Genomic DNA, 52,473 nt, shown 5'->3' on the forward strand with positions numbered 1-52,473 from the left:
GCAGGGTTGTGACCGGCTTCCCCTGCTGTCGTGTTGTATGCATGTAGGTTTGGAATATAGTTTCTTAGTTACTGGATGTTTGGATATGAGTTTACTTCTGTGGTCCGTGGTTGGTTTCTTGTAATTGACAACTATTTTGTACCTGAATTTACTTTGATACTCTGCACTGTTTTGTCGGGTCTTCTTCCTATGCCGCCTTTGGGCAAAGTCATCTACTTCACTTGACTCGACTGACTTGAGCCCCTGATGTCCTACTGGTGCAACTTCAAGAAGCGCGACTCCAATTGGTGAACTATATGGTGATGTAAAATTACAAGTGCAGGGAGGTGTGTGAATTCCACGAATGCCAAAATGAAACCAAACCCTGAATTTTTTATGGGAAATTTGTTTTCCAGGGAGTCCACAATCCCCATCTAACGGCTGCAGTTGTTAATTTTTACGGAGATCCTCTCCCAAGTTTTACAGAGGCGGGCTCCAAAAAACCATAGCTGCCTGCAAGTCCTCACACTTACCTTGGCACTCATACGAAACCATGGATCTCCATCTCCTAATCCCATCACTCACCTCTGTGAGTATCCCATCTCCAATACCCCACCACACCTTCTTCTCGTTTTTTTCTTATTTTTTAATTCACTGTTTCTCTTGTTACTCATACGAAACCATGGATCTCCATCTCCTAATCCCATCACTCACGTCTGTGAGTATCCCATCTCCAATACCCCACCACACCTTCTTCTCGTTTTTTTCTTATTTTTTAATTCACTGTTTCTCTGATTGGAAAAATGGTTAATAAATTATTTAAAATTAAATTTTAATTGATTAATTAAATTAAGTTAAATTTATAATTAATCAAAGATGAACATAGATTTGAGTTCTCCATAATGAGAGCTACAAGATCATAAGTTTGTTTGTATAATTTGGTTTGTGGGTGAATAAGAAATTGTCATTCAAAGATAACTATTTTGAATGAGGGAACCACATTGAAAAATAGAAGTGTTGAAAAGACTTTATATAGAATCTATTGTGTATGGATTGTAAAGTGTGTAAGTCTATTTATACTCTCTCGCGCACGCGCGAAGGGGGGTGCAAATCTCATGTCACAAGGGAAACTCGTGCGATCTGCGGACACGAATGCCTCAGCAAATTGAGGATCAGATTCTTCTTTTGTTTCAACTATAAACTGAAAACGTTATTATGTGTTATGGAGAATTGTAACAGATTGAAATCATTGCTTGTAACTCATATATGTTATGATCTTTTGATTTCTATAACAACCATCTTATTAATTGCTGATTGCAAATCCTCACTATATAAATAGTCACCATCTTTTCTGTGTAAATTCATCCATCAAAAACACATTATGCTCTCCCACTCTAAAAGTTCTTAGCTGTTCTCTGGTGATAGAAAGAGGTACATTTCGAGTTCGTTGAGGGTTCTAGTTAGTAGTGCAACTTCTTAGAATCGTTGTATCATGAGAGACAAGCGCCAAGCATCCTTGCACCAGTAGAGGAGGCGTAAACATCTTAAGGACAATGTGGTATCACACACGTCTCGACTAGTTCTTCCATCACCAATCGTTCGGTATTTTGGTTGAATTTCTTTTCGTGTTCTTCGTTATTAGAATTACATGTTTAATTTCTGTTTTATAATTATTTATAATTCAATTTATTAAATTATTTATATCACTGTTTCTCTAACAACTCTACAAGTTGCTATACTAGCATTCTTCTTCGCTTACTTTGCCGTTGCCCGATATATACTCCCAGAAAAACTCGTCCCGGACACCGTATTGCAAGATGGCTCTCGTCTCCATTACCGCTGTAATGGTCAGTCGGGCTCGTCCCTGGTCCCCGTGTTTTTACTCAATGCGCGCCAAAGTGTTTGATGAAAATGTCTGACTATGTCTGATGGATTTGTTTTTCACTTTTTTGGTCAGGTGTATTAGGTCTGCTGTCGCTTCTCATTCTCGCTGGGATTCTCGGAGCTGCTTCCAAGTTGGATATCATATCACTTAATGTATGTGATCACTACTTCTATGCTGTTTCTTTCCGACTTCAAGTCTCAAATGCAGCTGTACAGTTGTAATTGAAAGATATATTACTCATTTCTATTCATCTATACACACTAACCCTATATATAAGCTAGAGAATATACACTTTTAACAATCTATTCCTTAATTCTCTCCGTAAATCACATATCCCTTAAGTTGGCGCATACATATCAACAATGACCAACTTACTAAGTAAATCATAAAAAGTCGTATTGGACACTCTTTTTGTGAGCATATTAGATAGGTTCTCTTCTGTATGGACAAAAGAAAAACTGATGATTTTTGCGTCTAGCTTCTCTTTTATAAAATGACGATCAACTTCCACATGTTTTGTACGATTATATTGCACATGATTCTGTGAAATATCAATAACTGTCTTGTTGTCGCAGTATAGCTGCATAGCACACTTAGGCTTAATACCCAAATCTTGTAGCAAATTTCTAAGCCATAATAATTTGCACACTCCCTGAGCCATACCTATGTATTCTGCTTCAGCACTAGATCGAGCTACCACTTTTTGTTTCTTACTCTTCCATGTAACAAGATTACCTCCAACAAAGGTAAAGTACCCTGATGTGGATCTCCGATCTGTAATATTTCCAGCCCAATCTGCATCTGTGAAGCCGCAAACCTCAAGGATATTATCATGTTTAGAGAACATTACTCCTCTCCCTGGCGCTGACTTCAAAAACATCAAAATCCTTACAACAACATCCATGTGGTCCACACTGGGATTATGCATGAATTGACTCACTACACTTACTGCATACGCAACATCTGGTCTGGTATGTGATAAATAAATCAGGCGTCCAACTAGCCTCTGATAACGAGGTTTTTCAGTAGGCACTTAATCCGAATATTCAGCTAACCGATGGTTCTGCTCAATAGGAGTATCAATGGAAGTGCAATCCAGCATACCGGTCTCTGTTAGTAGATCAAGGATGTACTTCCTTTGATATAGATAGATACCATTACTCCCCCGGGCTACCTCAATGCCTAAGAAGTACTTGAGTGTACCTAGGACTTTCATCTCAAACTATGTGGCTAGCTGTTTCTGTAATTTATCCACCTCAACAGTATCATTCCCAGTAACTACCATATCATCAACATATATAATTAGGGTTGTTACATTTCCTTGTTGATGTCTGAAAAATAATGTATGGTCTGAATTACTCTGTCTGTAGCCAATTCTCCTCATGAATTGTGAGAATCTTCCAAACCAAGCACAAGGTGATTATTTAAGACCATACAAAGACTTTCTCAATCTGCACACAAAGTTACTTGGAAAATAGGCCGCATATCAAGGTGGAAAATCCATGTACACTTCTTCTATAAGTTCTCCATGAAAGAATGCATTCTTAACATTAAACTGTCCAAGTGGCCAGTTTAAGCTAGCAGCACAAGAGAGCAATACACGAATAATGTTCATTTTTGCAACATGTGCAAATGTATCATCATAGTCTATGTTATATGTCTAGATGAACCCTTTTGCTACTAGGCGTGTTTTATACCGGCTTACTGACCCATCTGAATTATGCTTCATTGTAAACACCCAGCGACATCCCACAGTCTTCTTGTCATGTGGTGGAGATACAAGCTCACAAGTATTGTTCTTTTGTAATGCTTACATCTCTTCCTCCATTTCTTTCCTCCATTTTGGATCTCCCAATGCATCATGCACTTTGTTAGGTACTGATACAGTAGATATTTGATTCACAAATGATTCATATGACTTAGAGAATCTTTTGGTAGACATAAAATTTGTCACATGATACTTAGCTTTAGCTTGAATGGTAGGTTCATATTTTTTTGTTGGCTGACCCCGAGTAGACCTATTTGGCAAGACATATTGTCTACTATTAGCTTCACTAGTATTAGCCCCAATAGAATGACTAATCTCAAATGAGTGATCTTCCGTACCAAGGGAGCATTAGTCAGGTGCACAAACAGTAGTACGGGAGACATGAGAGGCAGTTGTGTTGTCATCTTCTGGTACCTGAATCTCTGGAGTGACTACATCAGAATCATTCAGAGGTGTCTGTGTAGCTGACACATTGGTAATCTCAATTGAACCTGTCACCATATCTACTGGCTTACTTGTCTCCCCCTCTTCATGATATATATCTTTAAAATATGAATTCTCCCACTGAAGAGCAGTATCGGAAGAGGAAAAATAACTCATGTCCTCAAATAAAGTAACATACATAGTGACATAGTACTTCCTAGTAGACGGATGATAGCACCGGTACCCTTTCTGATGTCCGCCATACCCAACAAACACACATTTAACGGCTCGGGCATCCAACTTAGACCTCTAGTGTTTCGGAAGGTGGACAAAAGCAATACAACCAAAAACACGGGCAGAAAGAGTATGAAAAGAGGGTAAGGAGACATGGGATGCAAGCACCTCATATGAGACTTTTCCTTGAAGGACACGACAGGGAAGGCGATTAATGAGGTGGGCGAAAGTGATGACAGCATCACCCCAAAGGTACTTAGGCATATGGGCACTGAAAAGAATACACCGAGCCATATCAAGTAAATGACGATTTTTCCCAGAATATCCATTTTGCTTAGGTGTGTAAGGACACGTCGTTTGATGAACAATTCTGTGTTTGTTAAAGAACTCCTGAAAGACATGATTCACATATTCCCCCCCCCCCCATTATCAGAACGAAGAATTCGAACTGTGACATTATATTGTGTTTGGACAATGTTATAGAAGGCTTGAAAAGCTGGGAAAACCTCATCTTTAGTTTTGAGGAGAACAATCCATGAAAGACGGGTGCAATCATCAATAAATGACACAAAATACCGCATCCCTGACACAGTAGATTCTTTGGAGGGTCCCCAAATATCAGAATGAATTAATTCGAAAGGAAGAATACGTTTATTAGAAGTACTAGGGGAATAAGTAGATCGATGACTCTTCCCTAAAACACATGTCTCACACAGTAAAAGTGACTCATCCACACTAATAAACAAAGTATGCATAGATTTTTTCATAACACTAAAGGATGGATGCCCTAAGCGACGATGTCATAACCAAACTTCACTTAGCTTGTTAGAAGTGGATATTAAAGCTGTCCGAGACTGTGCCCCTAGTTTTTCCCCAGCATATGTCTGATCCAGATGAAACAGCCGGCCCCTCAGATACCCCCGACCAAGGGATACCAGCCGAGCTCCAGGGAAGGACTATGCTACCAAGGGAAGGATACCAGCCGAGTTCGCACCCAAAAAAGTAAAAATAAAACCCAGAAAAACAAGCAGAGCTCTGATACCAAATTGAAAGATATATTACTCACTTATATTCATTTATACACACTAATCCTATATATAAGCTAGAGAACATACACTTTTAACAATCTATTCCTTAATTCCCTCTTTGATTCACAGAGAGTCATTCACGCTAACAGTTGTATAAGGTGGGTTTAAAAAGTTGGGAAGATTGAAGATTGATATTTAAAATTTTAAATATATGCGCAGAATTGGATTAGTATCGACTATCGAGTGCCATTATGACAGACAAGTGTACTAGCTAAAATGGGATTTATGATTTTCTTTTTATCTGATAAAAGGCAAAAGTGAAAAAGTTCAAGCTGAACCTAAAAATGCTACTGACAGTTTGAGCTGTCGTTTATGTGCTGGGTGCATACTCCTAAACTCATCCAAACTGCATACAGCAGTTATATCTCATTTTTCATTTGTCACTGAAATTGGTTGTTTTGTTATCTTAGTAATAGGTCATTTTCCATGGGACTGAACAAAGTTGAAATATCCAAATCTGTATATTAATGGGGATTATGGGGATATTACTTTTTAATTTTTTTTGTTGTATGTGTATATTAACTATTAAGATCAATCGATTGTTTGCAGGTACTAGCAGATAGAGGACTTGAGCTATTATCCACAACTTTGGTGTTTAGTTTTCTGGTAAGTTGACAATCTAATGACAGTTTTTTTTCTATTTTAATTTTCCAGTTGTGGCATTTTAAATAGATACTTGTATTTATAGTTTTTGAAGAACATGAACATATCTTACATCGATATACTTGTTCGAGATGTAACTTTTCCTTATTACAACTCATTGTGATAACTGCCAGAGGAATATGGTCAGCTTCTGAACGTTGTTGATTTGCTTCTCATATGGAAAAGCCTCCCAATGCACACCACAACATCACAGGATTCACAGCAAGATCTCATTACTCCACATCCATTCTGATTTTACTCTGTGAAACCATATCATTCATTTCCAGTAGATGAGTAGTTGATCATTCTGATTATGTTATCTTCTATGGTCTATTTTATTTCTTAAGCTAGGTCGCACTTGTACTTTACGTTGTTGGCTGCCAATCAAGCAACCACAGTTCTTCCTTAAAGCCTCATGTGTCTGGGAATCTTATAGATGATTGGTAATTTAACAAAATCTATTAGTTCAAAGCAATCTCCATTTGGAGAAACAGTCTCATGTTCATTTATACTGGTGTAACAAAAAAAGTTTTCTATACTATGATGGGGACATAGAAAACTAATTTCTCGAGTCCTCTTTATCTTACCTACTTTATAAGATTTCTTGCACTTTTTTTTATAAGAAATCTAGTGAAGAAGATGTGCTATGCAAGATATCATACATGAACTTTAGTATATTGCCTTTTGTTGGATCGCAGAATTTAAACTCCCAGGTTCTGACATTTGCTGCTAAATTTTGTATTACTATTATGATCAACAGAACTTCCTTAAACTTGTAAAGATCATTATCAATAATATTTTTATACATTGATAAATAATGTTTATAATTTTATATCCACAGGTGGAGATAAATTTTTATCTAGAACCAATATTGTGTTGTTATAAAAAGAATCCTTGATTAAAAAAAGTTATTGCTTAAATTGAAATATTCCATTTCTCTATTTGCTTCAATCTCTAAGTGAATTGATCGTACAATAATTTTAACATGAACACTCTGACTTGGTTTAATAGGCGGTTTGGAATACAGCTGAACCCTCATTTTATGGGCATCGACCTCAAGTGAGTAATCTAGTCTTTAATATTTGTGTCAGCATCCTATTTACTCCCATGAAAGCAGTATTAACTACTATAAATCTATAACAATTACCATAGTTTCTTATCCGTATGATGTCTTGATCCCCTGTACCCCAGTATAATATAGCATTCTATCTCTAAACGCAGTCTGGCTGTGAATCCTTTAATCTTTCTCACTTTCGGTTTATTTTTCACTCATATTGTGCAAGAATTCGTCATTACAAGATTACTATCTCTATGAAAGTTTAGGCCTGAACTAGATGAGATGAATATTTGGTCTGATACTATGCTGTAATTGAAGCCTGTAAAGCTGATAATATTATCTTCTGTAGGTTTTTCTTTGTTAGAGCTGGAATGATGGGTTGGCTATTTATCAGTCTTTCAATTTTCGCAAGAAGTATCGGAGAGGGCACGTTGAGTCAATCAATGGTCCTCTTTCAGTTATTCTGTTCGGTAATCTTGGACTCATTTTTAGATGTGTAAATATGTAGGCTTATCGTACTTTAGCGTATAAATAGTGGGCACATGTTTCTATCTGTGGTGCGCTGTACGTCCACAAAACTTTTATGGTGCTTAGTATACTCATTGTAAATTCTCATCCTTGCCTACTGATCATTCTGCTTATACTGAAAATTATTTCCTCATTTTTTTCTTCCAGATATGCATTCTGGACTACTTTATTCATGAGGAGTACATGACCTCCACGTAAGTGCATTACCATGGTTGCATCATTCAATTGTTGTTATTTCTATTTAATGAAGAAGCTTTATTTTCCTCAATCATTTTTAAATGCTCTTACCCTCCCAGACAGAACTACCACATGCTATTCCAAAATATCTGACCAGTGTCACCATTTATTTATTTGTCAATCTGTTTTCATATAAAAAGAATTCAGATAGCTTGATCAGTAATATTTCTTCCTGTATTCTGTTTCATTGTTGCTTTGATGATCAAGTAACATGTTTATTTTGGTTTTTTATATTGATTTATTTGCATATCCACTGTATTTTGACATGGTTTCTTTCACAGATGGGACATAATTGCGGAGAGATTGGGCTTTATGCTGGTATTTGGAGATCTAGTCTGGATTCCTTTCACTTTCAGCATCCAGGCATGTAACACTGGACTTGAATTTGAATAAATTAACTGGTTTTGTATGTTCCCATACATTTTTTTTATGTCAAAACTCAGATTTACCATTGCCAGTGAACTGTAATAGTAAACACACATCTAGGTTTTGGGAAACTGAAGAGTGATTGTTGAGCAAAAATTAAATCCCGAGTTGTAGGGCTATATTTATCTGCATTTTTATATCTTGTTATAAGGCTGGTGGCTTCTGAGCGATGTTCTAAAACTCGGTCAACTCAGCCGAGTACTCGGTACTCGGCTGGTTACTGAGGCGATTTTGACCTACTCAGTGCCTCTACTCGGCGGGAAGAAAATCGGCCGAGTAATCGGGTCCAAATCGGTCAGAAAAAAAAAACAAGATTTTAGGGTTGTTTCGGATCTTCCTAGTGAAAGGGTTGGAGAGGAATCGGGAGTGGATGGTGGCTTAGAGCCTAGGAGAGGTCCTAGAATCCAAGAAATTAGGGAACTTGATGAGGATGATTTTATATCCGATGATGAAGATGAGATAGATGACTTGAGTTTTGATTTTGAGTCGGATTCGGAGAGAGTACAAGATGGATATGGAGAAGAAGAATTTAAGGCATAGTTACATATGCTTGGGATTGTTTGCAAGAATTGAATTTGGTTTTCTTTTATTACTTATGTTATTGTAATGGACTAATAATTATTTTTATTTTTTATATATTATTATCTCTTAAATATTGTAATATTTTATGGACTATTTTTATTATTTTGGGCATTATATATTAGATTATATGTTTTAAAAATAATTAAAAAAATCCAGAAATTAGAATCCGAGTACTCGGGGAGTACTCGGCCGAGTACTCCTCTACTCGCTACTCACCGGCCGACCGACTACCGAGTAGCGAGTTTTAGAACCTTGCTTCTGAGTGACTAGGTTGAGTTAAGAACAGCCGCTGTTATTGCAAATTGCTTCACTTTTATTATCGGGTAAGTTTCTATCAACATATGTTTATCTTCTTTCATAATGTCGTGTTGAATTTTATAATACATGCTGGACAGGTACCTAGTATTTAGAGGAACCAACAAGCAAAAGCATGTTTTTAAGAAAGATTCCAAAGCGCCTATCTGGGGTAAACCTCCAACTGTCATTGGGGGAAAGTTGCTTGCTTCTGGTTATTGGTGAGCTTTCTTCATCGGTAACATCTATTGTTTCTAATTCTAATCAATATTTTCATCATGTTATAATTGGAAGATAAAATTAATGAAGTTGAACAAAAGCCAAGGTAATGGTAGTGCATCGTCATATAAAGGTGACACTGTAAGCAACTTTGTCTCTTGGATTACTGAATGCAGTTGTAGAATTTTATTTCGTTCCAGAATTCTTCTAGGAAAAAGAAATGAGTGAATATAGTTTCAGAATCAAAAACAGATCAACAAATGATTTGGATTTATCAATAAGCTATCAATAAGAACTATGGTAACTGGATCATTCACCCAGCAATCTAACTCTTTTGTGAATGATATAATAGAGTTATTGGACTCTGAATACATTATGGTAAAAAGGACACCTGCCTGGACTGCTTCATAATGGAATCTGAACTCATGAAAATTCGAGTAATTTGAAAAGTGAAACTGATGTTTTATTCAGCATCTTATCCACCCTGCTAATGTCTGTTAACAAGTATCAGAACTAAACAATAGAAACTTGCCATATTTTGTATTGTTGAAATTGGGGGTTGACTGGCTTATGCCCATAGTTATTGGTTTAGGCGCATAAATAGATATGTTGAGCATTACCTCTGGATGTATGAGTCTGTATCTCATCACAATAGTATGATCTTGACTGTCCAATGCTGGGGCCAACAATTTGCGTTGCAAGCAAAAAAAAATCATATAAAAAGTTGGGGAATTCATGATGTTTCATCACATTCGCACTCTCACATCCTATTTTTGTGCAGGGGAATTGCAAGACAGTTTAATTACCTTGGGGACTTGTTACTTGCACTGTCTTCTAGTTTACCTTGTGGGGTGAGGTAGGCTTTTACAAACTTTAATTCTAATTTCTTCTCAAGACAGGAAGTTTCTTTTTAACACTCACTCACTTTGCAGTTCTCCAGTCCCATATATCCAATATATCTTCTCATTCTGCTTATTTAGAGAGAAAGAAGAGATGAAGCTCGCTGGGCCGAGAAGTATAGGGATATCTGGGCAGAATACCGCGGACTGGTTCCATGGAGAATATTACCCTACGTTTATTAACAAGCATTCTCTACAGTAACTTAACATATCATGATGGCGTAGCTGCGATTATGATCAAAATGCCGAGCGAATGTAGCTGAACCCCATGCACTCTTGTTTGTACCAAATGACTACAATTTTGAATACACTAATCATATAGTGCTCGTGTTCCGTCTTAGTGACATGAAAATAAATCCAGAATGGAACATAAATATCTGTCCATTTTTCCTGTGTTTCAACACTGAGGCTATGCCATTTTTTCCTTCTTTACTTTTTCCTTGAATAAAATTGACAGCATTTGTTTCCACCAATAGGGTTACACCGTTACAATTAGTATGAGAAAGACCTGACCTACCTTTCCAGTCTAAAACACACATCAATTGAGTTATCTCTGTTGGAGATGAGAGATTCCACATCTAAGAAGTGACAAATAAAATAAAGCTTATAAGTGGATGGATAATAACCAATTGTACCGATGCATTTTGTGATTAAAACCCAACACCTGTGAGGTGGCTAAGTTGAGACAATATCGGTACAGTTGGTCCACGTGCCACGTTTGTCGCTGTTTAACATGGTATCAGAGTGGGTCTCTCTCCAGTCGCGCCTCCAATATGTCGTGGGCCCGAGTTGGGTGCTACTTTGTCATGGGCCCAAGATAGGTGGCATTATCATGTCATCGGAGAGTTTCCGATCGGATGGTCACCAAGTGTCGTTGGTTACTTGACCTTAGTTTATTTCATCTCAGTATGTGGGATGTTAATTTGTCACTTGCAGACCTAAAAATTAGGTTGCACATGAGGGGGTGTGTTGGAGAGGAGAGATCTCACATTTAAGAAGTGACAAAGAAAATAAAGCTTATAAGTGGGTGGATAATAACCAATTGTATCGAGGCCTTTTGTGATTAAAACCCAACACTTGTGAGGTGGCTAAGTTGAGACAATATCGGTACAGTTGATCCACGTGCCACGCTTGTCGCTGTTTAACAATCTGTCCCGTACGATACTACAAAGATTACCAAAAATTGGCAACGGGCATACCAAGTCATGGCAAATCCTGGAATGAAGAATTTGCTCTCTAGATCAGACCTTGTATCATAGCTTTGTGATTGTTGAAGAATGTGCTCTCTAGATCAGACCTTGTATTATAGCTTTGTGATTGTTCTATCGCTGCTGTGAGTGAAAGCCTGTGGACCTGTGACATCGTGATGCATTTGCTTCAGTCATAGTGAAGTCGCTTTATGCACGGTTGTATGATCACGTACAAAACAAATCCATTTAGAATGAGTGAGAAGAAAATCTCAATATTTTTCTTTTTCGAAAAGCTGAACCAGATGAAACACTAGGAACAAAGACGGGGAGAAAAGAAAACTAGATTGCAGGGTCCATTCTATCATGCCTAAGAATGTCAGCAATGAAATTAACTGATCGAGATAGAACGCTGGTAACAAAGACAAGGACGCGGAGACAAGAAACCTAAATTGCAGAGTCCATTCTATCATGTCTAATAATTTATCAGCAACAGATTTAGCTTTCATGAAAATATGTCTGAACTCAATGAACAAAATATGAGCCACAAGACGATTGTCCTCTTAAGCTGCTTGTTTTCTCCAAGGAGTTGGAATTTGTTGAGCACGCAATCGATGAGAACTTTAGGATCTCCCTCCGCCCAAATGTGAGTTTGTTAGAGCACCTGCACCGGCGAGCAAAAGAGGAGGTGGTTGCTTGAGCACCGACTGGGACTGGCAGGTTTGCTCGAGCAAACTTTTCTCCGGCGATTGCTCGACCGCTTGGCGGAGCCCACAACACGTTGGTGACGTCAGACACATTTAAATTTTGTTCTGTTAGGTGCGTGCAATGCACGCGCCAGTAAAAGATAAAAAAAATAACAAGCCAATGAATGTCTGACACGTGGCTTACTGAATATAGAGTACCTTAGATATATTCCGTCAACCAGATAATAAGTTGTGGTGTACCTCTGTCTGTGGACTTCATAGACGACAGTTGAGCCTCTTCCGGCAATGATCTTTGAGAACACATTTGATATGTGGAGGCGTGGAGCACATTAATGTCATTTTTAGCTCCAGGACACCCAAAAAAACTGTGTCATATCCACATATCATACGAGGTCAACGCCTCTAAGATAACCGTTGGGCGACCCTTTCGCTCCGAGTATGCCCCTTGATAAGCGGTTAGGCAGTTCTTCCACTCCTAGTGCATGCAGTCGATGCTTCCAATCAAACCTGGAAAACATCGGCATTCGCCTTTAGCTAGTAGTCGCATGAGGTCTGTCAGTGTTGGACTGCGGAGGTATCTTGGACTATAAAAGTGAACCACTTGGCTGCAAAACTCCTTCATACATTACAGGGTAGTCGATTCCCCCATCCTTGTAATTTCAATACACTGATCTGCGGCTGGCCCATACGCTAGCATTCGTAGAGCCCCGATCATCTTTTGTTGGGGAAGTAGCCCTAGCAAACCAGTGACGTCTTCTCTTTGATGCCAAGACAGGTCGTGGTTGTAAAGGTCCGTCATGATAATGTTGAATCAGTCTTTACTCATCCTGTACCTTCGGCGAAAGTCTTGAGCGTCGAAGATATTGGACGTTCGATGAAGTAATCTTCCATTAGATTGCGTCCCCTAAATAGCCTCTGACGTGGCTTATTCGGTTTTTTACCGCGACGTGAACTGCTTGGTCGTGTTGCTTCCGCCATGACCACATGATTGACAAATGATTGCTCCATATCATCATTCTCTTCTTGTTGACGTTGTCTCCGCTTGAAAAAATTGTGGAAGCTGAAAAGATTCATCAAAGTGAGGAACAATGAATTGTTCAAGTAAATTGTAAATAAGTGTGTAAAAAAATCGATTTACTTGAGCAAAATATAAAATCGATTTGAAGCAAAATTTACTACTGGGCCCACATTTTGCTTGAACAAACCCATATGGGTCGGATGCTCTTATGCCATCACGGAGAACAGTTGCTTAAGCAACAAGGACTCAGATTTTGGTTGATAAAAAAAAACGTCAATTCCTTCTCCATAAAAATGAACCGTCTTGTTTTGGACTATCGTTACATCAATTTTTTTTTCTTCAAGACATTTGCTGGCACTAGAGCATTATGTGACAGATTGAGAAAGTTGTGGGTGGTCCAAGAAATGGCAGATGGAGCAAGCGGTGCTCGAAAAGTTGTTGCATGATGAGATTGATGCACATTTTTAGGAGCAGAATGATGTGGGAATGCAATAGCCCTAAAATTGTTGATTCATCAATATAGCCAATTAATAATGCATCATCGAAGAAGAAGCCAACTAAAAGTCTGATATGTTCTGATGCCCATTTCGATTATTGTAAGTGTGTGGTTGCTTTGTAGTTGAGGAAGAGAGCATCCTTCTTTTTTCAATTGCTTAGTTTCGCGGTAGCTCTCGGTCAAATGCAGAGCCACAGGCAAATTGAGTAAGGAGAGGGTGGTGGGTGGGTATGGCCCCCCTCTTGTTGTCTCTTTTATTTTATTTTCTTCATCTCTATTATTAATGGTCTGTCTCTCACTCTCTTTCGTCCCTATCACTCGATTGTGAAGAAAGACAATGGAAGAGGTCCCCTGCAATAAAAGAAGATGGCTATGGACTAACCTCCATGGCTGAACAATCATCTCCTCGAAGATTTATGGAAACTTGCAAACCATAAATAAAGAATGGAAGATAGTCCTATCTTTTACTCCACCTTAATTGTTTTTGATTAAAACTTGTATTTTTGTCATTATAAGGTGATGGTAAAAAAAATAATGCATTTTTGGATCCGGTCGGAGACAGAAAAGTGGTAAATATTGTCATAGCGTTCCATGAGATTTAGAAAGGAGCGCGAGCCTGCGAACTGGTTGCAAGTACTCGTAGCCGTTGTAGGTGAAAAGAAGAAAATGCACCCGCAAGCTATAGGGATGAGCCTTCACATTTTTTTCGAAGAACTTCGGTAATATTTCTCTGCAATGTCGAATCAAATTTTCTTGATCAAGGTTGGATGAAGGTTCAGGACATGAAAATAAGAACTTCTGGTGACTAGGAATGTAAGAAATTTCAATGGTTTGAATGTTGAGCTTGGAAACTATAGACTTTAGGAGATCACATGAGATGCATAAAAGGGGAATTAGGTCTTTTCCACTTTCAAATTCTGGAGTTAGATAAAATGAATATGGGCTGTCATATTGACTCAACTGAAACAGATGTAATATGGGCCTATCAATCGCATATTATTCAGTAAACACATATTTATAAGGTTCTAACAAAAACAATCTTATAGCCTAGTTAATAAAATCAAGATATACACAACTTTCTAGAGCAATTTATAGCACTCTGAATAACAAATTGAATAATGATGCAAATACTTGAATAATTGGTATTGTGACCAGATTCAAATTGTTCTAATTCGACAGAAGGAACGAGCTTCTGCTTTGCCATTTTCTCTGCCAGAATGGAAGCCCAAAGCACTTGAAGTCAGCAAGGAGAATGGACCACGCCACCAAATTCTAGATTTGATGGCTAATTTTTTTTTCAAATAACTTAAATGCTACAAAGAGTTAGGCCTCATCATTTAACCCGCGGAGACTCACAAGCCCGATGGGTTTTTATCCAATCCGGCCCGTGATAAAACTTGCTTTCGTGAATAGAGAGCCGGGCTTAGATTAGAAGTGTGAAACCCGACCCGCCAAAAACCCGTAAGGCCCGGCCCATAAAAACCCGCCAAATAATATATATATATATATATATATATATATTCTATTAGGTTTAGAATAAAACTAACGCATTATGAAACAACTATATAAATGAAATTTCTCGAGATCGATCAACACTAGCTGATATGATCGATACATATATTTAGTGACCTTGTAAATATTTCATTCAATTCGGACTTCGTTTGACCGTCGAAATTTCTAATAAACCGAAAACAACACTAATATGCCATAAAGAAAGACTCATTACCAAAATACGAACACCGAAAGCCGTTTAAATATTTGAAATCACCTAATTTTTGTCACCGATCAATGGGAATTTTAATATGTCAAAACGCCTCTTTTTTTGTTGACCGCAGATACGGACGGTTAAACAATGTTCAAAACGGACGAAATTTTTACGGGTTCCCTCAATATATATACTGATCACATTTACTAGTGTCGATCGACCATATTTCAAACTAGAGTTATCAATCACCGAAGTGTCTATTAATGTATCATAATCTTTATATTAGATTTATAATAAAACTATCGTATTATGAAGCGACTATATGAATGAAACTTCTCGGGATCGATCAATACCAACTGATGTGATCGATATATATATTTAGTGACCCTGTAAAAATTTTATCTAATTCGGACCTCATTTGACCATTAGAATTTCTAGTAAACCGAAACACCACTAATGTGCCCTAAGGGATGACCCATTACAAAGATGCCAACGCCGAAAACCGTTTGCATATCTGAAATCACCTAATTTTTGTTACCTATCATGCACGGTCGCACCGAGGAAACTCATTTAGCAAAACCCTAGTTAATGGGGTTTCAATATGTCAAAACACCTCTTTTTTTATTAACCGTAAGTACGAATGGTTAAACCATGTTCAAAACGGACGAAATTTTTACGGGGTCTCTAAATATATATACCGAGCACATCTGCTGGTGTTGATCGACCAGATTTCGAACTGGAGTTGGTGATCGCCTAAGTGTTCACTAATGTATCATAACTTTTATATTAGGTTTAGAATAAAACTATCGCATTATAAAATGACTATATGAAAGAAACTTCTCATGATCGATCGACACCAGCTGATGTGATCAGTATATATATTTAGTGACCCTATAAAAATTTCATCCAATGCAGAACTCGTTTGACTGTCGGAATTTTCAGTAAATCGAAAACACCACTAATATGCCCTAAGGAATGACCTATTACAAATATGCAAACGTCATTTGCATATCTGAAATCACCTAATTGTTGTCACCGATCATGTGTGGTCGCAACGAAGAAACTCATTTAGCAAAGCCTCAATCAACGTGGTTTTAATATGTCAAAATGTTTCTTTTTTTATTGACCTAGGTACGGACGCTCAAACCATGTCCAAAACAGATGAAATTTTTACAAGATCTCTAAATATATATATATCGATCACATATACTGGGGTTGATCAACAATATTTCAAAACTATAATTTATTTGTGACTTTTTTTAGAATGTTTTCTAATAATTCTTTTCTTGTTTCAAACCCTTAAATTAGAATATTATGTTTTTTTCTAATACAAGCACGGTCAGGCCCGACCCGCAAAAGTCTGTTTTAGATCTTCATATTTGTAAAAATACTCAGCATAGCCCGTCACTTATTTAAATATACTAAGACTCATGTCGGGCCGTTGATGAGCCCTACAACGAATCCTACTTGAATCGAACACTGTTTCTCATTTAAGAAGAGATCCACTAGACCATGTGGCACTAGACAGACAATAATCACAAGATTTATAGCGGGATCACTTTGGGCCCATTAATTTCAATTTTAGGCCTAAAGATGCATTTACAAATAGCACCACTACATACTAAAACCTCAAGAGTATGAGCCATGATAGGCCTAAGAGTGGAATGCATCATGTACAAATCAATGAAAGACATCTGCTCCGATCTTTATGTGCAATTGTGAAAACATGTGAAAATAATGGGCGAGGGGCATAGACAGCCAAACAAAGTACACTCATTTTAAACTCGGCGGACGTTAAAAGCATCATGTATAAAGCATCAATCAATTTGCATATTAGATTGGAACGCCCTTCACATTCAATACAGAGGATGGTAGGCTTTTCTGTGCAATTAGCAAACAATGCATATACTTCGTACCGACAAATAAATTGTGGAGCTTGCTTGGTGGAGATGCATCATTCTTGAAAGTAATGGTGAAGGAGACAAATGAGAGAGATAGAGAGGCAACTAATTAGCTGAAGTATGTGTATGGCAATATGAGCGACCAAGCATCTTGTGGGTGAATGGGTGTAGTTGTCCAGGGCTTTGGCTATGCTCTCTTTCCCACAAGGGTAAAAGCAAGAGTTTGAGAAGAAAGAACTCCATATGCACGTCTTACCATACTTGATTAGTTTCTTATCTCATTACACTCATCCTATTTTGCTAGAAATATGAAAGAGTGTTAAGTTTCTGGTGGCAAGTGGTTTTTGCGTGACCAGATAAATAATGAGTTTGCAGTACAAAACAAATCAATGTTATTCTCTTTTTAATATTTAAACTTGTATTATTTTTATTACTAAAAGGTAGAGTACTATTTGATATACTGGTATTTGTCTCCCCTTTATACGTAAGAGCACGTGAGTTTGACTTATAACACTTATTATAATATTTGAGTTCTTTGTTTGATAAAATTTATTACAAGACGTACAATAATACAAGCATCAACATTAAAATCTGCGCAGACATCTAATAAATGATAACTTAAGTATACTAAAACTTTTCGGCCATTGCAAATGCAAACCCGTCAAAAAAGCTCTTGCAAACCCTATACTAATTTTACCATTTTATGTCCAACAAGATTGCTCATCTATTAAATTAATACTGACTTAATTAATTATTTAACAAGGTATATATAATTTTATTTTAATTTTAATAAATAAAGTCAAATATGACGACACGGAATAGAATGTTCTAACAATCATTGTCAGGATGTTCGAGGTTACGAACAATCATTATCAACATGCTCGAGTTCGTAACCTCGTACGCACCTGACCCGCTACGTCAAAGTAGAAATCCCCCCTATCCATTCACCTAGAAAAATATTTATTCATTTCCCCAGTGGATGGAAAGGAATCTAGAAAAAGTCTCAGTGGGTAAATCTGATTCTCTCCTGGGACAGAATCAAATATCTACTGGGACCCGGCTCTGAAGAAATCAACAAATGCATGACAAAGCCCTGGCCGGCATGGATGACCGAGTGGACTGACACTTCACAGCAAGCAATAGAAAAAGTAACATAGAATTCTTTCACCTATTAACCCAGAATTTACGTTACTAATAGGGGAAAGGACATTATTTACAGCCAATGAGATGAGAGCAGAGGCCTGGAAGAACTGCCACGTGTCTGGGAAAGCTTTGAGGAAAATATGGGATAGATTCTATCTGGGTTTGGATGTGACAATGTGACATACAGAGTGAAGAAAAGGAACGGTTAGGCCAGTTTTTGTTCATTAAAATTGGCTCTGGTTGTGCGGACCGGACCGACTGACTTTGGCTGCAAACCACCAGACTAGATCATCTCATCAAGGTGATTTCCGGTTTTGTTCAATATGGAAGTTTGGATCTTAGCTACCGTTCTTTCGTACAATGTATAAAAGAAACCAAGCGCTACACGGATACAGTAAGAAATATTAGCTCTTTGATGATTAACCAGTTCTGATTCATAGAAAGATGCTGAAAAAACCAACATTTCTCGCAATATAATGAGGCACCAATGAAAAACCAGCTGTCTTATAAAGTAGATAGTGTGTGTGATGTGACTATGAACAAAACGAGGCACTACAATCGATGAAAATATGAAGCATGATGGAGTTTAAGGTTTTGGAGAAAGATGGTGTTGACGATGTCTAGATAGTCAACAGACACTACTTTTAATTTTTGCGTCGTTTTAATTTTTGAACGAAAGAGTCACGATAGTAACTTTTTATATACATCAAGAAGGAGATCGGAACAAGACCTATATAGAGCTTCATCTAAAATATTAGTCTTCAATTATGCTGGTGTAACTGGTAATATGATCTAATACAATCAGACTTGACGTATGCACTGATAAAACTAGTTGAGCCGATATAGAGCTAGCTCATTGATGTACTAAACAATGTGTCCTTGACATTTTGTTGCACTAACGAGATATAGACATTGTATTCTCCAAATTTATAAACAAGTAAGATCACACTAAAAAAATCGTATGATAATATATGCATATTGCCCTATATCTAACATATGAAATTTTGTTAGAGAGAAGTCCATCCAAACTTGAGATCTGTAAATATTTTTTAACTAAACTAAATCTAATTTGAAGACGAACTTCTATTAAACTAGCTCATCATCTATGAGTCACCTACGTATATATCTAGCCATCTAGGTAGACGTATATGTGTGTCTGTTAGCCAGATGACATTAGGACTTATAGGGCACTATTAATCTCAACATTTTAGAGTATGACATATAGCCTAAATTAAAATCAAGAAACAAGCATGTTAATACTCGGTTTTCTTGAAGATTCAGAATAAATTTCAAATGAAAACTCTCAAATCATTACGTGTTAGAAAAATAGATAGGATTCTCGTAATACATCCATCGTTGATGAGACATATATACGATTGTGATGAGAATATAAATTTATGTGACAAGATCAATAAATTAGGATCATTGGACCCTTATATGTACCAATAAGAGTTATTGTACTAAAAATAATGACACATGTATGCAACAATTTATGAGAAAATATACGACGCCTCTATAAAAGTTTGGATAAAACTGGTAAGATTGTAATTATTTTAATAAAATGACAAAATATATTTCAATGAGTTATTATTATTCATACATCTACAAATAACTATCATTTTTATATGAGTTTTTTTCATCAACAGTCCCTCAACTCTGGTGTACCTACCAATGTGATACCTCAACTCTTAATCGTACCAATGTGATACCCAGACTCTAGTATTGCTATCATTGAAGTACTTCCGTTAGTTTTTTTAAACTTTTCCGTTATCTTGGTGACGTGGCAGGTACGTGAGGCCCACAAAGAGGGTTAAAAGACAAAATTAACCTCATCTGAGAGGAGCAATGTTTTTCCCGCCATTTACCTTGAGAAAGACACCCAACAATTCCAATTTTTGTGCCAATTTTCCCTCTCTACTCCTTAATTTGTGTCTAATATCTAAACTAAAGAACTACCGCCAACCAGTCGACCACAATCTGATAAAACCTAGATCAATCTCATTTTTTATTTTTACCATAGCACTTGTTAAACTAACAGAATAAATATATAAATTTATATGGAACATCTCATTTCCACAATCTCATAAGAATATAAAAACACATAACTTAACGAAATTCAAATACATGTTTAAGTACCATTAGTTGCCACCTTTTATGTTGATCTGCCATGATTTTTGCTTGTAAGAACTAATGGTACATGTAGTTGAATTTTGTTAAGTTATGTGTTTCTATATTCTTATGAGATTGTGGAAATGAGATGTTCCATATAAATTTATATATTTATTCTGTTAGTTTAACAAGTGCTAGGGTAAAAATAGAAAATGAGATTGATCTAGGTTTTATCAGATTGTGGTCGACTGGTTGGCGGTAGTTCTTTAGTTTAGATATTAGACACAAATTAAGGAGCATGGAGTGAAAATTGGCGCCAAAATTGGAATTGTTGGGTGTCTTTCTCAAGGTAAAGGGCGGGAAAAACATTGCTCCTCTCAGATGAGGTTAATTTTGTCTTTTAACCCTCTTTGTGGGCCTCACGTACCTGCCACGTCACCAAGATAACGGAAAAGTTGAAAAAAACTGACGGAAGTACTTCAATGATAGCAATACTAGAGTCTGGGTATCACATTAGTACGATTAAGAGTTGGGGTATCACATTGGTAGGTACACCAGAATTGAGGGACTGTTGGTGAAAAAAACTCTTTTTATATTTAATTGAATCTATGAGATATAAGATTTTAAAGTTCTATGCATATCAAGTCACATTATGTGGGTCCCATTTTATTTATCAGTGTTACTCGTTGATTATTACGGACACGTGTTGAAGACGAAATCAAATCGTTAATTAACACGTATACGCAGCTATTTCGAACCATTACAAAAATCAACTTTAGAACGCCTATAGGCTATTGTCATCTGATATTCATCTAAGATTGCTCCCACCGACGGACAAGTCAAGTAAAACGGAATCGGCTACCATGGATGAAAAGGAGGGGCTCGAATTACAGAGCCAATAAGATGAAAGCAGTGAGTGAGAAGCTTAATTGGGAGACACCAAAGCACAAACATGGAACGCGCGTTAACCCATTAATTGGTGTATTATTAAGCTAAACAGGAGTCAGAGAAAAAACGCGAAAAGAGGGGATAAGGGGATTCCCATTTTGGCCTATTGAGTGAGTCACAAACGGTGACCGACTCAATCAAAGCAAAGCATACGGTTTTGGCAAAATCCCTCACATTTTTTCTGCATGAGATTTGCTCTGGTGTGGACCAACTCAGTTGCAAGCTACCATTTTATATTCTCTCATCACATTGGTATTTTGGATCGTAGCTACCTAATTCTATCCCTTCACTCACCAAATCATCTCTATCCCTTTTGTGTGTGCCAACCCATAAAGAAACGCCTTTTTCAAAGAAGATAAATAAATAAAATTAGAAAACCCAAATGATGAATAAATAAAAATGAGACAGGACATGTCTTGGCTGATGAGGATTTCGATCAGTTGATTAAATGCCAATGTAATCTGGATTTGGTTCTGGGTCTTGTGGTGGCTGGGTATGTATATGTTTATCTGGAAAGAACATGATATGATATACACTCACATATGTGGAGGTTGTGTGAGATTCTAGTTGAAAATAGACACAATATTTGATGAGTTTTAAGACCGTTAGATCAAGTTGAAACAAAAAAGACACCGCGGAATATATAAGCATTAAAGGTCGGTGTTGAGAAAAAACAAATCGTCGCGGCCATATATTTTATAACGAAAGATGAATGATATTGATATTACACTTTAGTAATGAAAAAACAAACACTCAAATCATCTTAGGAGTAAGTGAAATAAAAAGAACCAATCTACTTTTGTTCTCACATAGCACGTACGGCTATAATTGAGTGATATAAATTACATAGGACTTTTATAAAATTCATCTATTTTATAATCACAAAGAATCATTAACTTATCTATCAAAAGTTAAGTTAAGTGTGTGGCGAATAATATTTCAGCAAAAGCAAGTATGCGAAGTTATTTAAGAAGGAGCGATAAGGATAATCTAATCTAAATTAGAATTAGCTAATTTCTAATTTATAAGCAAAAAAAATTAGCACTAACCTTGTTTAGGACTGATGAATACCGTCACATGCGCGCCAAATCCATCAACAGCCCAACCTCCTCCTAGAAATTCGTGCACCTTTGTTATTGCTATACGGGACCACTTTAACGCCGTAAGTGATGGCTCCGTTACTACCTGGAAGCAGACAAATAAAATATTAATTAAACTAAATATTCCGACCTCGAACCCGCCGCCCCTCCCTGACGGGAACGACGTTAGATCCCGGAGGCCTATAATTGACCTTTTCCGGGCCTGAGGGAGCCACGTGTCATACTAATAGACTCCTTTGAGTTGTAGGTCGATCACGTGTAGGAGGCCACCTCGACGCTACACAACCGATGGGCTGTTGAGAAAAACTATACTTACGAAACTGCCCCTGGAAATGAGGATTATTGCACTAGCACACCACACTGCCTACGCTACTCTACGGTTGATTTTCAACAAACGAACAAAAGGGTACAGTACAAAGCTAAGTATTATATTAATATATAAGACCGGGTCATTTACCGGAAAAAGATGTTATCAGTTATTAAATAGAGCTCTGGAGTTTGCGTTCGGGCTTCAATTTCATTTTCTCTCACACTTTTCTGAAGGTAGAGAAGAACAAGAGCAAGAAGACCCTTTCTCATTTTTGCTCTGTTTTCCACCTTACTGGTCTTCTAGTCACTGAAAATGAGATCAAGGTAAACTCTACATCCAGCCTCGGATTCTTTTCTCATATTTTTGGTTTGGTTACTGGATTGAATTGGACCAACATTAGAGAATAAAGTAGCATTCTCTGTGGGAGATCGTTAAGAGCATATACACGATTTCAGTTTCGCTCCAGCTGGTCCCCGAAAAATCTCACTTATGGTGGGATTACTGGGATTGAGCTGATGAGCTTTACCTACCACATAATTTGTTTGGTTTTGTTTTCTGCTCTGTTTCGAAATTTTAAAGAGGTTTTGTGTTTTGTTTAGAAGATCTGTTTTAGTGAGGTGATTTTGGTGTGATGTGAGTGGTGAACAGGGTAGAACTGGTTCTGCTGTGTTAGCTCAAGAGTGTGGCTTCTACCTGGTTTTATCTACCGACATTTCTCTAATTTGCATGAATATTTCTAGATGGTTGGTGATTCCATGAAATGGGGACAAGAGTGATGAATATTTGCAGAGATTGATGATTTGGTGAACTGGGTAAGAATTGAGATTTAGCTCAGAACTGATTCTCAATTACTCTCCTTACATTTTCTAAAAAATTCCCTTTGTTTTTTGTTTATGGCAGATAATTCCAAAACTGGGGTTAAGAGTGATGAAGAACCCCACAGTTTGATGTTTTTGATGAACTGGGTAGGTGTTTGTTTTGATATATCTCTTCTTTTTTTGGTCTCCATCTGTGTTCTCTGTTCTCTCTCCTAAAATATCTCAAAATTTTGCTTCTTTTTTTTCCTTTGTGGCAGGTATTTCTAAAGCTTGATTTCACTGAATTCAGTCAGCTTAGGAAGACATAGAAGCCGAAGGCAGGGGAAATCTAAAAATTTTAGGTCCTTCAGTAAAGACTGAGGGATGGATATGAACGAACAGAGGAAAGATGCCTTACATGATTGGGCTTCTTGCAGTGCTCCAACAACTCCGTACAGGCCTATTCTCCCAAAACTTCCCCAGCAACACCAATATAACCACCATGAATTTTTTCTGCCCCCAAATAAATTCCCGTTTGCTTTACAAGACACTGAAGGGAATAATGGAGCTGGACCTTTTGGTGCTGGCAACACACTCGAGATGTCGCGTGAGGTACCTTGTATAGATCTCCTGGCCCTTGCGCATGCTGCCTCCAGTGCTGTAGATATTAATGCAATCATGCATGGGGAACCTCAGTGTAAGCTGCAACACAAATTTAATTTGCTCATAATTTTCATTCAGTGGTTTTACTATCTTATACTTGAGCAAAGCATGTTAAACATACTCACTCAACAAATTAAAATGACTACAGATACAAGAAATGAGATACACTATACTATAAATCAATACATTATAGAGTATGTAGTTTATGTTACCTCTCTTGCTGAAGGAGCCAAATATTGCTATGCAGATGATTTTCCCTGCCACCTTCAATATGATCTGAATTCAGTACCTGAGACCACCTGTGGCCAATTTGCACCCATAACACCAGAGAAGGCTAGCTCAAATGTGGATCATAGAAAAAAACAGCAAACAGAAGAGCAAACGAATACTGGTACTACCACATTTGAAATTTTTGATCCAAGAAATAATAAAGATGCAGCACACCCTGTTATGAGTTTTCCACATGCTACTCCTTCAATAGAGCTCCAGGAGAATCATACAAAGCTCCAGGAGAACCGGACACAGCTCCAAGAGAATGACATCATCATGGAAGGGAACGAAAACATTGACTTGAATAAGACACCGGAGCTGAAACAAAGGAGGAAAAAGCACAGGCCCAAGGTTATTAGAGAAGGCAAACCAAAGCCTCTGCCGAAACCTCCCACTAATAAGGAAACTCAAGTCAGAAGGAAGTATGTGAGGAAGAATGCAGTAGGCAAAAATGCAACTCCTCCCCCACCAAAGGAACTTGGAGAGCGTACCGATTCAAATAAACTGAAGTCTACCAAGAGATCATGCAAAAGGGGGTTAAATTATGATTTGAAAGAGCAAGCAGATGACATATCCTCCTGCCAGTCTTTAAATTCAGGTTTAGACTCACAGGTGCATACTTTTTGCACCAATGGAGATGCAACAAGATCGACTGTGCAGCCCAGACCTGGAATTAATTCAATGGTAGATAACACACAGACGGGGTTAGCCCATGAACTCGTCCTTTCTACAAATCAATGGCTGAAAGATCACTTGTCATTGCCTGAACAACACTCTCCAGCCACACCGTCTCCTGCCAGAAATAGTTCCTTACAGGCAAGAGAGTATGTTGATTGCTCAAAAGACCCTGCTGAAGGAAAAGCTACAGTGAGTTCTCAGATTGGCCACAAAAATTCTGTACAAACGGTGTTGAATGGTGACACTAAATCCTCTTCACCAAGGCCAAATGACTCCAACTGCAGCTCATCTATGATACTGACACATGAAAATGAACTGAATGGATTTAAGAGGAAATATTCTAGTGCTGTTGAGAAGACAGAGCCCAGACCCCGAAATTTTCTCGGAGTTCACTACAATAATATGCCAGCATATGACAACATGATGTCCTATATGCATTTTCCATACATATATAAGAAGAAGAGAACTGATAAGGCATATACTTCCATCATATCAAGCACATCATGTCGTGTGACTATGGCAGAAAATGATTGGAGACGATCAAAATTGCAAGAGGTTGAAACTATCCTGCCTGCAAATCAGACACAGAGTTCAAAAAGGAGAAGATCAAAAGCTCCTACACGGGTACGTGACATGGCTTCTCTAATCAGAGCACCACAGCACATTCTGCTCCAGAGTACCTGTCTCACCAAACCACCAGCTGACAATAACGGGCAAACAGCTCCGAACTACAACTCGACTCAGACATGCATGGATGCCCTAGTCACTGATGTGGGTGCCACAATGGCAAAGAAAAAGAGAACAAAGAGAAGTTCTGTTACCAGTTCACAGCGAAGCCTTGTGCTATACAACAACCAACCATTTGTTTCTGGATCATCAGGTATGCCAATAGAATTACGTTTCAATAAAGAATGTTGTCCATACTGGCAATTGAAATTTACTTGGTCATTGATTGCAGGTGTTCCACCAGAACTAGCAAGCACACAAATACTTTCTGTTGATGCCATCACTGATCAGTTAAAATGTTTGAACTTAAATAGAGAAAGCAGCAAATTTGCATATCAGGGGTATAATGTTGTCTATAATACACAAATGCAAGAGAACACTGCTTTGGTTCTTTATAGAAGAGACGACACTGTTGTACCATTCAATGGGGCTTTTGATCCTATCAAGAAACGCAAGCCACGACCTAAAGTTGACCTTGATGAAGAGACTGATAAAGTATGGAAGCTGCTGATGGATAACATCAACAGTGAAGGCGTTGATGGAACAGATGAACAAAAAGCAAAATGGTGGGAAGAAGAGCGTAGTGTGTTCCAAGGTCGTGCAGACTCTTTTATCGCCCGGATGCATCTTGTGCAAGGTACGTAGCTCTTAACTTATCTGCAAGGAAGATTATTTTGAAGACATTATGAGATTAGTTGATAATGACATTATAATCAGCTAGCTAGACAATGCAGCTTTAGTAGCATGCATATAATGAGCAGAAATGCAAAAGTCAACATGTGTAATTTCCAGGGGAGCTAGGATGTATTTTAAGATATCTTTTATTTGTCTCACCAAGGCTAACCACACTCACCTTCACCTTATGCTAGTTGGCCATCTGCTGAATGGTGTCATTTGTAAATGAGTTGGACTCTATGTTTAAGTTCTACTAAACCATAAAAGCTTATGATGACAGCAATACATTAGACAATGACTACTTGACAAGCAAGGGAAACATATACTTCATCAGACCATAATAAAGAACAAGATTTATGCAACCTCAGTTTTTTGCAATCCATCCTATGTAGTGCAGGCTACTAGATAAAAGAAATAATATTTGATTAAACCAATTATCCTGTTCAATTATGCTAATGTAAAGTACCCCAGGATGTCCTCCACTTGTGTACACAGATAGAAAATCAGCTTCACGTATGACTAATTAGATATTAATTTTCTTGATAGTATTATTATACTTTCCACAGGAGATAGACGCTTCTCTCCGTGGAAAGGATCAGTTTTGGACTCGGTGGTAGGAGTTTTTCTGACTCAAAATGTATCAGACCACCTGTCTAGGTGAATACTTTTTCAAGCCTATACTTAGAGATTTGATATTAGACAAAGCTTAATTGCAAACCTTACCTAATTTCCCCCTTTTATGTTTTTTGCAGCTCCGCTTTCATGTCACTTGCTGCACGCTTTCCCGTGAAGTCAGTAAAAAATCAAAATGCACCCGATGAAAAAGTTGTGAGCTTAACAGACGAACCAGAAGTGTGCATTAGTGAGATATCAAACCAGCCAATTTGTGATTGTAGTTCTGTAACATTCCATGACACTGAGCATAGTGAAGAAAAAGTAGTCAGTAGCAATGTGAATGCAGAAACCACTAGTGAAGGAGTTATCTCTGCACATGAGCCCGACTGCAAGCTAACACATTCATTAGTCAACAGGTCCACCACCAAGAACCCAAGACCAGCACCAGAATGTTACATAGAGGAAGACTTGACAACCGGATTTAATATAGTTTCATCTCAAAACTCTGTGGATTCTTCAGCTTCTCACACTGTGGATAAAACAGGATCATGTGAGAGCAACTCGGAGACAGAGGATGCACCTATTACAAGTCAAGATGGCAGTTTGGATCATTTCCGTTTGTTTTTACAGAAGACCGAAGTCGAGAGTGTCAGAACCAGCCATATGTCATCTCATGATAATTTGAATTGTGAACTTTATGAACCCATATGCATGCAGCAGGATGACGAAAGAAAATATATAGAGAGAGGAGGAGCATCTCAGGACCCTTCCAATAATTGTTGTGTGCGGTATACTTCCAACCCAGAAGCAGTGCGTGTTGAATGCTCTGATTTGTTTGAAGAGGTAATCCAATCTTTTTCCAAGAACAAATATGAAGACAGTCTGGGGGAACAGAGTGTACTAACAGCAGAATCTGTGAGTCAAGATACAACAAGTAATAAGCTTACTGCCAACGATGAAGATGCACAAAGATGTTTCAGTGAATCATGCAATTACATTCAAGGAAAAAGTAATTTGAATCAATCTCAATTCAGTATTGGTGGGAACCAAAATAAGGTTGACGCACCTGCTGAGAAGCATATAAATGAGATTCAGCAAAATTGCAACAGTTCTGGAGAGACCACAGATGTGCATAAAGGTCCAGAGTTGGATTTAATCTTCAATGAAGTCAGTAAGGCAGATGCTGCCACCCCAAAGACTAAGAACAGAAGACATGGAAAAGAGAAAAAGGCTCAGGACTGGGACAAATTAAGAGAACAAGCAGAACCAAATGGAAGAAAAAGGGAAAAAACAGCAAAGACAATGGATTCAGTGGACTGGGAAGCTGTGAGAACTGCAAATGTGAATGACATTGCCCAAACTATCAAAGAGAGGGGGATGAATAATATGCTAGCAGAAAGAATCAAGGTAACTAAAATGTAAATATGTGTGTGTGTGTGCGCACGCGCTTAAATTTTTTTACCTATAAACCAGAACCAGCAACATGATTGAGATATTTGTGCAGGACTTCCTTAACCGACTACTTAGAGAACATGGGAGTGTCAATCTAGAATGGTTGAGAGATGTTCCACCTGACCAAGCAAAGTAAGCCCATATAATTAATACAGAAAAATGTTCTATTTATAAAATCTAAAGTCTAGAACTTAGTTACTTGCAATGTATTATCAATTGCCATGGCTATCCTACTAAAGTAGTGAAATTATGCATCATTTCCGTGGTTTGTGTGCCATATATGTGTGACATATGCTTATACCTGTAGAGAGTATTTGCTGAGCTTTCGTGGACTGGGACTAAAAAGCGTGGAGTGTGTGAGGCTATTAACACTTCACCATCTTGCTTTTCCGGTGAGTATCTACATATCAAGTAAGTCTGAATAATAGATGAAGCACAATATCATGATATATCATTGTCTTTGAAGGTGGATACAAATGTTGGACGCATAGCTGTACGACTGGGATGGGTACCTCTTCAGCCTTTGCCCGAGTCACTGCAGTTGCATCTTCTAGAACTGTTAGTATAACAAGCCACCGTGTCATAATGGAAATCTCTTCCACATACATCAACATATTACTAATGCTTCTGTCTTTCACAGGTACCCAATGCTGGAATCCATACAAAAGTACTTGTGGCCAAGACTCTGCAAGCTTGACCAAAGAACACTGTAAGTCCAAATTCATATTCTTTCCACCAATACACTATATGTCTATATAAATGATCGTGGGAGAGTCCAGAAAAAAAAATTGGTGTTCATTAAATCTGATACAATAGGCTAAACGCTCTCAATATTTGATGACAGGTATGAGCTGCACTACCAGATGATAACATTTGGAAAGGTATGTTGTCTTGTCTCATGATACATATGAGGTGCATTCCTCTTTTTTACTACAGGCTTAGAATTGATAAAATGGCATTCGTTGATGCAGGTCTTCTGCACCAAAAGCAAACCAAATTGCAATGCATGTCCAATGAGAGGAGAATGTAGGCATTTTGCAAGTGCATTTGCAAGGTTTGTTTAGTAATTGCTCCAGCTCTGCATTTTACTCACAAACTCCATCATGTAGGTAGTTCCAAAAGATAAGAACACGTTTTCATTTGTCCACCACCAATAAGAGAACATTGACGAGTAAAATTAGTCCTAAATGAATATTTGGTTAGAATTTCATCAAGGATAACAATTATAACTTTGCTATCACCATATGTATATAAAATACATACACAGTTAGAAAATAAAAAATAAAAGGGTTTGCGAATCATAGTATTATGTACTCAGAGGCCCATTATTGGCTATTGACCAACCCTCAGTCTAGTGAAAACTACGGACAAGAAACACCACATCATAGGCTGTTAATCTGCCAAATAATAATCCTTATCTAACCCACTTCACATTTATTTTATTTGACAGATTTACTAATAATGTGTATTGATGCAGTGCAAGGCTTGCCTTGCCAGGGCCCGAGGAGAAAAGTATAGTGAGTGCAACTGGAGACAGAAATACCTATCAAAACCCTGGTGAAATCAACAACAGAATGCCTTTACCTCTCCCTCTCCCTCTCCCTCGTCCTCACCCAACAGAACAATTGGGAGGAAACCAACTTGAGGCAAGCCAACAATCAACACCAAAGTCTGCACTTGATTATTGTGAACCTATTATTGAAGAACCGGCATCACCAGAACCAGAGTGCACACATACAGTAGAAGACATTGAGGATTTCTGTGATGACCCAGATGAAATTCCTACGATTAAACTTAACATGGAACAGTTCACTCAGAACTTGCAAAACTATATGCAACAAAACATGGAACTTCAAGAAGGAGAAATGTCAAAGGCTTTAGTTGCTCTGAAACCAGATGCTGCATCTCTTCCTACACCAAAGCTTAAGAATGTGAGCCGGCTACGAACTGAGCACCAAGTGTAAGTATGCACTGACATCAATCCACTTAATTCAATAAAACTCGACCCATGTCTAATCATTTAAGCCAAGAATCACATCAAAGGAAAGTGAAAATCCAGTGCGTAAAAGGTCTAGATGCTTAAAAACGAACAAGATTTGGTTTAGAAAAAAGAAACTCAATAGTTTTGTAGACCATGACATTATTCTGATGTTATCACCTAACAATGACCCAGAATTACTGTGTTGCTAATTATTGTTGTTCAAAATGCAGCTATGAACTACCTGATTCACACCCTCTTCTAGATAAGGTATGCAATATCTATCTGCTAAATATATGGAATTTGCATGCTAAGAATATCTACATGCAAGTGTAAATTACGGGATATTAGAGTCCCAAGCTCATGGCTAAGTATCATTTTCTCGTTCCTAATTTTGTTTTGGCCAAGCACTCCAATATTTAATCCCTGATCTGTCTTTGTGCCAATACAGTTGGGGTTGGAGAAGCGAGAACCTGATGATCCATGCAATTACCTTTTGGCCATTTGGACACCAGGTAAGCAGATGATATAGAAAACCCAAACTATATTGAAATTCTTATTGTGGCAATTAAATTCCCTTAATCACCTGACAGTTCCAGCCCTTTTTAAAGAAATTTGGCCTAAAACCATCTTCCAAAGTGGGCAACATTATCTTTAGGAATACTTAACAGCCCCAAGTGTATCAAGGAGGAGTACTATTTTCATCGGTGCCACTAAGAAACTGGTTTAAGATTTGCCCTTCTCAGATATGTGACCTGTGCAAAGCTAATGTGTTTTCTATTCTTTCCATAAGTTCAACAGCCAAATGAAACTAACTAACCTTGTCGTTCATGCCAGGTGAAACAGCAAACTCCATTCAACCACCAGAGATTAGATGTACTTCTCAAGAATCCGGCAAATTGTGTAATGATAAGGAGTGTTTCCAATGCAATAGTACACGGGAAGCATATTCACCAACAGTTCGAGGGACTCTCTTGGTAAGGATATGCTAATCAAACTAAAAGTATTGTCATAACCATGTATAACTGTTAATGCCACTACTAACTCTATAAATAGCAAAAGTAAAACAATGAAATACTTGTAACACCATTATCAGATAATGACAATAATTAAAATCTCAACTACTTTTGAAATACATCTTGGACAGATACCATGCCGAACAGCAATGAGAGGGAGCTTCCCACTAAACGGCACCTACTTTCAAGTTAACGAGGTGAGATACAGCTTGACTAGGCTCAGTTTACTTCTCTTCAGGTCTTAAGGAATAGGTTTCAAGTTTGAAGATATTGATTACATATGATGTCCAATGCAGGTATTCGCTGATCATGATTCAAGCCTTGAGCCTCTTGATGTTCCAAGAGGCTGGTTGTGGAATCTGAATAGGAGGACTGTGTACTTTGGAACCTCAATACCAACAATATTCAAAGGTATAAAACTTAAACTTTTAAAATTTGGTCTAGTGACACCGACAAACTGGAACTTAGAATGTGCTTCTTACCAGGGTTAACAACACCAGAAATTCAACAAGCATTCTGGAGAGGTATGAAAATATGCCGCTTCCCTATTTCTCATGTCATCCATATTAGTCTAGTTTCCATTTGTGACTTGTATGCACATTCTCCCCTATGCATACAGGATGTAGTTATATCTACACATATTGAAAACCTTAACCTTGCAAGGCATGTGAAACCTACTTCCCTTCTAACATGTTACCCTAAGAGCTAAGGAAATTCAATTATCTTCCTTCTGATGAATTCCGAAGACAGAGCTCTTATACTAGCATTCTGCAGGTTCATAGACAAGAAGTATAACAAGTATTTCCGGCGTCGTACATGAATCTAATTACTTCTTCAAATATTGCTAGAGTGTACACTTTTTACTAAATTTGACAGTAGCTTAGTAAATGTGTTTCATTTCACCCGTTATTGGACTTTTCTATTTATGGGAAGAAGAAGAAAAAGTGCCTCTAGCAAGTTCCTTAGCAACCTATGGCCGAAATAAAATGTCAGTTTGCTAAAAGAGTTGCTTGGATCCATGTGCAGGATTTGTGTGCGTGAGGGGGTTTGATCAAAAGTCAAGAGGTCCGCGGCCTTTAATGGCTCGGCTGCACTTCCCAGCCAGCAGGTTGGCCAAACCAAAAGACAAAGAGGAAGAGTAGCCATCCAAAAAATTTCAAGGAAGCGCGACCAAAGAGGCACCACAGAATCGAATTCGAGTGGCAGCGGATTCAGCTATTGTAAATCGGCTTGTTGAGAATAGGAAAACAAAAAGGGTAGTTTTTAGTTTAAGATGTAATACTCACGTGAACTAAGAGGGATTTAGCCAATTTGTAACCACAGTCAGCATAATCAATAGATGTCATGCAGTTTTAACATAATTGCTATTTTCTCTGAGAAAATTCACCAAAGATTGTAATCCTAATAGATAGAGAAGATAGTGCGCAGGGAGAGAGCAATAACATTGAACCAAAGTTTCTTCTGGCATTCTGAAAGTAAATAAAAAAGCTCATAGCATTTCCAACACACTTTTCCCTCCTATTCCTACACTCAAACAAGTATATATATGACTCAAAATCTAAATCCCTCGGAACTGGAATGGCCGGAATTAGATTATTCAGGCAAGCTCTTAACACACAATACAGCTAAACAACCAACAACGATTTCAATAGCAACATCACTCGCCTCACCGCAATTTCAATATAAGCAGATTCCTAATTGCTAAGAATCCTAAGATGCAAATCCTCATAAACAGAATACGAAATCGAATATGAACACACAGAGAAGTAGCGAGTTCAACAAGATTTAAATAGAGGCGTACCTTTGCTTTGAATCTGGACGGTGCTTCCGATCTGCGAGAGCCGAATCGTCGGCGGCAAGATCTCAACTCCTAGGGCGGAGATAAAGCTGGGAGAGAGCATAAATCGAATGAATGGAAAACCAATCAGGAAATTTTCTAGGTGCGTAAATGAAAACAGATTCAAATTCAGGATAAGAAAGATGAGAAAAACCTAAATCGAAGCGTACCTCTGGACATTCGAATCGCTAGCTCGACGGTTGCGGATGCAGAATCGAACGAAGGAGCCGCTCAGATTTCACGAGATGACAAATAGATCCAATCGCTGAGAGAGAGAGAGAGAATTGAGTGTGGCTTTACCGCCATTTTCCTTTTTTATTTCCCTCCCAAAACGAACCTGTTTGGTCCTTCTTCCTTTTTCGACTTTGGGTCAGGTGTCGGGTTGTGGGCCTTGCTTAGTTTCCACTCGCCCCGTTACTCGATGGAGCGGGTATTTAATTTTTTACTAATATGGTCAATTGGTCATGCCACTAGATTTAAATTGATTTTGGGAAGATTCGTTCCGACGGTATCTAACGTTCCGCATCTTATAAATTTTGGTACCTCATGTTTTACAAACTTCATTTCGGTACTTCATGTTTAGATCCAGACAGAATTTCAGTACTTTTGGCCGTTAACTCTGTTACATAATTGTTATCTGTCAATTTTACGATGATAATTTCGTCCATTAATCTATGGTGCCAATTGTTTTAATTTTTCCCGCCATTTCTCTCGATCCTTGAAATTATGCCAAAATCATAGCCAATAGTCCTAATTTTTTCCCGCCATATGTTCTTTTTCTTTATATTTACTGCCAAATCCATCATAGCAGATACTTAATATCAATTTGGTATCTCAACTTGCAAGCATGACACAAAACTAGTTCATGTATAATATTCCATGTTCATAAATAATCATATATAACATCTTAAGTTCCCAATTTATACAATGATACAAGACAAAAGATCAAACAAAGCTTGCATTTCCATTAATGTCAAAATACAGTCATTCAACATTCAAAAAACCCATTAAGCAACTGAATGTGGGAGCGCACTAAACAACAATAAACATTGTTTAGAAATTTCTGGTTTAAACATGACATCCCATTAAACCAACAATTGTCTAGCATGCTAAGCTCTAAATTACAAATATATTAAATAGTTCTAAATAATATACTTGACACCACTAAGTAGATTGTTCAAGTACTTCATGATCATTTTGAGGTGGTTGTTGAACATTCTGAGGTGGTTGTTGCACATTAGGAGCTTCTTGCTATGGATCATTCAAATATACACAAGACAAATTAAAAATTCACAAACCAATTACTAAACCACCTACTTCTTAACAAATGAGTATTACTTGTTGCCTTATTAAGCATGTCCTCTTGTTATGACCTGCCTTCTTGCACAATTTGTAATGCACTTGTGAGTAATATACTTTAGGCAACTATTATGCTCCAAGAGGTGGGGCTACTTCACCTAAAAATCATTAGGATACCAATTTTTTTTTTAAATCATCATTAGAAAACCATGAACATAGGAAACAAAATTGCATCAAACTCCGAAAACTCACATGAAGCCAAAGCTAGATATTACCTTCACCTGGTTCTTTTATTCGATCACAATTTTTAGGCCTTCCTGGTTGATTTATGTAAGTACTTTTCTTTGCCTTCCATTCCTAGTGTTATACCTCTTATGTGGCTTCTTGCAAGCACTTTTGTTTTTCTGCCCTTTTTTCTTAGATACTAGATTGTTATCTTCTTGCACCTACTGCTTTCCCTTGGCAACTCTTAGTTTAGCCCTTTCAACATCCTCGTCTTCAATAGTGGGCTCTTCTTCTTCAACATCATCAATTATACAACACATGAAAGTAGTACGATTTAGATATTCTTCATATACTCCAAGTTCGTCTTCAATGAACACCCTCCTTGGACTGTCACACACAATGTAAAATTCCAACATCTTGTTCCTAGGGGAGACATACCACACATCTCAAATGCCTCCGGATCAGTTGTTATAGGTAAATATCAACTACTCTCCTAACTCCCTGGAATCCTACACCAAGACTGAATTAGGGGTGCTTGGTACCCCAAATCATCAGCCCAATATTGTATAAAATGTCAACAATATTTTATCTTGATCAACTCCATCAACATAGCACACTTCACCTCCTTTATAGACTCCTTGTAAGCCTGCTTACTTTGAAATCTTCCCCCATGGTGAATTTTCACAGTGAAAACACCTAAAACTGCAAAATAATAAATAAAAATAATAATTTATGGTGACTCTAACTCTATTACCCTGCCTTCAACATCTGAAACCCCAAATTGCATAATATTAAAACACACGTCACCAACCTAGCACCCAAATTCATCTCTTTGTTTATCAATCCAATTCAACATCACATATACAAGCTTAATTAATTATTGCACATGGAGACAAAAATAGCAAACACCCAAAGCTTAATAAATCCCTCACACCCTTGACAAAACCATAAAATTACATAAACAATACATTATGTCCTAATTGATTCTATAAAATAACCCTAAAGGTATACCATTGTGTCGGAGAAAGGAAAATTTACCGGCGTATAATGATGGATCCCCAGAGAGACGAAAGTACCTCCAAGTTCTACTTTATCCGGAATTAGAGAATCATATCACACAGAAGAAAGAGATAGATGTAATCGAAGATAGAGAGAGTGAATGAAAGAGATTAGAGAGGAGTGGGGGTTGTTTTACATATTCGAAAATAAGAGAGACAATGGTTTTTTTTTTTCGACAAAAGAGAGAGAGGTGGTTGAGTACGGCTAAACTAGGGTGAATTAAGTTTAGGTTATTTCAATTTAATGGAATTGGCTAAAGTACCCCACGTATTTGTTTGTTTTATTTATTTATTTCTTTGTGACGGAGTCAACGACTAAAAGTACTGAAATTCTGTCGGGGTCTAAACATGAAATACCGAAATGAAGTTTTAAAATATGAGGTACCAAAGTTTATAAGATGTGAAACATTAGGAACTGTTGGAACAAATCTTCCTTGAATTATACAATTTTTGTTGGATTTATCGATGATATAGGTTTTGATTGAGCTTTGCTACTATTTTATGAGATTCTTTACATTAGATTTTTCAATGGCATAAACTCTTCAATAATTGAAAATTATCATCTCTCTTGATGTGCCTGCTTATTGGTTAGTTAAATTTTATTGTACTAAATTTAAAGTTTGGTGCTGCTACATCTAATCATCAATCAATTGAAGTGCTCTCATTCAATTTGATTAATTTTGTTAGTGCTACTATAGTGTTATCATGAAATCAGTGCTACCGACTAAATTGCGATTATTAACTACTACTATTTGTGAAATTGTGTTGCTAAATGTACTAAGTAAATTTTTTACTAGACCCAGCAATAAAATTGTTCCTACAATCTTCCAAAATCACCCTATTCTTTATAGAAAATAAAACAATTAAATCTCAAGTTGTTCAAGTTCTTCCTCTTCGCCCATACCCATCTTATTCACTTCATTTTCCTCACAAATTGAATAGCACCTCCACTATGTTGTTATTTTATCAAAAATGCCTCATAAGTTGAAACTGGCCATATGTAATTCGTCCTATTACAAGATATATGCAAATGATGAGATTATCAAAATCTCATAATGGAAAATATCAAAGAAACCTCTCCAACAAGCATGGTTCGTCATTAATTAACTCGTGATCATGCAATTTTTTATTGTGAATTATGGAGCTCTTAATTAATTAAAGGGTTATGATAGTTTTGTATGAATGGATTATGACACTGGGGCTTGAAAGAAGGGTTTTTTTTTTTGATTACATAAACTAATGAAAGTAGGGGGATTGAAAAAGATTAAGAAAAATAGATAGAAGTGGAAGCAAGGTTGCAAGAGAGAAATGATCCACGAAGTCAAATTCGGCGGGTGTGAGAAGCAAGAGTAATTTTTGCTGGGTTTAGTACAAGAATGGTATTATTGTAAAGCCAATAGGTGTAATTAGCAATTGAGCGAGTGTAAAAAGTTTGTTGGGTCTCGTAAGCAATTTACTTGGTACATTTAACAGCACCATTTGTGAAATAATGGTTTGATAACATATTGATGCTACTTAGAAATTATATTGAGAACTAATTATATAACTTATAAATAATGGTTTCATAACTTTCGTATTATGTGAAGGTGCAAAACGGTGACGACATGGGAGCTAATTAAAAATTAGATTGAGAAAAATTGTATCATGTGAACTAAAGATGTTTAGCAATAGAAGAATCAAGAGTTACTAGATAAGAGAATGAGAAAGACTAATTTCTCTGAGATATTGTCAATAGTAGCAGCTTTCTTATGTGCAATAACAATACCGAATCAGTAATAACACCAAATACAATAAAAATATTGTTTAAGTCGAATATTGTAAATGCCTTTTAGCATAGCAATATAGAACCAAATTGTATTTATTTGTAAATTTGTATCATTATAAGTTATAAACTAACAAATTTATGTTTTTATTGGGAACCTCATCTTTTTAAGGATATTATTGTATTTACTGATTAGCGTTGTTCATAAGAGATTCGAGATAATTGTAAAGCTCTAGGGTTTTCGAGAAAAATTTGTGTCCCTTCACGCTGCCGCCAAACTGGAGTTGTGGCGGGTCAGTTGGTGGCTTCACTTGGTGGGATGTTAGTGGTGGTTTGAGAGAGGGTGGCGGTCGGTGATGCGGTCAAATGTGTTGCCCGAGTTTTTAGTTTGTTGAGACCAAATTTTGGTGACGATGATGGCGTTGATTTTGTGTCCTTGGTCAGGCATTCGTCGATAGGTGTAGCAGGGTGCCACTGCAGTGATTCAAGATGGGAAGCGACAACGATGGCTTGCCTAATTGCTCTGGAATCTGGGTCGAGTTGAGACATCTCAGTTTCTAGGTTAATTTTTGAAGTGGTGTGTTGCACCATTGTCACAAACCTAGACGGTGGTTTTTTTAGGCGATTGACATCCTCAATGGGACGACTACCCTGCAGCTTGAGGCAGCGGCGTGTTGGTTGTGATTTTAGTTAGCTATCCTCTAAAATCTAACGAAGTGGGCCTGGGTTGGGGTCAATTGTAGGTGGGTTTGGGTCTTCTTGATCCATGTTTGGTTAGGTTTTCTTTTTATGTGTTTTTTCGTCCCTCCTCATTGTGGGAAGGTTTTAGGGTGTCATAGGTTTAGATAGTCGGTTGAGTTGTTAAGTGTGTCATTTTATGGTGCATATCATATTTAGGAACTGAATTTAATGTTGGTTCTTTCTTAGTGTCAATATAATGGGGTTGTTTCTAGCATATATGCTGCCAGTTTTGATATATAGTGCTTAGTAGAGTGATTTTCTTCTCGATATTGGCTGTGAGAATGTATCAATTGCTTCTGTAGCATATTAACTATAGTTGAATCTTTTTTGGGTTCTTGTCCGTTGTAATAGTTTGTATTGATAGGAAGGACTGTGTGGCAAATATTATCACCGCTGGGTTATATCTCAGTTTGTAATATTGGATTTTATTAAAATAGTTATATTATCCAGAAGAAAAAAGAGAGAAGAAGAATGGTTTGTACTTTACTTGATTATCAAGCAATATTGGATGAAGTGGAGCTTCTTCCGTGCGGGTGCAAACTAGCCACGAACATGTGATAACCGGATCTAATATATATCACATGATAAATAACTTTAAGGTTCACTTCCAACATTAATCAACAATACATGATTATATTAAACTCTCTCAACTAACAACACATGATGTTTAAATTTTTATAAACCCACAAATAGTGTCCTATTTTTTCCATGAATATCCACATTCTCAAGCCTCGATATTGTGTAACTATTGATCCATGAAAATATATGCTAGATCAAAAAGAAAATTTAATTTATATAGGCATAATAATGCGTTATACATATGGAATGCAATTCATATATTAGACATGATGTAAAATATATATTGTTAGTTTATTGATTACTTATTATTCAATTTGAACTATGAAGTATATAGGGAATTCGATAGTACGTAGCAACTAGGGTCATGGTCGACACTCAAAGTCACTAGTAACATAGTTAAAACAACAACCATAATTGTGCATTATCTTCCACAAACAAACTCCGGATCTACAATATGTGCTTAATCGCGGATTAACTTGGTCATATGCAAGCAAGTGGTGTAATTGATGATTCCATTCAATATCGGACACCAACCTTGTATTCTTTGGAAACAAGCTTGTTGAAAAAACAAATTCATAGTGTGATCCATATGGGATATCCATGCCTCCAAAGTCGCGCTTCTGTGTTTTACAATGAATAGTAAAATTGGTAGTTGATCCACACATGAGCACATCATTAGTGATGTTAACATACACTTGTGCATGAGTAGCAGTATCACATATAGTTAAAAGCAGTGCAAACATAATTGACAGTAATACAATTCTTGTGAACCAACTCATGATTGTTTGTAGAATGATTAATGGTATGCATAGCAATATAATTATTTATTATTATATGAGGTTTTATAGTGCATACTTTGGATCTTATTTAATTGTATTTGATTTCACTTCAACTAAAATTAGATTTTGATAGCAAATGTGATCAACCAAATTAGATTACACTTTTAAAAAAAAATTTTGATTTAAATGATGCCTTTCTCAAAAAAGGCGTATCCACTTAAAGCACTATTTATTATTGAGAGATTATATACACACACCGCTAAATACTTAATGCGTATAAATTCTCATACTAATTTTTATTAAAAACAACTTTCATATTACCTAAGGGCGCGTTCGGTACGAGATTACAATATAGTTTGTTGTATTATGAAAACAAAATCCACCGTAACACGCATTCGGTGCGTAGAAACCTAAAAACAAGGAAGACCATTTATAGGATACAATTCAAAAGCTCAGTATAAATTTTGAAATGACGTTGGCTCGTTTTCATTGTTTCGGATATATCGTATTCAAAGTAAAAAAGAAAAATATTCTCACTCGCGCTCACCGTCCTATGCCTAGCTATGAGATATTGTTTTTCCACCTTGAATCCTCTCTTCCCAGTAGGTGTTCACGGCCATGCTAGTTTTCTTTTCTCCATATACCAGTTAGATAAGAAGAAGAACGCACCCGCTACAACTCTACAACTTTTCTCAATAAAACATTTGCTTTTATGGGTTGCAGCTCGAATTGATAATTGGAGAGAATTATTGATCAAACAAGCTTTGGTTATTTACTTATTTGATAGATGTTTAAACCTGGAGGTACTTGCGAGTGAGATCGTGGAAGAAATGTGGGTGTGTGTTAGTAAGGAAGAGAGTATTAAGATATAGTTTAGACTTTCATTTGTTTAATCCACAGATGGGCGGGGGTTCGTCTCTTAATTCTTGAGATTAGTTTCAATGTTTGAGTCAAAATAGTGATGTTTGAGTATGCACCATTCGATAAACATATTTTATGATCTTCTTCTCAAAACATAAGATCGTAAAACGTAAAGTTGTTTTTATTTACCGAACAAATTATGTAATTGTAAGAATTCAAAATCCAATTCAATGTTTTCATTTTATCAAATTGTTTCCCATAACCGGTTTAGTAAAATGTTACTGAACAAGCCATAAACTATTCTCAAGTTTCTCATCCCCTAATTTATATAGCACACAAAAAAGAGAAATTAATGTCACGTTTAGTATAGCTTTACTTCTAAGAAAAATTTATTTTGTAAACTTTTAGATTCTATAGTGTTTGGTAATCAAATGAAAACATTTTTTTAATATAGGTCACTGGCAACATATTTTAAAAGTTGTCTTATGGCTATAATTTGAGGAAGTGTGTTACTAAATGTACCCAATAAAGTTCTAACTAAACTCAACTAGTAACATTTTGGCTTGCATTTTCCAATTTTACCCTTGTTTAAAAAAGAGGAAAAATAATGTAGTACATCGTTCATCCTATCAATCTCTCCAATGGCGGACGAATGTTGCTCTTAGCCTGCTCCTTTTTAATCTCTCTATTAATCATTTACTTTGAATTGCTGCTTGAAAGTTAGCTCTAGAACAATTATTAGTTTATTAGAAAAGAATCAGTGAACCAACTTGATTGCAATTCCAAATTTTGATTCACTTCACTGCTCTTTATTGATTGCTCTTATAAAAAAGTTGCCAATTAATTCTTATAAAATCATATATCATACAAAATTTTATTTCCAATTTCAACCAAAGGAAACCCAGATAATAAACAAGAATAAAAGAAAGTTTGCAAGATTCATCTTAACCTCTTTTCATTTCTTTCAACCAAAATAAATAAATATGAAATAATTAAATTAAGAAGATAGGTCAGGTATTGGACTGAGATTTAGCTTAGATTGTAATTGTTGTATAAACATCAGTTTTATGGAAATCATGGATTCAATTGTGGTTGCAATGTTTCTTTTCTTATTTTATGTGTTTAAAGGGGCAAAATTAGAATAAAAGACAAAAATTTAGCTGGGTACAAATAGAAGCACTATTTGAGGAAATAACACAATAAAAACTAAGGCCCAGTTTGACACAACTGTGTTGTGAACAAAATTGTTTTTGAAGTTATTGTGACAATAATCAGTTTAGGTGTTTGTAAACTGTTTTGAAAATTACTGTGAGACCGAAAATCAATTTTGAGTGTTTGGTAAGTTATAAGTAGAGGTGGCAAATGGCCGGCCCGGTCCATTTTAAACGGGTCAAAACCGTACTCGTGCGATGTTCGGGCCGGCCTATTTATTTATCATGCCGGGCTCAAGCCGGGCCATTTGCTTAAATATGAAGCCCGACCCGGCCCACGACTCAAGCTCATGTCGGGCCAAGAAGCGGGCCGGCCCATTAGCATTATATGACATAATTAAAATAAAAAATATTATGTATTTTGAATATTTATTTTATATAACTATTTAGAGTAGTAAAAAAAATACTACAACATATTTCATAATCTTATTTTTAAAACGTTACGTATCTCAAAATAATGACATTTTATTCACTATTTTGATAATATTTGTGAAATATTGTAGTTAAAATAATGAAATAATCAATACATTTTAATTAAAAAAGTATAAATAATATCGTAATCAGGTCGTGTCGGGCTAAAAACGGGTTGGGCCGTGCCTGGCCGATTTTTAACGTGCTGGGTCCGGGCCGGACGCGGGTTTTTTGGCCCATTTACCACCTCTAGTTATAAATTAAAAGTGTTTTGGTGTGGTATAATTACTAAAATGTACATTATGTTAGAACTGTTTTATTAATAGATAATAACTTCATTAATTCTTCAACGTATGTAGCAAACTTGAGTTTTTTTTGCAATTAATTACTTAATTACTCAAAATAATTTCCCACCATAGTCAAATTAAAATGGAACTATACAAAATATATTAGTCATTTGTAGTTGCTACTAAAAATACTAACTAGATGCATCTACTAGACTTTATGCAATCATATTTCTTAGCACCTCTATTTCTTGTCTTCCCATACGATCTTCTTCAAGTTCATGATTCTCCATATCCTCACTAACTTCTTCACTTGAGTAATCGTCACTTTCATCAAAATTTTGATCTTGATGAGCATATCTTCTTATGTAGTTACGAAGCCATTGTAGCAATAACTATCTTCACTTGTTTTTCATAAGGAAAACTTGACATATCACGTAAAATACTCATTTTTTTCAAACCCCAAAAGTACGCTCAATAATACTTCTAAGTGAAGAATGTGCATGGCTAATATTTGTCTATGACCTATATGTTCTTCACCTCTACGAAAATATGGAAGGTGATACAGTTCACCTTTGTATGGTCATGAGTAATCCTTTATTTGTGGATAACCGACATCCACCAAATAATATCTTGAGATAACAAATTAAAATGAATAATTGATTGCCATATAATTTATAATTTATTATTATTATTATTATTATTTTGAAATTAAGATATAAGAATTACCGTTTGGAGGCTTCGAAAAATTAAATTGAGGGTTGCGTGTAACGGAAGAGAATATTCTACTATCGTGGGCAGTGTCTTCCACCCTGCATCCCACCATTTAGGAGTTGCATCAATAGTCTTATTCACAGGATCTCATCCAAGACAAGTTTCTTGATGCAATAGTAAAATCCACAATCTCCAATCCATTTTAAATGCAACCCATTTGTTTTTTAATTAAGGTTTCAAATAATCCATTCATGTTTGCTCTTTAAAGACTTTAACAACATTTTCTCATCTTTTTTATTTATCAAAATGAGTATCTTACCTATTTCACTTTTCCACTTCCTTAATAGTTATATCACAAAAAGTAGCTACTAACTCATCTGGCTACGTGGCCTTTGGTTTTCGAGTTCCCTCATTTTCAATACCCTTTACTTTCTTCTTTCCCATGCTGTTAAACTATATATTTATTAAACATTTGATTCACATCCCAAATCTAGCAATGCAATATTAATTTAATAACAAAAATAAGTTCCAAACTTGATGATAGCATAACGGCACATAATATATATATATATATATAAAGCCATATATAGTAATTCATGATATGTATTTAACATATAAAAAATAAAACTATATATAGCTGCTTAACAATGCTGAAAATAGTGAATCAAATTTATATGGGAAACTTGAGTGTGTTACAATTGAGAATACGCATTACCATTCGCCAATTTAGTAGAGATTCATATTAAGAATGTGTAAAGAATATATATATATATATATTATAAGATTAGCATGTTCAAAATGGCTCTCGTAAAGTTGATCTTCAACCTTAATTTTAATTATATTTTTCTTACATTATTTGAATTAATAGTGCAACCAATACTATACACTAGACAAGTACATAGAGATCTAATAAGAAATATGTCAATTAAGCAGGAAGAGACACCACAATTGGAGACCATAATGCAAACATTCATTATAATGCAGACATTCATTCCTTGGAAACACCTAAAATATATTTGATGTATCTCCCTCTCCTCTCATATTTGAAACTCTCTATTTGTTTTTTTTTATACAACTCTCTGTTTGTTTTGGCAGATTATGAAAACACCAAAAAACTATTGAATATTGATCTAAGCAAATAGTCTCTCCTCACCAAAACAAGTACTGATTCTCATAAAATCCAAATTTGCAAATGACCATGCTTCAATTCACTAATATTTCAAACCCATAAACAATAAACCACAAGTTTAAACCCAGAAACAAGAATAAAAAGGAATCAATTGGAAAATAACACAAATTCGTATAATCAAAATGAGTACGAACTAAATCGCACTTTCATCCATCTCTAAATTGAAAAGAATCTCATGAGATAGATATTACCTTTACTTGAACTTGATCAATGGGTTAAGCCTTGACCTTGCACTGGTGATGAGATTGGTGATGTGCTTTCCTTTATTCCATTTGATGGCAGAGAGAATGAGAAGGAGAGAAGGAGACAATGAGAAGAGTTTCTTAGGGTTTAGTTGTTATGTAGATATTAGGAGGACAAAATTGAGATTTTGAAAATTTCATTAAAAGACTTTGTAGCCATCTCCGTGTTTTTTTTCCAAAATCAGCATTGGAAAGTAATCTAGGGGCTGTTTTCAAATACTGTTGTTGGGAGAAGCGGAATGCCCCAAAAGCTAAAATTTGGTATCTCACCAAAAACCATGTGATTTGCCCAAAATCACTTTTGACCCTAAAAACAGGTCATGAATCCCTGCCAAACTGGGCCTAAGCATCATACCCAGACCAAGCCCAAAAAATTAGAAGGACCGTGTTTATTAGAATGTAAGCAAACCAAACAAAACAAGGTCCATGCCAAAGTCATATCCTCACAACTTAATAGACTGAACTAGCTCTTCTTAGTGGCATCTCACATCATCATTATGGCGGTCTCAAACAACTTTATCACCTCAAAGAGCCTTTGTCTGCTTTCAATCGAAGCCCGTAATAATATAAAAGCTCTCAATCCGACGTTGAAACTTAATCTTGAAAGATCAAACTAGCAAAACAAAAAACTTCACGTTGTAACCTTTTTTGAACTCTATTTTATTTCATCTTTCAAGTGTCATTGTGGAATGAGAGTTTATGATAAATTTCTCTAAGTTGAGGTGGGGTCGTCACCGTGTACATGGTCATATTGATTTCGACTTTCATGTATGTTTGATCATAGTCCTCACCAATCAACTGGTGCTGCTCGCGAACCCTCAGTGACTAAACATTAATTTCAATAGGAAGTACTGCATCATGTCCATACATCAAAGCATAAGGTGTAGTACCCGTTGGAGTGCGTTTGGAAGTTCTATAAGCCCATAATGTGTGATCCAACTCTGTATGCCAAGATCGCGGATTGGCATCCAACATTCGTTTGAGTATAGACATAATGACGCGGTTGCTAGCTTCTACTTGGCCAGTCGCTTGAGCATAATAAGGACTGGAATGCATAAACGTGATCCCATAGCCAGCGAAAAACTTCTGAGTCTTTTCAGCCATGAAACCTGCCCCCCTGTCTACGACCAAACACTCTGGAATGCCATACCTGGTGATAATATATTTGAAGATAAAGTCAGTGATAACCTCTGAAGATGTCGTCCTGACTGGCATAGCCTGGACCCATTTGGTGAAGAAATCTGTAGCCAGTAGAATGTGCTTATGCTGCAAAGAAGAATTGGGATGAATCTCCCCAATAAAGTCGAAAGCCCATCAGCGACCTGGCTAAGGTTTAATTCTTGGTTGCAAAGGAACGTCAGGCACATGCTGGAGTGGTCCATGCATTTGACAGTCGATGCAACCCTGCGCGAAGCTGATGCAGTCCTTGAGCTTGGTAGGCCAATAAAAACCATATCGACGAATGAGCCATCACATCTTTGGACCAGCTTGGTGAGAACCACAATTGCCATAATGAACTTCTCGTAAGCACCTCTTAGCCTCAGCTCCATAGATGCATCGCAGGTACAAGCCATCTTCGGCCCTGCGCAATAGTTCACCGCTTCGAAGGACGTAGTTAGTAGCAAAATATCTAACCCTATTGTCCACCGGTGCAGAAGGATCAGTGAGGTACTGGATAATCGGTTGCCGCCAATCTACGTCAATAGTGTCAATAACAGCTACCAACCATTCATCGTTAACCTCTTTCATTGCCATAATGGAAGGTAATGTGCGTCTCTGAACCTTCAAAATCCTCTCGCGAACGTCATCTGCCAAGCGAATGCCCGTAGCCAACTGTGCTAATTCATTGGCAGCGAAATTTCGTTCTCGAGGAATATAGTCAAGCACCACGTCTGCAAATTGGTCTAACAATTTCGATGCTCGCTCCCAAAAAGGGAGTAATGTAAAATTGTTAAACTTATAGACACCCTTGAGCTGGTTAATAACTAGGAGTGAATCACCTAATACTTCTACCTCGGTGACCTCCAGATCAAGCAACAACTCCAGGCCAATGATGATGGCCTTATATTCTGCCTAATTGTTAGTGCACTTCCATTCTAACTGAAAAGAGTAACAATGTCTGACTCTGGAAGGATTAACCAATGCAACACCCTGCTCATGATAAATGATTAGTGCTGCTACCATCAAAATACATAACCCAAGGCTGAGTGTGAACAAAGGAAACAACCACGTTCTGGTCTTCGACGTTCTCCATAATAGGATGGTGCAACAAAAAGTCGGACACTGCTTGTCTTGTGAGCGCCTTTAAGGGTGTATACTGTAAAGAAAACTCTGATAACGCCAAGATCCACTTGCCAATCCGACCCCTAAGCATAGGTTTGGTAAGCATATACTTCACTAAATCGGTTTGTGCCACCACCACTGTAGTGAAGGACAACATGTAATGGCGGAGCTTAGTACCAGCAAAGTACAAAGCTAAACACAACCTCTCAATTGGCGAGTATCTAGTTTCAACATCTAATAAGGTTCGGCTCAGGTAATAAACCGCATGCTCAATCTTCTTGCCCCCCTCTCCATCACCATCTTGTGCTAAGAGTCCTGCTATTGAATATGGGGAAGCCGAGATGTATAGCTTCAACGGTACTCCAGGCCGTGGGGTCTAAGAAAAGGTGGATGAGTAAGGTATTCCTTGATTTTATCAAAAGCTGCTTATTGCACAGGTCCCCACTGAAACTCTTGATCCGCTTTAAGCTTCAGCAAAGGCGAAAATACTGCGGTTTTGCCAGCGGAATTAGAAATAAAAGCGTCGAAGGAAGTTTATTTTCCCAAGCAAACTCTGAAGCTCCTTCTTGTTCCTAGGTGCCGGCATATCTAGAACCGCTTTTGCCTTGTCCTCTGCGACTTCAATACCTCTTTCGTGTACTATAAAACCCAGGAAATCTCATGCTCGAACCCCAAAAAAGCATTTAGCTGGGTTCATCCTGAGCTTCTGCTTTCTCATCCTGGTGAACACTATCCTCAAATTCTCGATGTGATCTTCTTTCTTCTTAGACTTGACCACCACGTCATCGATGTATACTTCGAGAATGCCTCCCAGCACATCGTGGAAAATCAGGTTCATTGCTCGCTGGTACGTAGCCCCTGCATTGGTCAGACCAAATGGCATATTGTTATATTCAAACACTCCAGTGAACCCTGGACGTCTAAACGTTGTTTTGTGTCTATCCGGTTCATAAACAGGAATCTGGTGATAACCAGCTGTGCCGTCCATAAAAGATAGTAGTTCGTGTCCTGCGACTGCATCGACCAACATATCCACCACAAGCATAGGATAAACATCTTTTGGTGTTGCCGCATTCAGATTCCTGTAGTCCACACATACGCGAATTTTGACATTTTTCTTCCGCACTGGTACTATGTTTGACAACCACTGAGAATATTTAGCTGGTCGGATAATACCGGCTTGGAACATGTTATGAACCTCTTTCTTGACTGCTGCTGCTGTGTCTGCACTCATTCGCCGTGGGCTTTGTTGTACAGGCTTGTACCCTTCCATTATGGGCAAACGATGGCAAACCAAATCTGGCGACAAGCCTGACATGTCCTCAAATTTCTCAGCAAAACAATCGCGGAACTCTTGCAACAACTCTATCAAACGTTGTCTCAATTCCTCATCCAAGTGTTTACTTATTCCAACCTCCATGGGCTCCTCTGTAGTCCCAAGATTGATCTTTTCCACTAGATCTTTCACTTTAGGTGGTGTATCATCCAAAGCTGCAGGTGCTGGTTAAATGAACTCCTCCTCTGCTTGAACGTCAGTTAAATCATCCTCGATGCACTCGACTAGCGCCACTGCCCCCCAAGTCTTATGTTCCTCTCTGTAAATAGATAGATGTTGGAGAAAGGACACATAGGCCTGCTCTTGCTCCTTGGCCAGTGATGTACTTACGGATGATTATTTTTTGCTTTCACGATGAAGCCATGTCTATTTATGTATGTTTTAACCTGTACTAAACCCCATCGCGTCAATTCTGTAGAAGTCACCCCAACTGGACGACTCTTGGTATCTATTCCGGCAACTCCTAAAGGCCTCATGTCACCATAGTAGTACTATGCATCCAAAATGCAGGAGGCGACTGAGTATGGTCGATCATCTGCTCTTACTAGCTCTGCCTTGTCAGTTGCGGGATCCCACATCAGCATTTCTTGGTGTAGAGTAGAAGAGATGCAGTATGCTCTATGTATCCAATCCCTGCCAAGTATGATGTTGTATGGAGCGATGCAATCTGTAACGAAGAATGTCTGAAACAGCTCAGAAGGTCTTATCTTGACTTTGAGGATCAAAACTCCCAAGGTCTTAGTTAAGTTGCCAGCAAAACTCCTGACCTTAAGATTGCTACTGAGAACCTTTTCCTTTGCAATGCCAAGTGCTTCGACTGTTTTCACGATAATGATGCTAACTGATGCACCGCCGTCGACAAGGATTTTGTTCACTCTTTTACCCTCCATCTCAGCTGATATTTATAAAGGTTTAATGTGCTGAGTCATGGTCGTTGTAGCTTTGTGAACATCATAAAGAATCTTTGGAGCTCTGTCATCGTGTGAGATTTATCAGCTCTTTCTTTCCTCGTGTCCTTCTCAACAGTTGGCACCTCTGTAGATGACAACTTTGCGACTGTACCCACCTCCTGGGCATGCGTCTCACCTCCAATGAATAGATGAGATGGCATCGGCCGTAGAAGAGCATACTTCGAGGACAAAGTGAACACCATGTTGCAACTTGGAACAGTGTCTAGCCTTGGTATTCCTTCGGCGACGCTATCTTCATGACAAAGATTAAACATGTTGAAGTATGGGGTAGCTATCATTTCTTCATCATAACCGTCCTCAAACTCGTCCTCTGGATCAGAAAGTTCTAACCCTTGCTTATTACAACCCGGTTCCTCCATATTGTCATCCTGAATTGACCCAGTTGGCGTTCGCGAGGGGAACTTGCTTCTGAGATACTTCGTAAGTGATTGCTCTGATGAGCCTTGGGAGAAGTAACCACTGCCGCAGTCTCCACTACCTCTGGAACCACGAGTGTTGGTTCTTTCACTGTTAGAACCACTAGTGCTGGTTCTTTGATCTTCAGCTTCCATTCAAACTGTGGCTTGGTTCTCTCTGGAGCTGGTTCCTGATGGCTTGGCTTACTTACAGACCTTTTTGGCATCCATTTAGATTGCGCAGGTTGTGCAACACTAGTTCGCTGTTGTTTCTGCTTAATAGAAACACCTTGTGCGTGTTGTTTGTTTGTTGCTTTGCCGTCAGTGGACGCGTAAAACAACCTATCATGGATTGAAACTCTTTGTTTAGGAGCAGTTTCCATTGGTCGTTGAATTCGATTATGAACGCTTTCCCTGGGGTATGGCTCCTTCCTGTGGCGATCATTCCGGCGAATGTGCACATATGGCTTGAAACTAAGTTTTTCAACTATCTCCCGCAACATCCAAGGTGGCTGTTCTAGCTAGTCACGAGAGACTTCTCCTCTGTTATACGCCTCTCACATTCGCTTGGCCCTTCCCCATCGCTTATGTACGTTCCTCTTCTGAGTTCTTATAGCTTCCATAGCTCTTCCATGCTCCTGAACGTACCAGACATCAGGTTTTAGTGACCTCAGTGCAGGCGGTATGTATGGCCATTGTAGTGCCTCGCGCGAAGCCTGAGCTTCCGGCACACTCGCCCCAACTCGCTGCCCTCCAAGAACGTTCGTGACCCCGCCAAGACCTGAGTGTGGCCTTTTCAACACTTGAGCATAAGTGTCTGTCTGAACTTTAGCTTTCTTGGGGTTCTTCCTCTCGGAAAGATTTGTCGGCGAGCGAGGTCTCCGATGCCTTCGCGACTCCTCGTGTCTACCAGCATTGTCACAGTTTATGGAACACTTTTCCTTTCATCGATTGCAAATGACGTAAGTCCTTGCCTTTGCCACATTCTGTTCCTTGTTCTGGACAACGCTATTTTGTTTACCCGGACCAGATTGCTTGGCTCTCGCAACCTCTTTCGCCACGGGCATTTCCTTTGTTGTTGTCTTCATACCCAGCTCGGGATTTGAAGCAAAAGACAAGACTCCCTCATCTAACCACTGTTGTACCTGGTCCTTGAGCTGTATACAAATACGAGTATCATGAGTCCAAACGTTATGAAACTTACAATACTGTTTACCTTTAACCTCTTCCACAGTCGGGAACTCAGTCCATGGTACAATGGTTTCACCCTCAGCAATAAGCTTGTCCAAGATCTCATGAGCCAATGACGCATCATAAGTGTACTCAGCAAACTTGGAAGGGTGATGAGTCTTCAACGGTATTGTCAATGGCGTAACCTCCACCATTGACACTGTAGGGAAGGGATCAATATCGACCCAAGCTGCAGCTCTTTCAGTGTCTACCCCAAACATACCTTTGTTAATCCAGGTCTGCAACTGATCCTTTAGCTTAACACAATCAGCTGTGTGGTGATTAAACAAGTTGTGAAACTTGCAGTACTTCTTCCCTTCAATCTGCGCTGCGGTAGGCATCGCAGTGTCATGCTTCACTCTTCCACTCGCAAATAACTCATCCAGAATTTCTGGAGCCTTGTGAGCGTTGTAGGTATACGAGTCATACTCGGGCTTGGTGAATGCTGCTGTAGAAATCTTGACAGGGTCCCTCGACATCTTCAAAGCCTTAGACTTCAATGCCTGTCTTCCAGCTATCTCTACGGCAGCTACTTCATCATCTACCTCCTCGACCCACTGCTCTTCGTATGGATACGGTGTGTAGAAATGATCTACATGCGAGTAGATAGTGGAAACCCTCTTAGTTCCGGGTGGAACTGCATAGCGTGGTTTCAAAGTTCCAGGGTGATAGGATACAAGTGGGCCTTTTGGAACTGTGGCATTGTCCTCCATCTCCCTGAGGAACACTTGGTAGGAAACTACCTTGTTCATTAAGTCTGCCATGCTAGAAAAGTAGGCATCATGATGTTTGGTCCGCTGACGGGTCTCTAAACCCTTTATAGCAATGCGAATAACATCCTGTTCCGCGAGCGGTGTTCTGCACTTTGCTTGCTGAACCTTGAACCTCTTCAGGAACTCCACTGCCGACTCCATTGGTTGTTGATACATGGAAGTCAAAGATGACAAATACACTTCAGGCTCAACACTCCCAAAAGTCGTTTTAAACATTGTCTCGATCATGGACCAATCTGAAATGGACCTTGGCGCCAACTTGGAGAACCAAGATAGCGCCGATCCTGACAAAGATGAACCAAAAGCCCTCATCTTGAAGACTGGATCAGATGCATATGGCCCGCAATCGTTGTGGAAATGCGATATATTCTCAGCTGCATTCTCGGAACCCTCTCCTGAGAAATTCTGGAACTTGATCGGTCGATAACCTGAGGGTCAAGGACATGCTATCACCCATTCCGGGAATGGACTTGTATAAGATATGTTCGCGGTAGCATGACCATGAATGGTCCTCACACTTTCCTGGATCATCTTCTGG

General features: G+C 37.8%; 2 protein-coding genes across 5 annotated transcripts; both read left to right on the forward strand.

Annotated features, from left to right (window-relative positions):
- Nucleotides 1-280: 280 nt before the first annotated feature.
- Nucleotides 281-10,628, forward strand: LOC126797780 (delta(14)-sterol reductase). The gene is given in 14 exon segments (XM_050524504.1): nucleotides 281-568; nucleotides 1,709-1,826; nucleotides 1,946-2,016; nucleotides 5,927-5,983; nucleotides 6,371-6,462; nucleotides 7,031-7,078; nucleotides 7,426-7,546; nucleotides 7,752-7,798; nucleotides 8,123-8,208; nucleotides 8,419-8,438; nucleotides 9,120-9,172; nucleotides 9,245-9,364; nucleotides 10,144-10,213; nucleotides 10,295-10,628. Coding segments are annotated over 14 exon segments (1,089 nt in total). The 5' UTR covers nucleotides 281-532; the 3' UTR covers nucleotides 10,445-10,628.
- A 12,428-nt stretch (nucleotides 10,629-23,056) lies between these two features.
- On the forward strand, nucleotides 23,057-33,261 carry LOC126797698 (protein ROS1A). Of its 4 annotated transcripts, none has more exons than XM_050524394.1 (22): nucleotides 23,058-23,208; nucleotides 23,626-23,697; nucleotides 23,786-23,850; nucleotides 23,961-24,379; nucleotides 24,593-26,173; nucleotides 26,252-26,656; nucleotides 27,261-27,351; nucleotides 27,447-28,716; nucleotides 28,814-28,893; nucleotides 29,069-29,153; nucleotides 29,228-29,319; nucleotides 29,402-29,470; nucleotides 29,606-29,642; nucleotides 29,733-29,815; nucleotides 30,239-30,721; nucleotides 30,973-31,009; nucleotides 31,191-31,254; nucleotides 31,577-31,716; nucleotides 31,887-31,952; nucleotides 32,052-32,166; nucleotides 32,241-32,279; nucleotides 32,782-33,261. In XM_050524394.1, exons 4-22 carry the CDS (start codon nucleotides 24,067-24,069, stop codon nucleotides 32,895-32,897), a joined length of 5,166 nt encoding a protein of 1,721 aa, XP_050380351.1. In that variant the 5' UTR covers nucleotides 23,058-23,208; nucleotides 23,626-23,697; nucleotides 23,786-23,850; nucleotides 23,961-24,066; the 3' UTR covers nucleotides 32,898-33,261. The 4 variants fall into 4 exon arrangements, with proteins under 4 accessions (XP_050380354.1, XP_050380351.1, XP_050380352.1 ...); XM_050524395.1 differs by having other exon boundaries at nucleotides 23,063-23,208; nucleotides 23,534-23,697; XM_050524396.1 differs by lacking the exon at nucleotides 23,058-23,208 and having other exon boundaries at nucleotides 23,514-23,697.
- Nucleotides 33,262-52,473: the final 19,212 nt, after the last annotated feature.

This window comes from Argentina anserina, chromosome 6, assembly GCF_933775445.1.
Source record: "Argentina anserina chromosome 6, drPotAnse1.1, whole genome shotgun sequence".
NCBI classification, from domain to species: Eukaryota; Viridiplantae; Streptophyta; class Magnoliopsida; order Rosales; family Rosaceae; genus Argentina; species Argentina anserina.

What these genes read in the sequence shown, in the direction of transcription:
- LOC126797698 (XM_050524394.1), top strand. Translation starts at nt 24,067, where the DNA reads ATGGATATGAACGAACAGAGGAAAGATGCCTTACATGATTGGGCTTCT. An exon ending in GTATCAGACCACCTGTCTAG is followed by an intron (nt 27,352 to 27,446) that starts GTGAATACTTTT and finishes TGTTTTTTGCAG; the next exon opens with CTCCGCTTTCATGTCACTTG. An exon ending in CAGTTCGAGGGACTCTCTTG is followed by an intron (nt 31,717 to 31,886) that starts GTAAGGATATGC and finishes CATCTTGGACAG; the next exon opens with ATACCATGCCGAACAGCAAT.